Source organism: Pempheris klunzingeri, chromosome 4 (assembly GCF_042242105.1).
Source record: "Pempheris klunzingeri isolate RE-2024b chromosome 4, fPemKlu1.hap1, whole genome shotgun sequence".
Classification (NCBI taxonomy): domain Eukaryota; kingdom Metazoa; phylum Chordata; class Actinopteri; order Acropomatiformes; family Pempheridae; genus Pempheris; species Pempheris klunzingeri.
Window position 1 is genome coordinate 15,296,390 of NC_092015.1, and position 72,089 is coordinate 15,368,478.

The following is a 72,089-nucleotide window of genomic DNA, read 5'->3' on the forward strand; positions in this document are numbered from 1 at the left end:
CTTTACATCCTCATGCTTTTGCACTCTCCCTGACTTCCTCTTAATAAGAGTGAATATAAAGTATAAACCCAACTTATACACTTGCGTAAACATAGTTTACCCACTACTGCAGAGTGGATCCAGTACTAAATGTCCTCAAAGTTTTACTTGAACTGACTGGCACTGACTCCAATGCTGTTAATGAGCAACTGACAGTACATAAATAGTTTCAGCATCAGCTTCACATTCACATTGTATACTAATGATTCAGGGACCATTAGTTCTACTCTAATGTCGCAAAATAGTCTGCATACTGAGTCCCAAGGTTTAATTGTTGTGGAATGATTTAACATGGAAAAAAATGAAAGCCTTCAAACATGGTAGATGGTTAAATCATTTGGATACATCTGGATGTGAAAAGACTGAGTCTCATTCATTTAACCGCTACATTGCACACATCGGATCATGTCAGTGCTTTATCTGTCCAGCAGCAGCAGCTAGTACGGGGTTGATGGTACTTTTCACAGCAAATTTCATTCCGTTTCCTCTGTAGAGGAAGTTTTGATAGCAACGAGTTTCATTTTGTTTCCCCACAGCCACCAGCACATCACCTGTGCCACATGGCTGGCAGCTGTTTGCCATCATCGAGCCAGCAAAAATTCCCTTTTCCCAACATGCCCTTTTACTAACGTGATAAAGAGTAATCTTTTTAATATCTGCAGTATCTCAACATCTCCATTTATTTGACTTACTGCCAGTTATAGGGTATATATTTCAAAAAGTACTCAACCTTATCATTGCTGTATTATTGCAGAATTATCTGATCTGGTCTGGACTTCTTCCCTGCTCAGCAGCCAGATTAATGTTTAGAAATAGTTGCAATATTTTATACAGAAGCATGCATATAACTGCTATTTACTTACACAGCATTCGAAAGCTGAAATCATGCTTCTACCCCTGTTACCCATCCTTCACCCTTACATTGTTTGATTTGTGCTGTGACGAGAAACAAAACACTCTTGGTAAATGGTAGCATTGATAGCATATTTATCCAAAGCGCCTTCCAATTTGCTTCTCATCACATACACACATGAATGCTGCTATCTACCATGCTAGGGTCTGATTAAAGCAAAGGGAACAATTTGTGGATCATTTACTCAACCGAGGACACTTCAACATATCTGTTCTGGCCTCTTTGTCTTGATCTCACATGGCTCACAGGCTCTGGATTTTCCTCCAAACATAGTTTTCCTGTCTTGTGGATTCCCTACAAACTCTCATCTCCCCAATCTGCCACCAATGGCAAATTAATCTATTTTAAGGTGTTCTGGGGGCCTGAGAAGATGCTGATCTTGTCAAAGCAATATTCCAGTTGAGTCCACACCCCCAACTCTCTCCCCTTATTTCCTGTCAAATAATAACAGCAAAGAAAGACTGAGATGTGAGATAACAACAAGATGGTTTTAACTATTTCTTAGAGATGATTGATCATCTTGAACTGCTTGTAGGTCAACTGCATTGTGGGAAAGCTTTGACATAACACGCGGGAATGACAAATCCACAAAAACCCAGTTACTTGAGACTAGATTGAGCTGATATTTTTAAGATATGAGTGTGTGTGTAGCAACGACATGGTTTTGGGGAATTGTAGTAAGGGATGTGGGACAACATTGAAAATAGCAGAGTCAATCACCAGGGGGGCAAGGAGCGAACATGGCATAAGGCATGGTGCTTGTCTGTACTCAGAGATGAAGAGAGGATCTATCAGTGTTAAGCAAGCAATTGCCAAGGATCTTGAAAGAATTCAGCGGTGATTGTACATTGACGTAAAAGACGGGTATAAGCTGGCTGAATGAATTATTTTCATTTCGCTTTAAGTATGGTCTGAAATGCAGGTGTGTTGTGTGGGGCGAAGTGAAGGTTTGAGACGGTGAACTCAGAGCATGTGAGGAAACCAAAAAAAGCAAGCCAAAACGTGGCTTCTAAAGTTAGAGCAACATGTATCCAGAGCGGACGTGTGGATGCAGAGGAGGACAGCAAAAGCTTTGAGCAGATCTTTGCGTAGAAAACTTTTTGAGAGGTAAAGTTAACTGAGGATGGCTGGAGGACAGGACCAGGTTGCTGGCTAGGAGTTTCGAAAAGAAGCTTCTTCCGCTAAAGAAAACTTAGAAAACTTGTGAGTTTTGATAGCCACCACAGAATGGCATAGACAATGAAATGGGTCAAGGTGACAAGATCGAACCACAGGAAGGTTATGTTGTACTGCTTGTGAAAGCAGAGATGACCGGGTGAATCAGCTAGAAATGGTTGCAAACAAGACCTGCATGATCTCGTTCAGTCATAGAAGCCTCCAAAACTGGCAGAAGGAACATGTCATGGCCTGTTTCTGCTGCAGCTGCTGGAAGTGGGTAGCAGTGGGCTCTGGCATCCCTGTGCAAAGGCGATAAGGTGAGTGGATGAGTGATGTTGCTTGTAAAATGAGGAAGTGCCTAACTTTTCTGATGGTGCTTGAAGCGATGTCACATGCTCTCGGTTGTGGCTCAGAAACGAAATGCCGGAAGTGACACAGTTGAGGTGTGGTGGCGTCCCCAAAATTCTGCTGGCATTGGATAACTTCAATTATTTAGACAAACAAGTAATCACTGCCTGCCCCTGAGACTCTCGATAGAGTAACAAAGGCAAACATGAGTGTAGTGAAACTTAGATTATGTTCAAGACTTACAGTTACATCAAAAGCACTGCATGTAACATGTGGATGCTGGATAGATTATTATTTCAGGTCTATGTGTAGTGATTTCAATAGTCATTGGACATCTCTAACCCTAATCATGCTCCAAAGTGTTTTATTATTGTTAAGCAAGACAAAATGCTAATAATGTCGAATACAATATAAACAAATTGATTTCTATGCGGCGCACTGTACTGTGCCTATCAGCTGTACATCCAGTAGTAATCAGGGAAAGGAGAAATTGCAGTTATTGATTGGAGTCATTGATTGGTTGTGTTATTGACTCCACCAAATGTCTAAATCAATTATCTTACAGCTTTGGTGTTTTCTATAATACAGACACACTGTTCTTTGCAGAGATCAATAACACGCACATTTATAAACACATAAAAAGAGCTTGTCTTTGCTGTAAACACCAGCTGTTAGTTGCCAAAAGATATCTCTTTGCATGGCTGGCATAAGGCAGCGGTTTACAGCTGGATTGTAAAGCCACTATAAAGTCTATATGTAAAAACGTACAGGCATTACATACATTCACAAAGTCTCTTGTTTCTATCTCTGTCTCTCTTGCACACACACAAAAACAGAGCTGATGCACCGAATGATGGTGTGGGAACCAGATCCGTATGACACGAGAACGTTCCACAGCCTCATTATGAGCTCGGCTGGCCAGCGCTGCCAGAATACGAGGCCAGCGGCCATGAAGCGACTGTCACTTCTCCTCAACCACAGCCCTGCCTCCTCCACATTCGTGCATGTGTGTTTTTATAGCGTGTGTGTGTGTGTGCCTGTGTGAAGAGGAACTACAGGGGGAAAGAGGGAATGAGTGTGCTTACTGTAAGACAGTGACTCCATATATGTGCTGTATTCATGACAGCAAGCGAAGAGAGCAAGTGAGTTGGTGTGAAGGAGAGAGTGTGACAGACCAAAGTATGTGTGCCTGATGCTTACTTTTAATTAGAACAATATAGTTGACATTTTTACACACTAAATATGTTTGTCGGTTTGTGTTCAATAAACTAGATCTCTGAGAGGTTCTCAGCGGTAAAATGCTTACAAAAAAACAAGAATGGAATTGCCCTGCAGCATGTTATGCATCCACTGCAATAATATCAAGTACATTTCTCACACAAGCACAGGCACTGAGCACATTTTGCCTGACAACAAGTTCACAACAAGTAGAAACCTCCCTTCCTCTCACACAGAGGCAACAATGAGTGTATTAACATAGTAGGGGGCCAATATATCATCTCTGATTCCAGCTTTAGACGAGAGTCAGCCAGAATTCAGAATGGAGTCTTTTCTGTTTTTTGTTGTTGTTGTTGTTGTTGTTGGTTTTTTGGGGTGAAAGTTAATTAAGACTCATTCTTTGTTTTGAGCATTGATTAGTGTAGATAGATTCCATGTTGCAGTAACAAATTAGTGTATATTTGGATGAAACATTATCTGACATTAATACTGAAGACATCCTAAATGCTTAAACATGCCTCGGTGTATGAGGTTGGTTCAGTTTATATTCGGATGCCAGAATGAATGTTAAATGACATGTGATCCACTGGGCACCATATCACATGACCTACATTAAATTGTGTGAATCAGTGGATGTAAGTGGCCATAATGTGACCCATTGGACCTACATATCATGTGGATTCAGATCACATGACCTGCATCAAATAACGGGAACTATCTTAATGCTGCTGAACTCTGAGTCCTTTAATTGACCCATCACCTTTGACCTTGGCCAACCTCCTGAGGGAATATGATGCTCATTGGTGGATATACAGTGTTCATGCATTCACGCATATGAACAGACACTGACCATGACATTATACCAAACGTGGAGAAACGTGCACTTACCACACATTGTACCAGGGGGGCAGCCAAAAACTCCTGTCTTTCTTCTCTTTATCCGAGCATGTTGTCAGTTTTTTCTTCTCCTCCGTCCGGCTGGTTTCTTTCACCTCCCTCTTCTTCTCCTCCTCCTCCTCCTCCCCTTCCCTGTCCCCCCTCTCACCACCGCTGTTCAGGTCCAGCTCTGTCGCTGGTGGGGAGAATCCAGGCGCCACACACACACACAAACACACTCACACACAGCTCCGGGCGATGCTTTCAAAATACACTCAGACACAGCTGGGTTCAAAGCTCAGCGCACACACACACACACACACACACACACACCTCTGCCCCCACACCCACAAAAGCACGCGCACAAACGCAGCCGAGCTCCTCGACAGTCCTCACACCCCCACGCAGCCACACACACACATAAACATGTAGCTGGTCTCTCCACAGCTGAATGGAGACTGTGGCGTTGTGTCTTCCTGCGTTATTGTCGTGATGTTTTGAGGAATCTGTGATTCAGGTCAGACTGAAGGAAGCTTCAAGTTGGAGAATCACTCATTGTGGCTTATTTAGTCATGGAGACAAAAAAATGAAGTAGTGCACATGCTGCTTCCACTCATAAGATCCTTTGTGTTGATGCACATCAAAGCATTTCCACACTTACATTTTGTAATGAGGTCACTTTCAAAGACAGTTGGAACAGTTCCAAGTGGTCCAGGACAAAATAGAAACAGGAAACATTCATGAATGCTTCATCAGTGTCTGGCTTTTTCTCATCTGGCAGTGATGTACCTGTCAAAGCAGGTGCAGCATGTCAATCCAAAGTATAAATCTGTACTCATCAGCCAGTGCTGGTTCTCGTTCTCATAGAAAAGAAGAAGTCCTGATGTGCTCTCAGTGATCTCAAATGTTGATTTCCATCTTCCTTGCAGTTCCCACATAAGACAAAAGGTTGAGTTATTCTCCCTGTTGTTGTTTCTCTTTCCCCAAGAGGTTGCACAGCTGGCCAAATAAAGCTTCAGGAAGCAGAGCTAAGCAGAGCTAATTGGCTAATTTAGATGCCATGTCTTAATAAACAGCAACGTCTGTATTTGACCGCACTCAGCTGTCATCTGACGCACTTAACAGCTTGTCTATTCCTTTGTGAAAATCCCTTAGAATAAAAAATCTGCTGTGTTTCCTCCTTCTGTTTACCCCTCTGTGGTGCATGGAGCGAGCTTTTTCCAGAGTGGCCTGTCAGCATCAATATTTAACAGGAACCTCTTGCTGTGTTGCTGTCACAGTTAAAGTTTCCATGTCCCTGTCGTTGTGCATTGGATGACATGTTCTCTGGTCTGCAGGCTGTTTGTCTTTCTTACTGTCCTTTTTAGCTCTTGTTCTCTGCTTAGATGTTAAAATTTGCTCTAATCTGGCCTGATTTGTTCCTCACGTCTATTTTCTGTTGTTTTTTTTGGACTGTTCTGCTCTTGTTTTAACCCCTCTACTCTCTACCATTCTCTACCAACCTTCTTGAAGCTCTTTTTCCATATGCAAACCTCTGTCATGCTCCCACCCTGCGGCAAGATACAGTCATTCAGGACTTTCTTTCCTCTAGCTGCTCAAGTAGTTTTTCATTAAGCCTGTCCCTCTGTCCTTGACTGTTTTCTGTCCACCCTGCAGCAAACCTTCATTCAACCTTCCCTCATCAGTCAAACCTTCGACTTTCTAAACTCAACCTCTTCTCGCCTTCGTTTCCCTCTGGCAAGCTGATTCACTTGACCTATATCTCACTCACCGCCTGCCAGTGTTGCTTCTTCTGTCCTCATCCTGTCCTTCCTCTGTCTAATGACTGCTCAATTCTGCTCAAGTCCTCTCCCTATATCTCTCTCATTGTTCCTCTATTTCCCTCCACCTCTCGCATACACAGTATTTTAGCTGCTGTGCTCTGAGTCATACTGCTCACTCCTCCCTTTTCCTTCCAGAAGCTTGCAAATGTTCCTCCTTTTTTTTTTTTTTGTCTTCCTTTCCACTCTACCAAAACGTCAGGATCCGTTCAGCATGTCTCTTCTTCCCAGGCACCGAAATGACACCTCCCCATCCTGCTGAGACAGATGGAATGACAGCCTGTGGTTAGACAATCAAGCAGAGAGACAAAAAGAGAGAGAGAGACACTTTCCCCAGCAGAGACAGGGGGGTCTGCCTTCAAATGCTTGTCTGTCTCTTAGCTCGATTACAGGTGGTTTCTTCTCTCTTCTTCTGACAGGAGAAGTGTCGTTTCACTTGCTGTGGTCATTGATGCCAGTTTGCTTTCTCTTTATCCCCTTCTGCTGCATCTTCAAGCACACGTGTGTCTGGAAAAAAGAAGAGAAAAGCTAAAGCAGTGCTAAATGTGTAGCAGAGAGACTCTCTGAGAGGGACAGAGAAGCACTGGAGAAGAAAGATGTGTGGAGATGAATAAAAAGAAAAGAGATGCCCTCAGGATCTGTGGAAGTGACAGCAGAGGAGATATGAAGGGAGAGGGGAGGCTGGGAGGAGGAGGAGGAGGAGGATGAAGAAGGGGGAGGATATGGAGAAAAGCTTGTGTGTGGGTGGAATGAGTAGATGATTGTAAGATGGATATGGAGTGAAGCAATAGGAGGAGCTTTCCAGATAAGGATGAGGATGGATGGAGGCACATGGATGGATGGATGGATGGAGGGTTAGATGGGGGATAGAGGGAGAAAAAGAAGGACATATGCATGATTTTATGGATGGATGAATGAATGGTTTGACAGGTTGACGCTTTGATGCAGCTGTCATGGAAGAAAAGGCCTCTCCCCGTCCCCAATTAATCAAAACTATTAGTATTCAAAATAAATTATATAAATATTTTGAGTTATTTGATATTTTACCTTTATGGAAATCCTGTCGTAGACTGCTCCTCTCCTCTCTCTTAATTTCTACCTCTCTCATCGATTCTCTCCATCCCTCTGTCTGCTCCTGCAGCTTCAGTCTGTGCTATCACTAAAATGCAGCATCCCTCTTCCCTCCTCCCTCCCCCTCCCCCTCCTCCTCCTCCTCGTCTCTCTGTCTCTCCCACAGTGTTTCCCTCATTTTCCTCTCTCCCTCTCCCCCTTGCTCCCGTTCTCTCTATATTTGTCCTTCTCTGCCTCTGCCTCCAACTCTCTCCCTCCATATCTTCCTCTCCTTCTTTTTCCCACCCCCCCCCCACCTCACCCCACCCCACCCTCTGTCTCTGCTTACACCCCATATTCCATCACCATCTCCCTCTCTCTTTCGCTGTCCTTTCGCTCGCTTTTTTCACCCTTCCCTCACTCAGAGAAGCTTCGAGAACAGAGTGGCCAGGCTGTGGGAGAGGAAAGCTCTCAGGACATGTGAATACCATTCATAATCCTGCCACATGAATAATACACTCACAATACATTCATATTTTCTCACATGCATGCACATGTGGAAAACACTCACACATACAAACTCCGCATCTCCCTGTCCCTCAATCTGGCAAACAAAAACACATCCTGCTGTAAAATGAGCATACAGCGTGGTTTTTGTTATGCATGCATACCTGAGCAACATTGCAGCCAAACACACACACACACACACACACACACACACACACTAAAACACAACACACTGAAGGCATCGATAATGAAAGCGTTTTTTTCTGCAGTGTGAAACAACAGCTGCAAATTGATGAAAGATTGAACAGAGAATATATCCAGTGTGTGTTCATGTAATTGCAGCCATGCACAAAGATACACAGACACACACACAGGGCATGCTGGGCAAAGAGGGCTTTCATTTGAAATGGAAATTCTGTTTGACAAACAGCGACCAAGTCATTGAACAAATAAGTGAAACATCAACCCCATTAGGTTTGTGTGACCGGAGAAAGAAAGAGAGAGTGTGTGTCAGTGTGCGTCTTTGTCTGTGTGCATGTATTGTATGTACGGACGTGTCTGTTGCTACATATTAAACATGAACATGTGCATACATGTGTAAACTATGACATGTATGTATCACATTGTCCTTTTTTTGTGTGTGTGTGTGTATGTGTGTGTGTGTGTGTGTGTAGCTGGTTGGAGCTGTCCTTTCGGCCTCTAGCATCACCCAGTGCCACCATCTGTGCTGCCAGCCAGATGGGAAGGGTGTGTGTCTGCATGAACGTGTGTGTGAGAGTGTGTAGGAGGAGACATTTATTTGGGTGAACTAATTAAAGATCATCATCAGTTATGCTTGAAATCGTATTTCCACAATTCTTATATTTGAATGTCTTATAAGCTTCTGACTCAGCCGGGACACGTAAACCTGGATAAACAAGCCGTCTCCAGCCAATTCCTGCTGTCTGACTTGCTGCCTCTGGATACACTGAAACACTGTCAAGTTGGAAAAAAGTCAGTATCTTCATTTTTTAAAAATGTAATTCTAATTCTGAAATTTACAGTACAAGAGTATATCAGAGGCCAAGTACAGCACAGTTTCTCTGCTTTTCTTCTCTTTCTTTTCAGTCTACAACATGGCATCCAAAAAAAAAGCCAGTCCAGGGTGTACCTCGCCTCTCACCCAAAGTCAAATGGGATTGGCTCCAGCCCTCTGGGATTCTTAAGGACAGACGGTATAGACAATAGATGGATGGATGGATATCAATAGACAGCAGTCAGAGACCCAAGGTTTCACATTTTTGTGTCAAAACAGTCCCTCTCATGACATCAGTCCAGATTTAAACCACCATTTTGGCCTGTAAATCCTTTACAGAAATCTGAACACACTTTTTATGAGAACTCCTTGTGGTGAGTTCAGTAAATACAGTATACAGTTGTATAGTCAGGATTCATCCAAATAACTGGCAGTATATGATGACAGAAATATGATTCAGTCTTCAACATATGTAATATGAATCATCGTTTGGATGCCAACGGGATGGTGATAGTCCCCGGCGTTTGTTCATGACATACAAGTGAACTTGGCAGCAAGAGCAGAAAAGCTGGAAGTGCGCCAAGTCCTGCATTGCTTTGCCACAAATGTCTTGCATCTCCTCTACTGCAAACCTGATCTTAGTCTTTACTGCATGTGCAAGAAAGTGTCTCAGGAGTGCCTTTATTTCTACTAAACCAGAGCTTTTCATATTCCACTTTTTAGTCTCAACTAGGTGAGGTTGACTCCAATTAGAAGATACTGGTACAGTTTTGGCTATTGGGTTGACAAGTCCAATGCAAAAACTAAAGAAATGCTGGCTTTTAAACCTCACATACAACATAGGACTAATAATCATGATGCATGACTGATAACCACTGGTTTAAAGACACGGGTGAACATATCATTTTAAAAGCAAAACATTAAGTTTTAATTGAGAATGTGTGCATTATTTATAGTAGTTAACTCGCTCATGAGTCACAGTGTAAAACAGCTGAATAGGCTAATGACTTTCTTATATATCGAGTGAGCACTTTTAACATTTGTACAGTTCTGTCATGGGTTGCTGACAATTTGACTGTGACACATTTGGCAGTGAAGACATAAACAGGAAGTGAGCCCCATCTCAGCATATCTCATTCAGTGTTCAGTGGTTAAACCAATCCAGATTTAGCTTTTACCCCTGGAATTGTTGCATGCAGAATTTATTTTATATACAAAAACACCCAGTGAAAAGTGAAGAGTGAGAGAGGAAGTCACTCTGTGGCAACGATAACACCTTTTGATAGCCCACTGTTGATTCTGCATAACATGTAAGTTGACTGTCAAGAAGATTAGTCTTAACAGATAAATAAACTGTCACAGCAGTGCCCTCTCAATCTCCATCTCACGTCCCTTGGAGTAAAACCTCTGTCTCTCTGGTGTCTGTTGCAACATTCATCTATTTAGGGGCTGGATGCCAAATGCATTCCTGTGCCAAATACATCACATCAAGTCACCATGAATGCTCCTTTCATCTCAAAGATTCTTCCAAATACAACAGAGGAATACATCTTACATTACTGGCAATCTTTTCCTCACTCTCTGACTGGTTGAAATTCTGCTTCACTGCTGATTGCAGATGGTCTTTCAAATACCACCTGGTCATTTTCCAGGACAGGCCTGACTGACTACCTAGATGACTGCATTTGAACTCCTCCTGTCTTATCGTTCCAAGAGTCTTCATTTGTATCCACGATGCGCCTGAATGCATTACAGCGAACATTAATTTAGCCAATCACTGGCAGAAGAGCATCTGAATATCTGGTCAGCACAGTCTGCGGTAACTGGTCTGCAACACTTGAACCTGCAAGAACAGATTTTTTTGGCCATGTACAGCAGAAATAAGTCGTGAACGCAGTATTGCCATATTATGACCTTTAGAGTAGCTCTGGCAAACTTGTTAGCAAATAGTTGTCTATTTACATACAAAGCTGTAACTAATTGATTATCATTAATTTGGAGTCGTGTTTGTGGCCAACTTGCTAATGTAATGTTATGCAATATTTATTCTCTTTTTGCTCTGTTTTTGGTGTCAGCTCCTGCTGGGTAATATCTCTATAGCTGCTAGAGGCTGCATTATGATCAGCAGCTAGTCGCTAACTGTGTCTGCTTGGTGCTGAGCAGATAGTGTGCAGTGGGTTTTTGGAGCTTTTTTTGTTGAAAACAACACTATGAGGGCAGTGAGAGTGAACCACAACAGTAAAGTTGAGGCCCCAACAGCTAAACATTGAGCTGAAAATCACTATAAAAAGGTCCGTAAAGCCGAGGGGCATATTGTTTCCATGTTAGTATAAACAATTATTGATTACTGTGTCAATATACAGCTAATGCCTTCGCATTGCATTTATTACACCTCACAACAGAAAGGGAGCCGAGAGCCCCAGCTTTGGGCATTACTGGGGCTCAAACTGATACCGATAATTGATACAGCTCAGGACCACAGCCCTCCTCCACGCTAATGCTGGCTTCAGGGAAGTCTGGAGGGGGAGAGTCCTCCACAGCAAAAGAGCCCCCAGTGTTATGAGTGACTTTTATTCAGTGTCACCCTCCACTTTTCTCTAGCCAGGGAATCATATGACTGAAGAACTCTGCCCCCTTGTCCCCTCAGCCCCTTGCCCACTAATTAGCATGTGTAAAAATTGTGCATTATGCTCATGCGTTAAGCTCAGTGAAGTTACACTTTAAGTTACTCTGGGTGTTTTAGTTTCCTTTATTTGCCATTTTCTTTTCCACCTATTTTTTTCACTAACATTAACCATACTGCAGTTGCTATATATAGATATTATAGGAAGTGAGAATTTAAAAAATGTTTCCTTTGAACAGCAAAACAATGCTGTTACTGGTCATAATCAGGGGTTTGCAGAAATGTCTACTTCTTTTCTGATGATACACAAAACAGAACTGACTCTGACATCAGATTTAATGCCAAAAAGAGTATGTAACGATGAATAATAGTAACACATATATGTATATAAAATATAATTCAGATCATAATTTCTGAATTTTAGTAGAAATGTTTTGAAGTCACCACTGGGCTTGAATATCAAGAGATGACACGATACATTGATGTTGTGAGGATGGTGTTGTTATTGTGCCCTGATTTTATGATGACAGCCACGTTTATTGGCACAAATGTTCCCGCATGTGAGGCAGTGATAAGAAACGTCCTGCACAAACGTATGCACTGTACATATTGGATGGGGTAGAGAAGAGCGGAATTGGTGCAGCGGTTAATCCTACTAAATACTTTAGAGATGTGGCAACTCTGGTGCAGGAGTCTATTTTGTGTGATGTGAATGTGGAGAGAGAGGCAGAGACAGACTGACGGACAGAATAGACAGAGCAGACAGACAGATAATGAGGAAAATACTGACACATGCATATCTGGCAGGAGAGCAGCAGGAACATACATCTCTTTGCTCATTGCAAAGTTTTTGCTGCATCATTACCCTGATCAGACTGCTCTCTTTGTCTTCATCTGTCTTCCAGATTTTCCTTCTCTCTCTTTTTATCCTCATTTCATAAACCCAAACCTGCTTTGGGAAAAAGTTTCTTCTTTAAACAGCAGAGCTGAGTAACACGAGGGGACGAGAGACGGAGAGAGTGATTAAGACAGAAATAAAGAGAGTGTGAGAGAGGGAGAGCTAAATTAGGAACGAAAGACAAGACACCGGGGGGAAGTGTGTGTGTGTGTGTGTGTGTGTGTGTTCATGCATGCATACCATGTGTGTATGTGTGCATCTTTACAAAACCCTTGTGAAACCGCAGGCTACTTAATTCAGTTTTTCTGGTTCAGTCCTCCCCTCTTGTCTCCCTCTTACTTCCATTCCATTTTGTTTTAGGATCTTTTGGGATGGAAGGAACTCATAGAAATAGTTGAAACATGTATTGTCATGAGAAAAGAAAAACATGGTATTAATGTAAAAAATGTAAAAACCCTTTATCAGGTCATCATCACATATATTAAACAAAGAAGTGCACAAAAAACCAAGAGCAACTTTTTACAGTTTGTGAGGTTTCTGTGGTCATTGTAATTATGATTTGTGTTGCAAATGTGCCAAAATGATCCATCAAATAAAAAGGATAACATAACATTAAATGGAGGAAACTGTTATAATTCCACTTTAGGTTTTAGTTTGTAATTTAAGTGTTCTACTGCAGATCAACAGGACAGGATTATCCATTCCTCTTGACTCCAATCCAGTTCAGGGATATTCATTATCTTAATCAGACACAGATCTATTTGATATAATTAATGTCACAGTTAACACAGTCTGCTGGCAAAGATTATCATCACTCTTGTACTAGCATTTACCGCTCCCACCCTTCCTTTCTCTCACTGCTCTTTTTGTTAATATCAGTGTACGTCTCTTAATTTGTCTTCTTAGAATAGACATATATAGCTATTCAGACAGGAATGCACTAACTTAAGTGAAAGCAGTGATGAGAGGACCTTGTATACACATGCGTACATGCAGACGCTTACAGTATGACGCTAATTCACAGGAGAACTGCATGTATAACAGAGAAAACATGCTGTTGTAAAAATGCATGAGCGTGCATCATTTTTGCATCACTGTTGACGTCTATATACAGATGCATATGTGTTGCTTTTCACCATGAATTTCCATCAACAGTAGACCACTAGACTGTGTAAATATGCAGCTAAAATGCACAGCACAGGGCTATGGCTCTCCCTTGCGTTGATGTTTGGGACTGCAGGATGTCCTGTAATGAAGACGTTAAGTCACAGATGTGCTGTTAGTGTGTGCATGCTGTTTGTAATCAATGTATTTCAGCGAGTTTAAGTACAATCCTATATTTGCTCATTTGTAGTCTTTTACTCACTGAAACAATGGGGAAACCACTGATCTAGGCGTAATCCAAAATATCTTGAATTAAAACTATACCTCATTTATCTGTATATTACTCTTGTTAAATCCCCATTGAAATGAATGGTGCTGGTAATGACTGAAAGTCTGAAGAACCTTTCCACATTTTGAAAGAAAATCAAAATTATATGGGATGTTTTAGAGACACTAATAAGACAATTAAAGAAATTGTCTTGGTCGCTGCATCCCCAGGCTGCCCCTGGGTGGAGGAAACCTTACCTGCTTCCAACAATGTGCCTTTGAGCAAAGCCTGACGCTCTGCTCAAGTGAATCTGCTCAGGTGTGAAGTACATGTGTGGATGATCGAAAAACTCCTTCCCCAGGCTGTAGCTGTTGTTGGATTGTGTTTTCAGTCACCTTGTTTGGCTGAATTATAAAAATCCTGCATCTGAAACAAGGTCTCCCCTGAGGCTTTAGTTAGCACAGTATAGAACATTACGAACAGCTGTGGCCAGCGGGCCTAAAGCACACTTTGATTGTAAGAGTTTGGCTGCTGATATCTGGAGTAACGGACAAAAACAAATGATACAATCAACTCCTGGATGCTGTAGAAATTCTCCAGACAGCTCTCAAGTTCCTATTCAGGTTGGTGTGCTAAATATGATTTATCACATCTGTATTTCACATTCCTGAACTTTAAAATAAGATGCACTTCAGTGCCACTATGTTTTCTCTATAGTGTATAATGTGTAGCTCATTTTCTCTTCATTTAGTTTAACCTTTTGAGTTACCTCTACTACGAAGGGTGTTATGCGCCCTTCTGTTAACATCTTCCACTGGAGATTAAACTTGACACATGACTGCCTCCCTCTGGTCTGCAGACAGAAGCAAAACTGAATTTGTTCAGTGCACTGTTAAAAAAGAAATGAGACAGAGTGTGTTAATAAGGCTAATTTTCATTTTTAATATGAACCTAATTTTAAACACGGGTCTTTGGTATGGCCTAAAACTGTTCTCTCTGAAATAACCATATATTTTGAGATATTTTGAGGGCTAAAGTAGACTGATATCATCTGTCCTTGTTCATTTGCTCCAATGCCTCTTTACCTGCCTGGCAGCCTGGAGGCTTTAAAATTAGACTCATATCTCGTATCATCTTTTTTTCACTCAGTACAGGTCAAATGTGCGGCAAGCTAGAATTCAAAGCAGGACCTTCTGCTGACATGCACTCATACACCATTCATACTCTATATGACAGTATGCATGTATAAAGACTCATAAAAGATACAGGGATAGACACATGCTGCGCTCCAACAGGCACACACGTGATGTTCACAATACTGCGTACACATACAGCATTTCTTCACTCTTTAATTCATGCCAGCCTCTCTGGTTGAGCATTGCATTGCACCCTATTAAGTTTATTGGTGTGTACTAAAATGTAAAGCATTATAATATATGGGACAAAACAGACAGTTTGTCAGACAGTTGGTCTGATACACAAATTTATTACCTAAGTGTTTTTTTTCTTTCTGACTTAAAGTCAGCAACAGTCTGACTGCACAGTTTTTACACAGATTTATTCGTGCATTTGTCCAAGCAGTAGCGATAGAATATCTTCTAGTCTGCCTTCCTTCTGTCTAAACCTTGAAAGCATTGTACATGAGAAGGTGGGACAGCTCGACCTTCTCACCCCTAGACAAAGTCTCTTTCAGGTAGCAAGATGTTGTTGAATATTTTAGATGCTTTTAAATGCCTTGATATCTTCCACAGGCAGAATAGTTACATTGGGGTCTGACCCAAGACAGTCTGAATGTTTCCTTCTTTCCATCTGGTCACATAATGTGTGTGTGTGTGCTGATCAGGAATATTGCAGTAATATTGCACTATATTTTTTCTCTTTGATTGCAGTTACAAGGTGAGAAAAAGTGACATGTTAAAAACTTTACAGTCCCAAAGGGTTTCCTGAGATTTGCTGTAAACACAAACATAGCGGATTATTTAGAACGTTTGTGGGAACCAAGGATACCATCTCACTATTAGAGCCACATAAAAAGGAAGAATCGGGTTTCACAGTGACAGTGTGTGTGTGCTTTCTGCTGAAGAAAATTTTTTAAATATTTATCGTTCAATGAGAGCCATCGTTCTTCAGCACAGTGGAACACACTGGCGGAGATTAACAGAGAATAATGAGTCATTTTGCACTTAAACTTTATTTATATCATGGGCACTCTGCGCCCTCAAGCCTCTTCATATAAAACTGGAAACATTTTATTACATTCATCATACAGAATGTCCAGCATTTCCTTGTTAAAACTTGTTAGATTTTTTTCATCTTAAAACTACATTCAAAAGGGTATCAAAAAGCATATCATAAAAAGCTGCTTTACCAAGTAAACCGGCTGAAATTATACAGTACAAAAATATGAATATCTCCGTAGAACACAGTTGCCTATTTTAAGAGGATATGGTGACTTTTTGCCTCGTGGATGCAATAGATAGTATGTAAACAGAACACACAGTCAGTATGATTAAAGTTTCTCCAATACTCACTCAGTCCATGTTGACCATTATTGAGAAAATACATTCATTTCTTTCATAAAAAAAACATGTTAATGCTCAAACCACTTGGTAGTATTAACAGTCAAACTCATATAATGATCCTTCATCTTTATACTAATGAGACTGAGTGAGTCTCATTAGTCACTGAGCGTCATGCACCATTTGGTAAAAAGTGGTGCACGAAGTTCGGTGACGTAGTGACTATTTGGACGCTTTGTCACTAACCAGACAGTAAGTTGTTGAACATTTTACACTCCAATGCAAATTTGCATGTCAAAGTTCACATCTCTGAGTAGCTTTGATAAGCTTCCACAAGCAATTCCACTGATGGCTGAAACTCCACTGAAGTGACTCTATTCAGTCTTAAATATGACTGTGAAACATGCTGATATGATCTGTTCAATAGACTTCCTCTGCTAGGAATTAACTGAAACTTGGAATAATGGCTGAAGCGTTGATATTCTCTATGACAACTGCTAATATGTTTGATTTTACAAAACAGTGGACTAAAGTGACTTTAGGAGAAACACTCATCCTCTAAGCTCCTCTGGTTTGTGTAGAAAAAAAAATGTTTTTTGCATTTAGCAGAGGAGGGGAAATGAAAAAATAAAACAGTAATATATAATACTGAAAAAAAAAGAGATCATCAACATCAATGTTTAAAAATGTGCAGTCTGTAACAACCGTCTAACAAACTCCACAGTCTCCTCCATTACTTCCTATACGTCTCCTTTACTTTCGCCCCTCTGCGCTAACCGCAGATCACCCCTACATCTTCGCCATGTGAGCAGTTGTGCTTCCCAACCTTGGATCTCTTGCACTCCAGCAGCGAACTCTCCCCGCCCTCACACTCCACGTCATCCAACAGGATCCTGACACTGTCGTCCGCCTCCCCCAGCGCAGCCCTCTTCATCACCGCCAACGCCGTCGTGAAGCCGAGCTGTCGACACACTACAGTGCCTGCTTTGCTGGTGAAAAGGTCATCACACACCGTCCCCCACTCACCGCGGATAAAGATTTCCACTCTACCTCGATCTGATAAACCGTCAGTGCTCACCAGCCGCATAGAGCCGGCCCGCAGCCTTCTTCTTCTCTTGTGACCGTGACCTCTACCTCTTCCCCGAGGCCTCTTGTACACTTGGTTACCCTCCCCAGCGCTTTCCAGCTTCTCCCCAAGCCTCCCAAGCTTCTCCTCCTGTGTTTTAAGCGGCGTTGTGTTGTTTGGTGGTCTCTGGGGCTTGTAGCCAGACACTGTGGGTTTTTGGCTCCAATATGGTGGCCGTAGTGTGGTCAGCGTTCCGGGACGTTTCAGGGATGTTGTGGATGGAGAAGGAGGAGGTTGTAGTGACGTTGGAGGTTTGGTGATGATTGGGGTTTGAGCGATCCTAGTGAAGGCAGGAGTCATGGCGGTTGTACGATAACCTGAGGGAGACACAGAACCACCCTCTTTATTTTAATGTATGTAGTTAAACAGTGTGTTAAAGAATAATAGTTTGACATTTTGGGAAACATGCTTATTTGTTTTCTTTCCAACAGTTAGATGACAAGATTGATACTACTCTCATATTTAAACAGTAAATATGAAGCTACGACTATCAATTGTTCAGCTTATCTTAAGCTTATCATAAAGACTGGAAACGGGGGGAAACAACAGGCTTGGCTCTGTCTACAAGTTTGAAAAAATCCAACAAAATCCTATCCAAAATGTCACTAACACACAATGTATAGCTTGGCTCTAGTTAACAAAATCTGCCCGTCAGTTCTCTACTTAAAATTATTCTGTTCAGTTTTAACGTATCAGAACTTAAGTGTTAAGGTGTCCAGGAAGTCATTGCGTCCAGCCAAGAAATAGTTTGGCATATAACCACTGTGAAACCACAAATATTAGTTTTTATACTATGTTTTTTTGCGCAAAGTGAACAACACTTAAGCAAATAAGCAAGTATTTCCCAAGACATATCTCTAACTAATACACCAACTTGGTAATGAATGAGTTAAACGTGACGTGAAATTCAAATTTTACTAAAGCCATCTAAAGCGATGTTATCCTTGAAGACAAAGGAAAGACATAAACACAGACACACAAAGATGAATGTCCAAACTGAGGCTGATGCAGAACCATTTATTCAAAATAAATAAAGCCAAAGTACCCGATTTAATTTAAATTAGTGCAAATACCCAACACATAAATAAGCACCAGTTTTTTCTACTTTAGACTCTTGTACCAGCCAAAGAACAACCTGCTAGCAGGAATTAAAGTTGGGAATGGATGCCACTAGAGCTAATCCCCCCCGTACCTGAGTATGACACAAGCTTGTGCAAAAGACTTGTCCTCACCCTCTTAATTTGCTTTCAGTCAGTAAGCAGAACATGAGCAGAAGTTGAGACATTGGCACTCTACAGTAATTTATATTAAGCTTCTAACAACTCGCCTGCAATTTGATTAGAATTAATGAGGTGAATTAAATTAATCTGAAGTTCCTCTAAACTGCTTCTTTTTTTTGTTTGTTTGGTTTTTTGATTTTTTTTTTTTTACTTTTTCAGGGCAGAGATGTTGCAAAGTAGAAAATAATTCATGCTGAATTAAGGAGTCTCATAAGTGATAGTAATAGGCTATTTAAATATATTACATGTAAATTCATCATTTTAATAGACAATTTGATTATAATTTAAAACAATAAAAAATGATCATTAGTTCAGTCATTTTAATTGATTGTATTATTGATTGATTTATTAGTCTCATTTCAGTTAAGCCAACTCCCTGTTTCAGTGTAATTTATTTATTTTCTTGCTGCTTAGCATCTGTTTGTTCGTCTGTTTCTATTTTCACCATGTATTACAGACATTTCTAACTATTCCTTTTGCCTGCATGCAGCATAGTACTATTGTGACCTTTCTCTACTATTATGGAGCTTCAAATAAATAATGCTATAACAGCAATAAGTGTGCTATAAAAAAAGTCAATTTATACCCTGCAATATTTCAAAATGATATACAGATCAAAAACTGGTTTAAGTGCCCCAAGCCATATTACAGTAACACAATGTAGACTTAGCTGCCAAACTATTAAAATATTTCATATCTTGCTTGCTTTTATTTCGTTATAATCTTTTAAAATTTAGCATCATTAGCCTGTAGCTGTCACTTATAGCAACTAAAACCCCTACAACAGTTCTGTGCAACTATAATTTATGGTTTAAAAATTCAAAAGTGGTGTGATTTATTCAAAGCGGTAAGCTTAATAATATTGATCATCACAGGAAAGTGCATCGGACGGAATCTTCAATGTGCATGCAGAGTTGGAAAATGTTAATGTAGCTATTAGCGTGTTAAAATGTAAAGCAAAAATAGAGTGCAGAAGAAGAAACCACCCGGTTTGACCATGGTGGCTTCTCCTCGCACCAAGGTGTGCACTGGTCTACTGGTGGGTTTAAAGTTAGTCCTAACAGTTGGCATAGTGGCTGTGTGAATAGGGGACCTAGCAGGTGGGTAATCAGTGGAGCTGGTTTCGGAGATACGTGCACCAGTACGCCTACCGGAGGGTGTGGTTGTGGCGGGGGTTGTTGTCTTGGTCATCTGGACAGTTGTTGGTACGGTTGTTGGTTTTATTGTTGTTGCTGTGGTTATTTTTATTGTTGTTGTTGCTTTAATAGTTGGTGGTGTTTTTCTCGTAGTTGCCTGTAATGTTGTTTTCCTTGTTGCTGCTGTCGTTTGTGGTGGTGGTGATGTTTTTCTTATTGTTTTTCTGGTTGGCATTGGCGGTTTTATTATTATTATGGGCTTTCTTTTTGTCGGTGTTTTTGTTGTAGTTTTTCTCGTGGTTGTTGTGGGTACAGGTGTGGTGGTTGGTTTCTTGTTGATTACAAACTCTGCAAATGAAAAAAGGAAAAATGAATTACTTGTTTTGTGCAGCATTAAAAAAAAAAAAAACCTAGATAAGATAATGTCAATAATAGACATGATTATTGTGCTAGCATTCAACAAAAAAGCTCTGAAGTTTTGAAGAGTTAACAAAAGATAAAGAGGAAAGCATACTGAGAAAACAAAAATGGAACAGACAGTAACTAGCAACTCTTGTAAGAGAAAGAATCATTTTAAAATTAAAATAACCTCACCTTCTTTGGGGTGGAAGTGAATCAGTTTTCCCTTTATTTTAACAGGTGATGGCTTGATGCTGCATTTTCCTGGTGCTGCTCGCCTGTGGTGTCAGGGGAGAAAAAGTTAGCACACACATGCAATCTGTTACATGCTGTTTGACTTTGGTAGCTTTTTAACCTTTTAACATTCCTCCCAACCCTAACCCTTAGCCCTAACCCTTATAACATGCACGTATGAGGCTTAATTTGACCCTTGCCCACCAGCAGACTACTGGGTTTTTAAGAGGTTAAAGTAATTTTAATGTTTTCTGAGATCAGCTTATTGATATAAATAGGTTATTGCTTTGTGTCAATAAGATTAGCACAGAGGTGCCAAATGTATACGTGTGGTAATGTAGAGAGCACTAACAGAAGGGAGCACTGTCAGGGGATTTTTTTTTTTTAAAGTAAATAATCTGCTCAGTACAAATCTGGGTCTCAGTTCTTTGATAACCAAACTTTAGGGAGCCTTATCAGCGACTCTTCTTTATGTCATGTGTTTGTATAAGTGTATTTGTTGCTGACGTTGTAATAGTTAGCTACCTGGAAGGGTCCACTATCTTATAGATGACTCCTGCTCTGGCTGTTGCACTCGGGGCTCCTGTAGCTAAAAAATACAGTTCACCTAGAAAGATGAACAGAGGAAAGGGAGAGAGAGTGAGGCAGACAGAGGTAGGTGAGGAGTAAAAAAACAAAGTAACAAAACCCGTTTGGCAAGGAAGAAGGAGAGAGATGTGAACAGCAGGGAAGAAGGAAGGAGAGGGACGGCTATTTAGAGAGAGAGGGAGAACGAGACCAGAGAAGAGGACACATAGAAGCTACAAAATGTGTGTACAGAAAATGGATTTGGACTTTGCTTGAACTTTTTGGAATAAACCTGCCGTGTAGGATTGTAAGAGATTATTTCAAACCAGCCGCATATGTGCAACACTCTTCCTTGTAAATCAGTAGTCTCTTTAATTCAGAGCAGGTTTAAAGTCAAACGTAACCCATTAATGGGTTCTCTTCACTCTTGGATTCGGAGCAGGAATTTGATATTATCAACAATTTCACATGTAAAAGAATAGCACTTTAAGGAAACAAACCCTTTTACCATCTTACTTTAATTTACTTGATGACTCATTCACATAATAATGCACTGTGTGAATGAAATCTTTGCTTGTAATTATGCAAAATATGTGAAGATTACAATGACTGTATCTGTGCATGCTGTTTAGTTTACCCTATCATAAGAAGTAAACGCACAAACACACACACAAAACTATTACCTGCTTCATCCTCAGCAAAAGAAATTATGTATTTATAATAACTGTTGATGAGTTTGGGGAATCTGCAGGTCTGGTCTCTCCCCATGCAGACCTCATTGTACTGCCATTCACCTGAGGTGGCGTTCTCCTTCAAAGACATCAGACGCCTGAACAGTAACAAACAGCACATAAGCACAAATACATTCAGGGGAGCACAAGTGTCATGGAAATGGGAATAAAGCATTCATGAATAGTACAAGTACAACAAATATAGACATTAGTAAATTTGTTTACAAATTAATTTATTAATCAATGGATAAACAGATTTAATGACGGTATAATTCGTTATTTGATATTTTAAGAGGCAATAAAAAGAGGAATTATAAAATATTTTGTATAAATGACTTTCATACATGCATTTTACTGTGAATATAAACGCCTGTGCAAAACAGCACTATAGAAGTGCACCTTATTGCACTCCTTATTTAAAGTGTTTTTACAGCCACAATCACTGTAATACAATGTGATGTTACTATGGCATCACTAAAATCTGAAGAGGAGGTTTGGCTAAAAATCCACAAAGGACAAAGTAAGCTAAGCTTCACATTGTAATAATTTTGCAGTTACCGCTGCCATTGGTTGGATCCTGGGTCTCTGCAGAGAGAAAAAAAGGAAAGGTTTAATATCTAGCTTTTACAATAAAGCAGAAACACACACCCACTCATGAAATCCCCAAAGATGTAGAGTCCGTTGAGGTTGGGCATCTGACAACCTCTGTAGATGTATCCCCCTGTCACTGATTTGCCCAGCTTGTGGGGGTAGGCAAAGATAGGCAAGATGTCATCTAGATATAGAGAAAGAAGAACACACTTGTAATTAAAACAGGATGACAGTGTGTATATATAACATAATATTCCTAAGAATGAGAAATATGCATCACATTTAAAGCCATATGCAGAGTAACTTCGGCCTAGATACTTATCAGGATATCAAAATTAAAAGTAAGCTCACACAGTCTTTGCATCTTTATATATAGTTTTTATAAACAATTTAATCTTTCTCATCAGTGATCGTATAAAGCATCAAAACAGTGTGTCACAGTGCACATCTGTAACCTATTTTGAGTCCCTCTGCATAGTATAGACCCCAAAGTGAATGAAAGCAACCAAGAAAGTGGCCTCACCTAGCGAGGAGTTGTGACAGAGTTTGCGATCATAGCAGCTGAAGCCTTCTTTCGCCCTCCATCCATAGTTGCCCCCTTTAAACACGTATTGGCAAAGTTAGTGCAACTTCTCAGGGAGAGAGCTATTGTACCATGGACCTGCCTCATAATGCAGTAAAAAGGACCATGAAAAAATGAACTGAACCATTTCTTGGCTAGAAAAAGAAATATGAATTATGCTCCACTAGCTGTAATTTAATGTTTATTTTATGTCCCAACCATTGACCTTTATTGTCTGACTGAGCTTTAACTGTGATTTCTGCCTCAGTGCAACAGAACAGTTTTACTGCATAGAAAATGACAGCCATCATACCTTTAACAATGAGGTCCACCTCTTCATATTTGTTCTGGCCTACGTCCCCACAGAACATCCTGCCTCTGCCCTGGCCGGTAGCAGGGTCACCGCGGTCAATGGAGCAACGCCACATGTTGCGAACTCCATAGGCATAAATCTCTGCAGAGAAAGAAAGAAAGACACTTAGATGTTGACATAAATAGTATACACCCTTTGTGAGACTGTATACAAAAACCAAAGGCATGTATTTCTGTTATCAATTGTGATTTTGTATCCATCATAGCCTAAAGAAATGTTATTTTATTCTATTTGGGAATGGCAGTGTTTAGTAAGACATTCACCTTAATTTTTCATGTTTTTTTCAGTAAGAAGAGACTGTCCCACTGCTGTAACACATTATGTGAGCTCTTTAGAAAAGCGACAATAGACAACTAGTGTAATATAAAATAAACAAAATAATCTAGTTGTCTACAGACAACTAAATTATATTTACAAATGTGCCATTCATCTTAAATGTTTTATTAATCTTTAAATACCAAACAAAATCAAATTAATCCATGCATATGGAATATTTTAAGGGATTTACCAGGTCGTGCTTCTTTTTCCCCCAAGAACGGGTTGTCTGGGGGGATACTGTACGGAGCGCCATCATCATTGTCGTTGACGTCAACACGCAGCGCCTTGCCAAGGAGCGTTGACCTATGCAATGCAGAGTGCAGAGTGGATGAGAGAGTGAGAGAAATTCAGAGAGGCTTCAAGACGATTGACTTTAATGCAGATACAGAAATACCTTGACCTGAATCTTTTGTTTATTTTTCTTTCCAACTTATGGTTCACTGTTCCCCTCACTCTGTCCAATCACCCTGTTTTTCTATCTTTTTTTCTACTGACAAAAAACACATCTGTCTCTTCCTTAAGTCTTTGAACAAATTTCCTGCAAATCATTCTTACTCATACTCATGTCTTCCTCTCTGTTGTTGGTTACTGTCCACTCTACCTTCACCTTTTTCTCTGTCCATCCAACATCCATCTGAGCTCTAAGTTTGTCCTTCTCCTCTTTTTTGCATCTTGTCCATTCCTTTCCTCCCCTTTCATTCACTATGCACCTTTCAACGCGGGTCAATAACCCTTTTAAATCCCTTTTCCACTCTTTCCAATCCCACCTTCCACTTTCTCTCCCTCATTTTCTCTGTATCTCTCTCCCCTCCACATACCAGTGTGTGGTGGCCCGTAATGTGTAGAGTCAATATTAGACTTGGCAGGGTGTACCCTCCCTCATTCCCAGAACGGCTAATACAGCATGTCAACAAAACCCCTCAGCAACAGCTAAAGAGCTAAACTCTAACTGTCTGGAGAAAAAGTGTCAGCATCAGATAGATAAAACCTCGCAAAATGTTTTGTAAACTATGTCATTAACTAGCTGGTGTAGGACTAAAAATGATTGTTTTCATGAGAGGGTTACTCCAACCACAATTCGGCTCTGGTTTTGGACCAACTATACCTTTTTTAATATTCAAGTTTAGCCTTGGCCTCTCTATGAACTTAGAAGATAAGGAGGCTATTTTTGTTTTGACATGGATCTTAATTGTTTCAAATTTATATCGTACTCCCATTTTATTTTTGGACCATAACAAGTGTCCAAGTGTTTGTCAGCTCCACAATTCGTACTGTAACTGTCTCAAAGTATTGTGCAATGAGAAGTAATATCTGCACTTGTTAACTTCGTGTCCTTTGGATGTAATTAACATTTAACATTTACTATGGTTTTATCAAATGAGGATGAAGAATAAAAGTGCTGAAAAAAGGCAAATCTTCATTACAGTGAAAACAAACACACCTATTAGCATCCACATATTTGTGTGCGTCACTCAAACATCATGGTTTCATGTAAACATACAGACACAAACAAACATTGCCTTAAGATACAGCTAGCCTATCTATTGAATGAATCAAATTAATTATAATGTAAAGGTCATGTGGTTTGAGAGGTGAGTAATCTTTACCATCACAGTAAAAGACAAATAACGCCCTGCTGTCCCTTCAATAGAAGCTCCTGTTATAAATAAAGTGTACACTGCTCATGGCATAAACATATCACGGCACCTCGACTTTTAAACGATGTTGCAACATACACATATGAAATAATACTCTACATGAAGTCAGACATTTATCCTTCGCTACCTAGTAAAAGTGTGCAGTCTGTTAAAGGAAGCTTCTGTCTCTCCTAATCCGCGGACACTTCATTAACACGGCTGCTGTAATAATCTGCTTCTATTCAGCCTCTTAATGCAAACACAAAGTACCTTCCAAAAGTGATCGACACTCCTCATTTCGAATTAGGCAAAATGGCATCTTCTCACTGAGCCTTGAGCATGTACGGTGACTAAATTATTGCAATCTTAGTTTTAAAAGTGCTCTACAGGGCCTGACATGTATCAAGGATACATATTTATGACCATTTGTGTAAACAAATTATTAATTTGTACCCTTGAAGTGATAATTTGCATTACACAAGCAGGTTCCCAGCCCAGGAAGATCCTCACTTTATCATCATTTCTAGTTGCCACTGAGCAACTTGAGTGTCTACACAGTGTTGAAGTTTATTTTCCCCATAATTTACTTGGAATTTAATTAACAGGAACTCATTCTTGGCAGAACTAGCTGGTTCTAATTAGACCTTGGTATTTTGTTAATATATGCTTGTGTTGTCAACATTTCAACGACGTCAAGGTGTCTGGTAAAATTTTAAATGATGAGCACCTTCATCGTGAGAAATGTAACATCCTGCGAGAGCAATCAAAAGGATGCATTTATCTCATTTTGGTGTATTATTTAAATTACATACAAGGCTGAAAATTTGCAAGGAGAGTTAATTTTCAAACAATTACGAGTCACAGAAAATGTTCAGACTCGATATAATCAAAATCTTTCTCTCAGGCACAGACTGTAAATCTGTTCACTTATACTTACTTGTTCTGTGAGTTGCCAAACTTTCCGAATGGGTCCCCTGCTCGGCCGCCATCACCAATGAAGATGTACAGATACCCGTCATGGCCAAATAGAAGCTGCCCTCCATTGTGATTGGATGCTGGCTCCACTACCTCAAGGATGGTCCTGAACCAAGACACACAACAGGTGGATGAATACACACATCAGTTAGTTCGTGCAGGTACAGACGGGTGATACAAACACTGAGGGGTAACACATGCAAACCTTCACATATATCCCTCCCAAGTACCACCACAAGACCAACACTATCAACACAAATATTAAAAAAAAATCTCTCTGTTTCCACTTGTGTCTCTCTGACTCTGAACTTTCCTCTTCACCTCTCAGAGGAGTGGTCTAGTTGGTTGTCATCATGGGTTGACAGTGTGAACTCGCTGATTCGTATCCTCTCCTCCTTCTTCACAGACACGGAGTAGTACACGTAGGCTTTTCTGACCGTGGTGAAGCTATGCACAGAAAAGAAGCATAAGTCATTCTTCACTCATAGACACAGCAACCTTTTCCACTGGGAATTATTCAAAACATTACCGATAATGTCTCTACATAACCTTCCCAGATAACTGCTGCTGTTGTTATGACAGTATGAACCTTGGGTGTAGTGCTATGCAGAGGAATCCCCTCTCATCTCCAGCCCACGGCGATGTGAGGACAGCAAGGGTGAGGTTGAGGAAAGGACGGTCGATTCTGGAGCCGTTGGCCAAATATACCCACACGTATCCAAGCTGCTCCGCCACAAAGAATCGATGACTTCCATCATTGGCGTGGATCATGGCCACAGGGTTACGGAGCCCGTTGGCAACCTCCTGCAGACACAACTCCAGACATCCTTTGGGATCCTCACGTACAAAGCCGAGGTTAGCGTTTAGCTCTGGGGACAGAAAAGAAAATACAGGAGATGAGACAGGACACAGGAATAAAAAGATACAAATAAAGGATCCTCATAAGCACACAAAAACAGAGAAATGGTTTGAGGGCCAAGTGTAAGTGTGTCTTGATTAGCACAGCTTCCTTTCTCCAGGCGTCTTAAGGTTAGCATTCAAAATCTATCCTCAGCAAATACACAGTAACAAGAAAATGTTACCACATAATGCCTTTCTGCTCTTGAGAAAAGCTTCAAATTGATGTGAAATCTTTCTGCGAATATGGAGCAGATTTTACTTACATCTTAAAAATCATGCTTTTACCACACAACCAAACTTATGTGCAGACTAGAAATGAGTTGCAATGTCTGCGCATAAATCATAATTAATGCGTAACTTGTTACTGTAAGTTCATGTTCTTGCTGCTGAGCACATTTAGCACCCGCCCCACGTGTAGACACCATACCTGCATTTGTCAGGACATTAGGATAGCAGTACTGTTTGTCCTTCAGCTCCAGAAGGTCACAGAACCTTCTGCGGTCTTCTTCTATTGTTGCAGTCAGGTTGGTAAACTGCTGCAGGTTCCCAAAGTCCTCCAGGATGAGACTGAGCGTGTACCGACACTGCTGCCAGTAGTCGGAGCAGTAATCACCACACAGTCCAGGCAGCACCCGCATAGGTGTGTTAGCATCTTCAGCATCATACAGGTGGGCGGCGTATGGAGAGCACTCCTGCAAGGGGAAAGATGATTTAACAGCAATTAGGACATTACCTAGCCATAAAAGCAGAAATACTTAAATAAACCTGTGTCAGTGTGTGTAAATGGATGTTTCTGGTTCCATCTGACAGCAATAACCTTGAGGGCTCAGGATTTCCACAGTTCAGAGTTCAGCTGTTTATCTCAGAGCTAATGTTAAGAACATGTATGGATCACATGAATATAGGATTTGTGTATTTATGTCACCACAGCTCGTCACCGCCTCACTATGACTGGTCAGGCCTGGGTTATATGCAGCATGTCTGAGTGCAGCCTGGTATAAATGGATCCCAGGAAGGTCCAGTCAGTTATTAACTCACAACCACACTGTCCACACCCAGAATGGTGAGCTGGTGAGGCTCAGGGAGGCACAACACCCAAACCATCATGTGGTCTACTGGTGCTCTTTCACTCAGTGCCAGATCAGCCTAACCAGTCATCGCCAGCAAACAGAAACCAAAACACAAAAAGATCACATTTTTACTCATAAAATGTTTGGAAGTACTCAAATATGAACAACCAACTGGCTAGAAGGTCAAATGTTTAAATGAAAAATATTTCTAAATGAGACTTTAATCTGCAGATTGTGCTGTGACACAGTGAGTTAATATGTTTGGCAAAAAAAAAAGTAAATGGTGAAAAGTTTAAATAATTCAGAACACATTAGTAAAACAAAGCCTGACTTAATAGTCAACATGGCAGCTGCAGGCCTTGAAACCAAATGTGCTGTTTCTACCAAAGATGCACTGTAAAAGTGGTGACTTTAGTGTGAAATACTGTCAACGAATACATGAGACAACACAATATAAATTAATTCATGTCTTAGATTTTGTTTTGTTTTTACCTTTATTTGCATGCTTCTCATTTTATACTCAAGATTCCCATTATTAACGACCCATCACTGCATTTGCTGCGTACAAGATAAATAAAAAACTTCAACTTGAAGAAACTAGAACTTTGTACACCACACAGGAAAACTCCGAGTGTGACACTTCATATGTGCCTGCACCTGCATCTGCTGCTTATAAATAATTTACACATTTATTTCTTTGTGCACATCAAGCTCAAAAATACACATTAACTATGACACACTATTAATTATGAATAAATATACAGAGATAGAAAAGATAGAAAAGTTAGATGTCCCTGAGTCTGAGTGTGTATGTGCATGTAGGTGTTGTTGCAAGTATTTGTGTGCGCAGTGTGTTGGTTTCATTATTAATTTGTTTGTCTATGTGCCTCAAAGTTTGCTATACGTTTGTGTGTTTGCATGTCCTTTTATTTCTCCATAGTTTCGATCAGTACACATCATTCAATTTTTTCAGTAGTCCTATATGACCGTGAACAGACATACAGATTTCCTGACTTGTTATTGCAAATGATCATCAATAATGACCTCATACTGATTATAATAGCATATAAATGATTTCCACATGACAATATACTGTATAACAGATACAGTTCCTCCCGAATCCTTTCCACCTTTGATCCTCCAGTATCATCCCAATGGCACAATGTTGAGAGCGAAGCCTGCAGGATCTTTGATGCCTCAGCTATTTTCTTGGGACTCCGTGAAACTATTACTTTGATATTACTTTTTGATGAGGTGTTCTTTAATCTCACTGGTTAATCACAGGCTGTATGTTTCTGGCCTTGTTTCATTTTGTCCTCATGCAACTTCAGCAGCTGTTCCCTAAAATGAACAAAATCTAAATATAACAAAGAATAAATAAACCACTACTGAAAAAAAAAAAAGAGCGATGTAGAAGCTAACTTTGAAAGAGAATCGTTGTTAAATGACATGAAAGTACATTGTTGGGCAGAGATCAGAGCCTTCCTGGGAAACAGCTTTTAGAGGGTGAAACAAAGCTGTGTTCAGTCTGAGCTGCTGGAGCTGTTGATGGATACAGTTTCTGGGATGTGGAGCAGATGGAAGCCTGATTGAGTGAATTTATAGTGTTTTCAACAGTTGGATTTATCATGATGTCTACAATACAGTAGGACACAGTATTTTTAGCATGAGTCACGCAGACATTTCACATAAAGGTGATAGTGTTTTATTCAGGAAAATGGAAGAAAAAGGTAAAAGGTGCAGTACAGACCACCTACAGTCGTTCGTAGGCGACCCTTGATTGGTCTGCAGTGAAACCAGCGATTGTTTTGAGACAGTCTTATTTTGGCTCCAACTATCACAGGGTAGGATAAATGCATCTAACTACTCACAGCTGTTCCCTGACAATGCAGCCACTTCAAACTACTATAATTTGGTGTTTACCCTGTACAGTTCAGAATAGACTAAAATTAAAACCTATGCAGGAAATAAAAGCCTTTTTTTCAGTCGCCTGTCTTCCTCACTCCCCATACTGTACAGAAAAGTCCACTTGATCGTGTTTTAAGAGAGAGAAGAGTCATGGCAAACAGAGGGCATGTGAATCTGGACCTGATCTCCACCCCCAGCAAGAGAGGGATTAAAAAAGTGAAGTAAAGAGAAAAATGGACAAATAGGTTGCTGCCTCAAGTTTCCTATATAATAGACCTGCTCCTCAGTGAGCGGATGTGGATGCTAAGGCGCAGTAATTGTGAGAAAGAGAGAAGGAAAAGAAGAAATAAACTGCAGATGCTGGTGGCTGTGTGGTTGAGATTTGTCGTGGTATTATGCATCCATGATGCTGTTTGGAAAACGGAACATCTGCAACACTCTGCGACTGTCAGAGCAAGCTACACCTCTTGCAAGCTCTTGAACTCCTCTTGCCTGTCGGCTATGGTTAAGCGGGCAGGTTAAAAGTGCATGGAAATAGTGCGTGAGTGCAAAGCAACAGGCAAAAAAGAATTTCAGGCCTGTATCAAGAAAATCATAGCTATTTAAAGGCTAAAGTGAAAAGATACGTTTTAGTTTAAATATTTAGACAGCTGGCTTCCCTGATAGCAGCTTATTGACAAAAGCTGCATCCTCGATTCTCTTTTGGCGGTTGGTGGAAGCCTCCAATACGCCAGCAGCAAATGATTGCAGTGTTCTTGAAGGCAAATAGTTAGCTTGGCCCTAAACCATTAAGGGCTTTGTATACAAGGAGGAGGATTTTAAAGTCAACTCTAAATGTTACAGGAAGCCAGTGAAGGGCAGCTAAAACTAATGTGTAGTAAAGGCTGAGCAATAACTGCAGTAACACACACACACACATTATTCTAATACAGCTGCACTAAACTCAGGTCAAAGTACCTTAAATCCATCTGTCTGTCTGTGTTCATGGAGTTTATTGATTGTCTCTCTGTTTTACTTCTATGCTTCAATATATTTTGCTTTTCCTTGCTCTCTCTCGCTCTCTGTCCCTTCGCTTGCAGGAACTTGATATATCCTGTACCCCTGGCCAGAGGAGGAAATGGTTGTTTGTTTGGTCAGTTAAGCTGAAGGATGATGACAATCTCCCTTCTGTCTCCCTGACACACACACACACACACACACACACACACACACTCATTTTCCCTTCTATCTCTCTGTCTGTTTCTCCCTCTTCATCTCACTGTCTGCCTCTCTCTTTTCAGTGTGTCATTGATATCAGAGTCAGGAAGCTCCAGCAGTGCAGCTGGAACAGAGGGCCCCAGTGTGAGTGTGGCCGGTTTACCCAGCATAAGTACCCTGGCAGTGGGGTAACTGGATTGCCTCCAGGGCATCTTTTACCTCAAACCACCATCCTGGGAGCTTACAACCACAAAGTAGGTCTTCTTTGATGGCTCCAGAGATCAAAAAAGGAAGTAAAAGAAAGTTCTTGTGAAAAAAAAAAAAGTGTATTCATGACTCAAAGAAAGAAAAGCCACACAGCTCAGTGCTGTAATCCCCCCTATTTGACTAACCCTTTGGTCTGAGACTGAAATCATAAAAACTGGAAAAAGTTTGAAACCAAAATACTTTTGTTTACTTTTAAGATGACGTTTAAGATAATTATGCTCATTTAAGACACTAATAAAATGTATGCCTGCAAAATTCAAAACACTTGGAGCTTGTTAACCAAAATAAGCCTGCATGTAATGTTAAAAAAGAAACTCCTCTCTAACCTTTAAATATTTACATTGTTCTGAACTCTGGCTACTCAAGTTGGACTGACTGTTGTAAGTCGTACGTGCACTGCAAGACTGTCATTACACTCAAGACTCAGCCTGCACTGCTTGGAAAGAACCACAGTGGGCTATAATTACCATAATGTCAGAAACCTATATTTTAGCAGTCAGAGGATTTGTGATTGTCTTAACATAGTGTATGATGTATTAAGCTTCTGGGAAGATTTGTAGTGTGTTTTTTCCCCCCATTGTTTTGGCATTGACATCAAAAATGAAAGTGTTATTCGCGCGACAGGCCACAGCCCGTTTGTTTTGGCTTTTGCATAAAAGAAGATTTTATCTGAAATTCATGGGCCAGGAAAAATTTGCACTGCACCTATCATTCAATTTGCACTGAACGTAGTTAGTGGCTGGGCTGCAAAGTCAGCACCTAATTATGCAATCAGTATGTGGGACTGGCTTCGAAACTCATCGTGCCAGTACCTGCCAGAGGTTTGAGCTCTGTCTAAGATTAGCAAACTCAGACAAGAAACTAAATGTAGTAATACATAAATAGAAATGCTCATTCAGGAAATAACATTCCCAAACATTAACAAAGACCAAAGTCTCACTGTGAGGAAAATGCACTACTTTGGTTGTATTGTAGTTCTATTGCATTGCTGATTAGAATAAATTATCACTGTCACATTTAACTTAGAAAGTTTTGTCAGGCTAATGCACTATGAGTCATTGCTTATTTTAACTAATTTTGTGCAGATTAAATGTGGTCCATCATTGAGATTTTCTATAGAATAGTCAATTTTTTCCATCCACAACTTATTACTACAGAGACTTCAGCTAATGCGCTTGGTGGCTTGATGTCCAACACATTCACCTTCTTCCAAATCTTCTGATGATGCAGTTAAACCTTTAAAGTGTACTTTGTGGGATTGCCAAAAAGGAAAAAGTACCAAAAATGTATTGTAAAATCGTGCTGCAATCTTTTCTCATACATTCATTCTGCTTCAGCTAACTAGTGCCTATGTCAGGGTCTCATTTGAGAGAAGATACTTAACATCTGGGAATCTGGAAGGGATGACGCACGGTTTACTCTTTGTGGAGTACATAGGAAAACGTAAGCCAAGCATTGTTGAAAGCCATTTCAAGTCAATAGTTTGGTGTGCCAAGACATTTAGTCATCACATACAATATGTGTCACCATGTGAAAAAAAAACACTTTCTGTCTTCTGGCTCAAAGGATTTCCTTTGGATTTTGTTGTGATGTTCTGATGAAATGATCAGTTCATATTCTTTATTCCACACCAGAGTTGGACAGTTTCCTTTATTGCACTTGTATTATTTGGCTTGTCTGGTTTCACAGGCCCTATTAGAAGCTAACCCACTAAAAACACAAGAACACTAGTTAAGACTCTCCAAGCATGAGTAAACCCTGTCTAACAGATGGCAACATTTACATGTAGCCAAGTATTGTTGCTTACTGTACTTTGTTGAGATCAGGTTTTTACTGACAAACCACACTACACTTTCCTTTGGGGTGAGACACAAACTTTTTTATGTTTATTTATTTATTTCATTTATTTATTTATTTTCAGACGGGCTTGGTGTAGTTATTTGGTGCCAACTGAGTGGCATTATTATTACCTGACCAAACAAACCAGGGGAATAAATGCTCTTGGATTTAAATAAACTGCTCAAAAGCACACTGTTCTCATCCTAAAGGTATCTTGGTTGAAATATATTGGACAACGAAAGCAGGTTTCCATGTTGGAACTGCAAACATCCACAGTTAGACGAATTTACGCCTTGCATGAGAGACATTTTTAGGTTGACAAACTCTCAGACTCTATGTCTTGCATTTCTTTACTTTAGCAAGTGACAGGTGTACTGCATGTTTCCAGTGCAATGGTATAGTGTCACATAAATAACTGTAATTAGTAACACATATTTAGCATGTGCAAGAGGAGAAGAGCTCGGCCACAGAATCAAACATGATAGTAACGATCAGAATGATCAAATGTTTCTCTTACCTGGCAGAGGATGCTGCGTATGTACTTGCCACAGGTAACATAACCTGAATGGTCAAAGTTCTCCATGATGGTGTAAAACTTGACTGATATCTGCTCATCTTTTTCCAGATCGCAACATCCAAACTTGGAATACTCCTTACAGAAGACCAGTGGTTGCTGGGGCTCAAACGGAGGCTTGTAGTCTAAACACTGGGGGTGACAGCACCCCCACCAGGGCTGGAGGAGCAACAGCACGATGGGGAGAAGGAGGTGAAGGAGGACGGCGTGCTGCAAATGACAGGTCTGTAGGGTCATGGTGTGAAGATGTGTTCAGGATAGTTTGGCTCTTGACTTAATGATGCAGTAACTCAAAGCAGCTTGTATGTGATATTTCAGTATAATGTGTGTAAAGAGAGAAGGCAATGCACATGTTACATCTCCACCTGCATCTGCCAAGCATAGGTGTGTGACTCAAAGTCAGCTTTTCTGAAGAAGTTCATAGTATTGGATGTCCTCATTTGATGTCACAGTCTCTGCAGGCAACCATGTGTGTGTTTGTGTATGTCTGTGGGGGTGTGAATGTGTATATCAAACACAGTGATGCATCACACCTGCCTGCAAGTTGACCACAGACCTACAAAGCACTCAGAATTGCTCTGGTTAATTCATCAACCCACACATTATGCTTATATAGAGAGCTTCCCTCATGATGTGTGTAAAATAAGGTCAAGCTGATCCAGATCCAGTGAATTCTCTTGATGGTGAGGAGACTTGCAGTGCAGTTGTCCAGTTTACGTGTGGAGGTCGGCAAGACCAATGTCCCAAAGTCCTGTTAATGAGAAGAGATTCAGTCTGTCACTCAATTCTATCTGTATCTGCAAAAACACCTGGCGATCACAACACAAATTCTTGAAAAACAGTAAGCTTCTTAGTCTTCCATCGCATGAAAAGTCCTAAAAAAAAACAGGACTTTAGGAGTCACATTTCTGAAAAGTAATCCAGCTTCTTAAAATTAAAAAAACTGTAGAAAATCTCAAGTTGCACCTTTAGCCAACGTTTCTGCAAAATATTTACTTCCAGCTTGAAGTCACGCTGTATTTGCCCTGGACATGTGCTCACTTGCTGCAGCCGACATACATACAGACAGACAGCGGGAGAGAGAGGTTCTTTCATTCAGACACGGAGCCACGCTGCAGCCTTAGCTTAGATCCCTCCCTCCTTATTTCTTACCTCCTCCTCCTCTCTCCACCTCTCCTCTTTTCATTTGCTCTTTCACTCTCCTACAAAGACACATGCATTCCTTCCCATAGCATGTGGTCCATATTGCCCTGAAGTTGCAACTTTCCACCTCTCGTTCCTCCCGCCTCTCCCCCTCTTCAGCATTCCCAGACCTCCTCTGTCTCTACGGTTTCCAGACAGACTCACTCACACTGGTGTGTGTGTGCCTGTTGGTTGGTGTGTGTGTGTGTGTGTGTGTGTGTGGTCAGATGAATCAGGACGTGTGCTGGAAGTAGAGACCAATGGATTCTCCAGGCACAATTCCAAATCCAAAGCTTATGTTAAAGCGCAAACGCAGTCAACATTTGAATCTAATTACATTGCTTCAAGTAGCTTTAGCTGCATCATCTTCCTCTGGGAAGAAGCCGGTAACAAATGACTTCAAATATTGTAAACATTGTTGTGCTAATTACATTATTATGCTGAAATTATCAAAGGATCTATAATTATTATTTTTACATTAACACTGTATCACTACTTATAACGGGGTTGCTCATAGTGAGTGATAAATCACCTGACCTGAGATTTATCACCTGACTCTGCAGTTCCCCTCAAAATCAGTTAGTTGGTTTAAATATTCAAATAGTAACAGAAAGAATTACAACATAGGCGATCAAATGGCCTCCAGTTTGTATGATGTTAATGTTGATTTAATTTGTATTTCATGACTTTTTGGAAATTCCACAGTATAAGAATGCAAATCATATCTTTATTTCTACTCAGATTGTATTCATAACCTCTTAAAAGCAGATATTCAACTAAACATTAATCTTTTGTGTTTGAGTGTTTATGAAATATCACAGTCTGTTGAGCGTAATGCAGTCTAAAGGACAGTGTGTGTATGCGCATGTGGTTTGAGTGTGTGTGTGTGTGTGTGTATAGACATACCACTACCATCTGTGTCTCATTATTGCCCATCCACCTTCTAGATCAGAGAGTGACTCCCATCTGGCTGGCTGTCAGACACTTTATCACTCTGCACTCACAGATAGAAACATGATCTAAAGCCAGACGTTCCAGATTAAATAGAGCAGTGGGGACTTCATCACGTTATGCAACTTCATGACTTGTTACTTATTCAACAGAATAGCAAAGTGTGACAAAGTGTAAATTGATACGTTTTAATATAAAATAAAAAGGTAACCGTCTAATGCAACTCTTGTGTACTACTCTTTTTAAAGGCAGGATATGCAACTTATTTTAGAAATCTATTGTCATTGTTTGTCTTATTTGCAATCGCTAAATCAAATAGTCAAACAAAAAAAGAAAGAAATTTGGTGTGTCTGGTTATAGGTCTATAATTTGATAATTTCATTTGGCTCGAATGAAATAATTGGCTGGCCGACCTGTCGCACTCTCCTCTTCCAGGACTGTTCCACAAGGCAGAAAGATTGTTAAAGCTAGCGAGCTGGTCGCACAAGAATGACAGAGAAACTGCAACCGATACTCGAGCCGCAGTTACGCAGCACGAAGCTCACACCCACTGAGCTGAAGAACGAGAGAGGGCTGCGACTCCCAAATTTTTGTACCGCAGCAGACTCTCATTTAGTGAGCTAACAGCACAAAGCACAGCCTCTGAGCCGAGTGAGCAGTTTCTATGAGCTAAAGGCAGCATTACGAGGCATTTATTTGTTGAATCTTGAAAAGCTGAGAGAAGCTGTCAGTCGGTGCTTGTGTACAGAACAAATAAGAGACATGGCTGCCGAGCCGTGGAGGCTGCAGGAGACTTCTCATTACTTCCATGGGCTCGTCCTCCAGCAGTTGTCATGTTCATGCAGTTCATGTGTTTTTGTGGGGGACTGGCTTTAGAGGGAGGCCTCAAGGGGAGGGGTAGAATTTTTTAAGGTTGGATTCTTTCAAAATCTAGCTAAACTTTCTGGTTTCTCCAGTGTTACAGACCCTGCCTTTAAACTTATTACGTCACCGCACTGGAGATTTTTTATATTGCTGAATTACCTTGAGGTAGTTGCAGCATCTGATTAAGACAAAGAACATCAGAACATCAGCTTAGCTATCTAGTTTAGTCTTTATAACGGATTCTCCATGAGTAATTAGCAATTTTTATACTAAAGATGTTTTGATACCAAATACACCACAGTAACACACAGGTATGTAACAATCTCAGAGCATTTTCCTCCATCACAGTATATTGATACAGAACCACAAACTTTGATAGATAGATTTTTTTTTCATCTTCCAAAATCCATAATCTCTCCACAGCTTAATATGGCTGCTTAGTCCAGGAAAGCAAAGTCATCAAAGGTATAAAACCACGAGAAGATTAGATCTGCTAAGACATGATCAGACCTGTGCAACATAACAGCTCAAAAACATTTTCTGCAGGCGATGTGTACATGTCCTCAGCTCGTAAAATGTGCTAATCTGTAGAATGATTGAGTCAGTGAGTCATTCTTTACTGGAAGAGACACACACACACACACACACATTCACACACTCAAACACAACTGTGCTATCTAGCCAACCAAACACACTGACTCTCAGACTGTGTGTCTCCATCTTTGTTTTATTCTCTTGAAAGTGAACAGTTGTTGCTGTAAATCTTGTGTTCATTCTCTGGCAATGAGTTCAGCCCAAGAACAATTGGTTACAATTCAATTCACTTTAATTTCAGGTATAGGCGTCATGTTTGATATGTTAGTTTCTGAGACCTCCACATCATCAAAAAGATCACTAATTACCTGCCAAATCTATTTTACTGTATATGATCTGGAACATGTTGGCTGCCCTCCACTGGATTATCCATGAAATGCAGGAAGTACAGGGCACTCATCTAGTATGCAAGATGGCTGCCAGTTCCACTGAGACACAAATGACTTACCAAGCTACACATTTTGCTAATATTAAGAGAGTTTTGTTAAGGGTTGTATTTTTTTCATATTGTAAGATAAAAATTTGCTTGATTAAATCAACAACTGTGTACTTTATTTTGTAGAAATGTGTATATCAAATATGACACAGCTAGGTTTTTTTTTAGTTATTTTTTGAAAATCCCCAAATTGTTTGTATTATATGATATTTCTTTATGGTTGTAAATGTTATTCACTGTTTTAATCATTTAATTAAACCAATTAAAGATAAAAGTGTATCTTTATCTAAAAATTTAGGGTGTAAATTGGGGTATTTTATATATAGTTTTATAAATAATGTGATAATTATGGAAACACCAGATTCTCTCCAGAAGTCAGCAAGTGGAAAAGATGGAGAGGAGTGGAAACTGACACTTTCGTATAATAGAGTGCAGAAACAAAAAAACAGGAACAATAAATCACATTAAAAAAGTTATATGCAGATACAATAAGTAGATTTGAATATGAATGTGCAGAAAAACTACACAATAAATTTAAATTAAGTGCAATACCATAAGTGTATGACTGCTAGGTTTGACTGTTAATTATAGGACACTCATTGAAATACTTAGAAATTCAAAATTTCAACCCTAGACCATTACTGGTGGTCATTACAAGACTTTTTTACTTTTGTGAGTTTTTCAAAAAAATTTCAATGTTATGGTGAAAATCAAGGTCAGTGAAGTTACCATATATGGTTTCTTGCCGGTCTGTCATGTAGCCTGATTGTCGCTGATTGGCTTGGAGAAATCTCGTAGTTCTACTGCCTCATGGTGAGCCAAGGGGCGGCATTTTGAACTCCCACCTAAGTTACCAAATATGGTCCCTTGCCCGATAAAGGGTTAAGGTGACAATGACCTGCTAAGGTAAAACTAAAGGGCAAGTTTTCTGAGAAAAACTGAGACTCATCGAGCCAAGTTTACATCATTATTTTCCTCTGGCCTTCTCACACCATATATAGACATCTTTGTGCCTGACTGGTACAGATATTCAATAAAAACAGTGTGCTGTGTGTGTTAGAGACCAACAGAAAGAAAGACAAAGACGCACAGATTTCTTGGAACAAACCTTTCGACCTCTAAAAATACTCAAACTTCTATTTATTGTACAATTTAAAAAAGAAGTTAGAGGAGAAAAGAGAAGAGAAAAGTCAACCAACACGTTTGCACACATCGCTGGATTTATTTAACATGAAGTCTATGATGAAATCTTTCATCATTATAGAATTTATTTCTTGAATTGCTTATCTTTTGGCTTCAAAGTATACAAAAGCATTTCAGAGCTGTAAATTCTAATCTCTATCTCAGTACCATCATGTTTATCTTGCAGATTAGTCTGTTAGGTCAGGCAACCCTGCTCTCAGGACTAATGACTTATAAATGTCAAACCATTTTACCACTAAAGTGCTTGAAACTGTTGCTTCATCCTCCATTGTCTGTATTTATCATTCATTGATCACTGTCTTCATTCCTTTCCTGACCTGTGTGCTGGATTAAATGTACTGCCAAAGTGGAAAGTTTTTTTTATGTCACTACGTAGCCACTATAAGAAATGTTTTTAAACATTGCTTCCAGCAGATGAAGTGCTTTGGCCTTTCTTCAAGTTCTGTGCTTTTACAGCCTTGAATGAAGGCCAGCACATTGCTTTACTTTGTTGGCAAATGAGTGAATCCAGTGATGACTTGCTATATTTGGTCGCTGTGAAGTTCAGATTGTGTATGATGTGTTATCCTCTACTCAAGGCGACAGAACATCTATTGTTTGTGAAAACATGTCTTGTTTTTCTCGTTCCCTCACTGAGGTTGGTCACGGTAACCGCTCAACTACCCTCCTGCCATATCTCATAGTTACACTGCTGATTAGATGAAATGATTAGAAATGTTATAAAATAGAAATGTTTCATAATGAGGGAGAATCCTGAGTGTGTGTGTGTGTGTGTGTGTGTGTGTGTGTCTGTAGGACAGTTGTCAATGTGTGTGTGTATAATATTCATTTATCTGTGTGTGTCTGAGGATCTCTGATCTCCCCAAAGGCAGCCATGCCTGGCGGACCTACAGATGGAGTGTCTGTGACAGCCCGAGGTGTTAACATCCAAAACACACAAATGTGTACAGACACACACACACACACACACACACACACACACACACACACACCATGTGTCACTATCTTTGTGGGGACTTCCCATAGACACAGTGTGTACTGTAAAAACATTAGCCTATCCCTGACCCTGACCCTGACCCTGACCGTAACCATCACCAAACAACTATTTTGACACTTTCAGTTTTATCAATAACAAGAACATAGTTTAGAAAAATGCTGGCGAGGTAGAGTGTGACAAAGGAGAAAGAAAGAAAGGGCTTCAGTCTACCACAGCTTCTGTCTCTGAGTTCCTCTGTGTCGTGATTCAGTCTATCACTGATAATTAATTCCATTAGTCCATCTCCCAAAGGTTTTTCAACAGGAGAGACATGTGACAGCGCCACTAAACTAAAGTGGACTAAAAAGTTTAGTCACTCCAACTGCAAGAATCCTATTGTCACTGTCAGTTAGTTTGAACATTGCTTGCATGAATCACTTGTTTGATTTTGTTACACGTCAGCATGAAGTAAAAGGCAAACACTGTGCCTGTAGTCTCAATTTGGAGTAATATTAAAAACACATGCAGACAGTATAGAATATGAACATCACTGACAAGCAGCATCTAGACACAAAAACATCTGTATTTTTGCACATGTTGCTTAGGAATACATGAGCACTATTACAAAATCCTCAAGAGTTTTGAGGTGTAAATGTATTTTTATGTCAGATTAATGTCATACTATTGTAGAAGAGTGATGCCATTGTTTTCGTTCTTCTAACGTCCGTACGACGAAGCCGCAGGCACGAAACAGGAACGCCTGTGACCATTACTATGTCAGAAGAAGATGAATCAAGATGAAGCCGCGTTTCCATTAACTAACATTTAGTCAGTGTCGGGATGAAGTCCTGTCATCTCACATTCATGGGTAGATATCAAGACGCACTCCTTTAATTCATCATTTCATTCACGCAAAGTAAAAGACCAATTATATGAATATATCCTTAATAATGTGACGATCATTAACACTAATTGTTTCCCATTCTGTCCTCTACAATTGTCCTTGTTCTTCTTCATTCCTTTGCATGCAACAGCAAAGGGAACATTTAGACATATTTACTTGAAATTAACTTTAATCTATTGCATATAATTAGGAAAGCTGATAATTTGCAGTGGCTGCAGTACATGTCTGACGCATTGTCCACATGTAAATGATAGAAAAATAACTTCTTGTGTTTGTGGGAGAGTTGTTTTGATATTGATTTTTAGTTTTCAGCAAAAATAGCAGTACAAGTAGAAATACCCTCCTGACTGTTGTAGCAAAGATTTAAGAACTTATATTGATTTTTTGATTATATTGAAGTAGAGAGTGACAAGCTTTCATAAACAACGCCGATGGGACAAACATCTCACATTCTTATTTCTATATCTTAATTTAATTAAGTTATATTACAGAAGACTCATTGTCATACAGTAGAAAGGTCCACCTTTCCAAAACCTCCCTTGAAGATGAGAAAATAATATTTCATGGCATGACTGAAAGACAGGGATTCCTCAAATAAAACTTGAAATCTAAAGCCAAACCAGTACACATAATCATATGTTAACTAATAAATCTAAGAATGTAATTAGTTTAAGTGTGAATGACTGACAGGTATATGTGAAGAGGCAAACATGTTACTTCATCCAGAACAGTTAAGCTAAAGAGAGAAGTCTGCGAGTGGCCATGCATGTCAAGCGAGATACACACAATGCTGTAATGCTGAGAAGCTATATTTCTACAATGGTCGCATTTTTACATTTGACATTGAGCTGTATCCCCGCTCTTCTCTTTGAGCGAACCATACAGTGCTGCAGATGTTTACAGTCATACTGTGTCAGTGTCATATTTGCATGGCGATCCACTTAAACAGTTTGTGAGATATAACACAAACAGAATTTGCGCTCTTTTCCTCTTTGAATATTGGCTTTAGCCCCACATCGTCCAGTCTTCGGCAAATCATCACATTTGGAATAAACGGGCAATAGTTAATGTTTTGTTCTCTCAGAAATATGGGACAACCTTTGCATTAAAGGTTGCTTCACACTTTGAAAGGCCTCCTGGTCCCAGTGTTATCTGGCTACTGAATAAGCGTAATCATGATACATCTGTCCCAAATGTATGAGCTAGTAAGGATCCACTAACCTACCCGTAGGTTCAGATGGTTGTCATCAATTATTAATTTCAGTGAGCCAATGTTGATGTAGCCCAGGGCTCTACTGTCACATGACTATGGAAAAGAAAATGCAGTATTTTAAGATCATTTTGGCATTCTTTTAGCAAAAACAATGGAAAACCCCATGTGTCCACGTGTCCATGTTTTATGTGCACACTCAACGCGACATTCAAACAAATGTGTTCCAACTGGAATATCTTTTGTGCCTGCATGACATTTTTGTGTTTGTGTTGTGGGAGGCGTTTGACAGGGACACACACCATTGGAGTGCTTTATTGTTTTAAGAAAGATGATTTCATTTTCAATATCCTCAGCCATATATTCTTGGAAATATTTATTTAAGATTACGAATGATTATATTGAATGGCACAACTACATATTTTAAAATCTAATGCCTTTTCTTAAAGAAGATAGTGGTGTTTGGATTTAGGCCTTTAGTGGGCCTTATACCATTTCAAAATTTTAATTGGCATGGGACCAACTACTGTAGAGATTCATTGACCTCAGTTATCATGTGAGTATTGTGAACAGCTGGAAGCACTGTCAAATACCAGTGAATATAGTTAAAACTAATCTAACCCATTTAACAATTGCATATTTAAAATTTGATGACACAAATGTGTTTACCATTCCCTTAAAGTCCTTATTGTATGATCAGCTGAGTATTTACTTTGAGGTCGAACACAAAAAACTTTCTTAAACTACAATTCCCTAGAGCTGCACCATGCAGCTTGATATAACTCAGCACCATATTTGTAGTTCTTCCGGATTAGGGTTGTGAATAGGGTCGGAAAAAAGATATATGTAGTGCATATGTCAAATATATATTACAGCCACAACACATCTCAGTGCCTAAACTATCTGAAAACATTGCATTTTTCTTTGAGAATAGTTTTTGCAACAGGAAACAACAGTCACATGATAGCACATGCCTGATAAAAGGCCGCCTGTGTGATGAATGATTGATAATCACCTCCTGAACCTATTACTGGACCAGTGGGCCCCCATTTTCCAATATATGTGGGACAGATGTGTGATGATTATGCTTATTCAATAGCCTGATGAACACAGGGGGGAGGTGGAGTGTTTTGTCTGTACAACATTGTCTTGTCACAGTCCCATATTGTCCTCACAAAAAAAGTCTTCAGTTAAAGCCACTCAGTCCAACTTCTTTTTTGACTCCTGCAGACAGCAACATGTTGTGGATTTGTGTCACTTGAATGGTGAAATATCTTCGACTCTTCACCTACATTCCCCTAATATCTGATATCAGATCATTTCAGTAACTCCACCATGGGATTGAATATTTGGGGAGGGAAGGCATCTTTTAACTGTTCCTTATCATCAGGGTTGTTGGATGAGAGTGTGGTGTGAGACAGTTGCAATGATAAGCTGTTGTTACTTTTCCTTATTTATCTGTCCTCATGTCACCAAGCTGCAGTGTTTTCACGTTCTCCACAGGTTAGTTCAGATCACTCCTCATGCAAATCCCTTCTGCATGATGACCTAGAATGTGGTCATCCTGACACACCTGTGTCTCCATGTGCACTATTTTATTATAATCCAGGAAAGTCGATCAGAAGAAAGTCAGTGCCACAACATAGTTCGCTTTGTGGAAGAGAAACCTCTCTGGTTGCCACCTCTCCAAAACTGTTGTTTGCAGGCCTTATTTGATGAGGATCGATGATCTATGGAGGCAGAAAACACACAGGAAAAAAAAAACATTGAACACATTTCCTGAACAGCAAATGTATAAAACTTAAAACCCTAAGGGACATTTGTCATCACCATTTTAAGATCAAGCTTGTCTAGCTTTTACTTGTCTTGTGGAGATTGTATTTTTGTATTCTCTCTGTTTTCTATTGCACAGGCAACTTTAAACCATTTTTATTAACCTTTATCACCTTCAACCATGTCTGTCTCAAACTAGTAAAACCCAAACAGAGCCAATCGTAAGACCACACTTTTACAGTATCAGTAAATGTTGAGAGACAAATGTCCAACAAGGGAAGTAGAATAGAGAGGGGACAAAAAGACAATGATAGATGGAGGAAGACAATGGATGATGAAAGATTGGACGAGTCAGAGGTCTGGTGAGGACAGTGTGAGTGTGTGTGTGTTCAGAGGAGGGATTTTGCAATGTGGACTTCATGGTCTGGTGCCTCACATGCATGAAAGGAGGGATGTGTGAGATGACAGAGGAAGAGATGGAAGGAAGCGCACATAGGATATAACATGACACCAAAGAGGAAAAGACTTTAATGAATTATGTTCAGTGCAAATGAAGTGTTTTAAGTAATAATAATCAGATATGCTTTACTCTAGCCCTGACAAGGAGGCTTACAGTAGACAAAACTTGACAGCTATTAACCCATTAAAAACTGATCCAGGGTTACGCTATCATTAAACTCAGATGCTTTGATATATTCAGGATTCAGATCCTCTGCCAGATCAGTTTGCTGTATCGTACAGTTTGTTACGCTGTCATCTTGGGTTCATATCCTGTGCAGAGGATTTCTTTTTGAATTACACCACGTTAAAGTATCGCATGGGACCCTATTAATGTAATCTCTTTGTTAAGCAAGACACCAAAGCAAAAAATCCCGTCTAGAGTTATTGTTGTGTACTTTAAAGACCTTTTACCTGTTTAAAAGATTCACTATGCAGTACCTTCATTCATACCACCCACATTACACAGTTACTGTTAATTTATTTATTTACCGTTGCTTTAACTAATCTCAGATTCATGCAAAAAAGAAAAAGCAGGATAAAAATCTTCCCCAGGGGGCAACTCTGATTTTAAGCAGAAAGGCCCTCAGTGACTAATGTTTGCTGCAGACTGGCTCATCATTTCCACTGAGTGATGTTACACAAATGCTGCTAACAAGCTCTTTTCATAAGAGAAAGAAAAGCAAAAAACGGAATGTAAACATGAAGAATATACAGTAGATGTTCCTCCGTAAGGTATATTATACCTAAAGTAAAAGATGGAGTATCAATTTCATCATCTCTCAATCTCATAACTTGGGAAGAGAAATGTCAATGGCTAACTGCATTGAAAAATGTAATAATCGAAAATTGAAATGATTCTTGGCAAAGACTCATCACAAAAAAAATATGGCTTGCATGACTCAACACAATATTATCATAATTTCAACATGTATCTTGCACACCATGCAGCGTTTGGTGTGTAAAATACATATGTGGTTGAGTTTCATAATTAGCATGCAAGTTAAATAATGGTTTAATTTCACAACAGTGACAAAACAATGGCGAGGCTTAGGGCAAACAGTATTTTTACCTTGCTGGCTGTCACCAATGAAAGCCGGTGGGAGATGTGGATGCTGCTCTGCCAGGCGCTTGATTTGTGCTGTTGTGGCTGTGACAATGGAAGTCAAAGAGGGGGCTCAAGTGGTCTCACAGAGTTAGAGTGCAGATGCAGTTGTCGGACACTTAAACAGGCTTTTGACTGAGAATTGATGCCATGGTCCAAATTTAAAGTTAAAATATAAAATTGAAAGAAGGAAATAGAAAAAAAAAAATCATATTGCAAAAACAGCACTTATCTAGTCAGAGGCTAAAAGGGCAGGTGCTTGAGCACCACATGGGATCTGTGCACGTGCCTGCTGTGCTGTGTTGGTAACAGGCATGTGGAGTTGGGAAACAGGAGATAGGAGATGCTACAAACACTGATGGTATCTAATTGGTTGATACTGTCGGTCCATGGTTCCACAGAAACTGACTGCTGACTGATTGTGGGGGGTCTGGATGAGGTAAACTGTAGCTGAAGCTGGTAGCTGGTGGTAGACAGTGAACAACTGGACCTCCACTGACCAAACAAAGACCAAAAACACTCTTGTAATTATTGTGATTATGTACTGTGTGGTTGCTGGTAGTGGTGAGGACTGATAATAAATAAAGTAATAAAAATAATAAATTCTGTCCATTCAGTAGGGATTCTGTTGCTCATCTAACAAGTTTGTTTTCAAGGTAATTTCTTCTTATTTGTATTTGTTTGTTACAGTTTAATACAGCTCCATAAAATGTTTAAATTTCTAGTTTAAACTTGTTTTTCAGGTGTTTCCTGTGAGCTCAAAGGCCTTTTTATCATTACAATGGGCAGAAAGGGGGGAAGACATGATGTCTCCTTTAATCTCTGACGTAAAAATCTGACATGTAAAGCTACTAACATGAAATTGTCTGCATTAATTATGCTCAGACTCTGTCTTTCCTTTCTTTTACACCTATTCCCTTCACTTGTCTCATTGATATCTCTCATCACAATCTCATGGTTTCTTTCTTCCCGTCTCCTCTCTTTGAAGTTCCTCTTCACAAGCCTAGTTTACTAATTCATTCTCATTCATAATAACTCATTCTATTAATGATCTTCTTTCTGTCAGACATCATCCTCCTTAAACCGCTTCTTTCCTCTCCATTCATCCTTTGTCCTCTCTCATCCATCCTTCCGTTCCTCACTCCCTGTCTTATACAGTGTCTCCTTCCCTGTCAGCTTGCTTAAGTAAATGCACTAATGGCAGAAATGAAAAATGAGCATTTCCTGCTTCATTATCCTTCCTCTCTCTTCCACATCTTCCTTTCTCCCTTTGCGTGTCACTCACCGCCACTCTTTTTCTGAGATGACTAATGTTACAAATTTGCTCCTCATATCCGTTCCTTTAGACTCTATCTTTGTCTCTGACGGCTGAAGCTAGCTCTATTCTGTCTGTAAAATCATCTTCTAATAAAGTCAGCCACAGAGATAAGATCCGCTGTGACCGCTCTAATAGCCTCCGGGGGCATACTTCCCTCTGGGATTACGAGCAAGGGAGGAAAAAAAAGTAGGAGGGGAGGATGAACAGAAAGCTCAAGAGGCGCAATACAGCTCATTACTCTGCCGAGGACTGACAGGACGATGCGGCAGTTCACACAGGCCGGATCTCGACCGAGGGACAGTGACATGTATGAATAAACACATACTGTACACATGCAGCGGAAGACACCAGATTCTGACTGGACTGGGTTAAAACGACTTGATGCAGGAAAGTATGCTGATAACTGAGACAACAGAGTGGGAAGAAGAGTGGTGTTATTACACATCAAACTACCACTGCTGTCTGTTTTGGTTATGATACATTGTACTAGATGGCCTGATGATGCCCCATACATAGAATGAAATGATTTGCCAGTGCCTCTACATCAGTCACACATCAGATCATTCTGTATTCAATCTGATCTCATATCGCAATGGTTAATGTTTGGCTCAGATTTGGGACAAATATGCCATGGTTAGAGGTTGCGGAAACATCATGGTTGGAGTTAAAACTATTCTCATCTCAACTCTCATCTGCGTCTTTCCAAAACTACAGACGGACAAAGTTCACAATGAGGTGACGAACAAGGGTATGATTGTAACACTTCTGCTACATTCCAGTTTTATGAAGTTTCTTCCCACCACTTTTTGACTTCCTCTGACCGCCACCCCTCATCTCTCTCTTTCTGTATCTCAATGTCCATTCTGCCTTTTCTTCTCCCAGCCTTGCTTCATCTCAGAGTGATTTGAAGGGAGCTGAAAGCAAATGGCACAACCCTTTTTAATGATGTATTTATCCTGATAATGGGGGGAAGCAACCCTGACAGAAAGAGAGGCTCCTCCGCGACCTCCCTTGCTTGTTAAATTTCAACAAATCGCTGCTCAATCACAGCTGAGCCCTGCTCCTTTCTAAATAGAGTGTCTTTCCTCTGGGTTTTTTAAGGGAGCATTTGACGATAGTTTCTTCAAATGTGAGACATTTGCATCAGATGAACTGATGAACTTTTTGCGGATGCCAGGAAGAAGGATCAACTAATGGAAATAAAACAAAAACGATGCTTTAGTCACAGCATGAGATTGTCGAAATTTACTGTTCACTAAACCCCTCCCCTGCTCCATTATTGTCCAATCAGAGCTTAGCGACCATAACATGGCATAGCAGGCCTGTCAAGCTTTGGATTTCTCCACATGGTGAAGCAGCGTACATAAGCCTGTAGAACGGAACAAATTAAAGTGTGTTTGTGTGCTAGTCATCAAGTGCATATTTAAGACCCTTTACAAGGTTTTATTCTTGAAACAAGTCAGCTTAAAACTGTTAAAATGTCAGCCAGAGAGGCAGAAACGGCCTTTTCAACCAACTCATGGAGCCAACGCTTAATTAGCTCACTAAAAACAGGTGATAAAATATGCGCTTGTTTCTTGTCAGCCACCACCTAAAAATGAGACAAAAAAGTATTTTGAGTGGTCAATGTGCAACCAGTATTGTTGTAAAACTGTAAACTGGAAGCTTGACAGGCATAGCAACAGTAATTATGGGGGAGGAGCTCAGTGAGGGTGATTCCTCTTATTGGCCAGAGGATTCAGAATTAGTCAAGTAAATATAGTGGGTGCTGAAAATGTATGAATAGAAACAGCAGAACAGAAAATATGAGTATAGATATTACAGGCTGGAGATCAGTGCTTAGATCGAGCATCATCAGGATGTCAAAGGGCTCAGATCTCTAACTACCAAATAACACCATCACACACAGTCATGTGCAGCTTCTACAGTGGATTTCTTTCTGGCCTCTGATCCCACCAAGAGATCAAGCTATGATCTTGTCTAATCCTTGTAGTTCTGAGGCTGACCTCTGCTGAACCTGTGCTGTAACCACGACTGAATGGGCTTATATAACACCAGCTTGACTTGCGTAACCAGCTGACCATTGGCAAGCAAAGTACTATTATGTTAAGGCTACAGCTTTTTTCTGCCTGGAATCCAAAATGAATAAATTTGGTGTTTTGCCCTGGGACCTATGCTCATTAAAAAATGTTAATATGTGTTCACATGGAGGCTAAAATAAACATCCCTGTGACCCCTATAGAAGGGCAAACCTGAGGACAAGTTTATCTGAATGCAGTTTGTTGCCCTAAACTGATGACGAAAGCTTCCTTTGAAAGGACATAAAATACAGTAATAGAAAAATGGCTAAATTAGGAAATGTTTCAGTGTAATTTTTTATTAAAGTTAATAGTAAGCCATGATGGCTGTTGTGTTTGTGTAAGGCTTGTGACTGAAAGGTTGCTGGTTGCAGACTAGCAGAGAAAATCTGAGTGGGACAAATGAATGAGGGAAGCTCTCTTTAAGCAAGGCATCTGCTGTAACTCAAAATGATATGGAAAGTCACATGGCTTGTCTTGATCTGAGTGTGAGTGTGAGTGTGAGTGTGTGTGTGTGTGTGTGTGTGTGTGTGTGTGTGTGTGTGTGTGTGTGGTCTTGTTTGGTCAGAATGAGGGTTTTTGAGTATTTAGTTGAAATGTGCTTCAGTTACCATTTTGAAACTCCTTATTGTGACTCCATGTTATACCGAACCTTAATTTTGTAGGTCTTTTTACATTACACCGTAGAACTGAACAGAAAAAGTTTGACATATTTGCGTTAATTAGTTTGATCAGACGGCAGCTAAAATAAATAAATAAATAAATGAATGAATAGTATCATGTTCACTAGTTTCACTTTTTTTTCAAATTCGTACACTATCCTAAAAATCATGCAAACTCCCTTTCAAAACTCAAACCAAAGTTTACACTTCAAAAATCCATGGTCATCAATCTAAAAAGCTATTTAACATCATTCTGAAGAAAAATATATTCTCATGATAGACAAGGTTTCCCATTATCCGACAGCCTCAGTGTTGTTGCTTCCATCTTGTCAGAAGGCACAGGCACAAACCACAGCCACCACCACTATGTTGCCAATGGTTGCCAGCACAGCGATCCACAGCCAGATGGTGTCACTGGACACTTTCCCATCATCCTCTGATTCTGAGGGTCGAGAGTAGCCGGCGTTGAGGTTGGAGGTCGACGTCTGCAGGGACGTGTTGCCATTGTATGGGGAATCCATGAAGGCCCCGCTCACAGCCGGGAAATGCTGTCAGGAGAGAGGGAGAGGGAATGGTAAATGGACTGTAGCAGCTTTCTACTCTTTTTGACCACTCAAAGCACTTTAACAGTACATTGACATTCACCCATTGATACACTGATGACAGGTTGAAAACCTTGCCATAAGGAGGGAACTAAGCACACTAAGATGCGCTTCAGGAGCTATTTAGTGTTCAGTGTGTTGCTCAAGGACACTTTGACATGCAGACTGGAGGAGCTGGGGATCATTACCCAGTGATGGAGCAAAGAAAGAGGGAAGAGTTCCCATTGAAGTCATTTTTGTTGTACAAGGTCTGACGAAAATTCAAAGCCATTCACTCAGTCGAACCCAAAACTCTTGTCCAGCGATTTGGATTCAACTTTCTCCAGATTTCAGCAATAAAGAGACAGAGACAAAGAATAATAATCAGCCAGGTCTAACACAGCACATCACAGTACAGACTAGCAATTGTGTTAATAGTTGTTGAAATGAATTGTGCTTGTGTTTTTTTTGATAAGGATAAAAGAACCATTAGAGTATAGGTCTGCTATGAACAGACAGACATTAACTAACCATGAATGGCACATGACAATGGTCGGAATCTTCTTTAACAAAATAGATTAAGAAAATCTTTTTTATCAGGTTTAACTATACTGATGTAATACAGTTAATAGTTAATTAGTTAATCTGGATTGTGTGTCTAGATTTCCAGTAATCCACAACACAAGTGATTTATAAAGAGTAGAAAATAATTATCCTAAACTAGCTTTAAAAACCAATAAACTGATATTTCAAACTAACTTTAACAACTGTCTCAGTGGGGACTGGAGCAAATTTGTTTCATATAGAGAATTGATCAGATTGGATCATCAGTTCTGATTAAGATCTGATTTCCTCTGTTTTACTGAATGCAATAACATTTTAACTTGCAAAATATTCTTTGTCTGAAAAGGCTGAAATCTGATGCATTCAGCCCTGCACGAATCTTACAATGATCAGGATGGCATGGCTGAACAATAACATGTTCTGTTTAAGAGTTTAACCCCACAGCTGTGCCTGGTCTCAGGACAGCTGTACTGTACAGTGACAAGGAATCGGCCTCTCAGAGGGATTAATTCTCAGACGGATTAACAAAGTCTGACACTTGCATCACATATACTAAAAAACACGCACAGAGGTGGAGGAGGTTGGAGGAGAAAAGCAGCACAACAAACGAGGCGGCTAATGTATCTAAATCAGCTTGCTCTCCAAATTTTTGTCACAGCTGGATAAATTTGACCCTGGGGATCTTCCATAGCACCCAGTGACACATACAGTAGAGACTAGACTATCAACTATCAATAGATATGAAGCTATTAATAACCTAACATGTCCATGAAGAAACAAGCACACACACACACACACACGTTCCGTTTCCTGTTTTAAATAGTTTCTCTCTCAAACACGCACATTCATACACACATATAATACAAACTATCTCTAATTTTAGTTGCTTGTGTTGCTGCCAGCTCTTCATTCTGGAGGTGTGACACCTGTGTTACAGTCACACAGATGTGCACTGGGTAAACTCAGGTGTGGGAATGTAATCTACTGTAACTTTTCACACAAGCTCACGACACAGTGCAGAAAAGACGGTAACACAAACACAGCCTCTCGTACTCATACTCGTACATACAAACCATAGACGGTGCAGACTGTGATACAAACAGGCAGCTCAGTGGCCATTAATAATTCTGGCTTTCAGTCTGACAGCTGAAAGGTTCAAGTGAGTTTGACCCTTTAACTTGCAGGTGTTTTAGCATGTAAAAGCAGTGTTGTGGAACAGCTTAGCAGCATCACTACTCTGACTACTGAGAAACAGAAGTCAAGTCTGACATTGCTCGGAGGCATCCTCTTATAACCTGATGTGAAGAAAGCTTTTATTTGATAATTAAGATGTTTGATACTGGAAAATAGGATGCAAAAGCAAATTGTACAGAGTTTTATAAGTGTCGGCTTCTTTAAAAATTTTAAAAATTCTTTAAAGGCTCAAATCTAAAAAAAACTCAAACATATCTTTTCACTTTGTTCTGGTAGTGTCATGCAGTAGTTTTGATTTTACCTCATAACTCGGTAAAATTATGATCCACATACCTCAATGTGAACAGTGTTTATATTCCATTCATCCCCATGTATTAGGGGCAAATGTTAAATGTGGATATTTCAAATCTCAGCAGCTTTAACAAAATTGAGCATACCAATGTTTAATTATATAGATGTATAATAAAGAATGAGTTCTAAAGAAAGAAATGTATGAAAGAATTTTAATTTTCACTAAGCAAATTGATAAATGTACTCCTTCTCTGTGATTGTAAATAGTTTTTTCTTCCAGTGTAACTTTATGGTCCTTCATGCGTGAGGTTCAGTTTGACCCCGAGTGTTTCTCCTGTGTCCTCATCTACCCTATCTCTACTCCCAAACCGCTGCAGATGTGACTTCAGGGCAAACTGTCACTGTGGAAAGCCTTCATACTGAGGGAAGTACAAGGAAAACTGTTTGCTATCACTGAATATTACAGGGGAAGCTCGTTATAATACATGTACTGCTAAAGCTCAATTAGCTTTGTTAGGCGTTAGTCACCCATTTTGAATGAGGGAATCAATGGGGGCATGAAATGAGGTTATCTGACACCACCTGTATGAGTGGAGGTGTAGGCCATTAATACATTGCTCAAATATCTGCTGGTTTTGGACGAATCAGCTCCATCAGAAGCTGAGGTGCATTTATTCAATGTAGATTTATTGTAGAATTTGTGGACAAGTGGACGTAAAGACGCTCCGCAAACACGCCCATAAAGGACAAAGTCAGGAACAACAATGTCACCATGGCAACTTGGAGATACAATACTACCTAATCCGGATCTAAAAGGACGGATGAGATCAAAACTCCATGTAATATTGATACAAGCGGTTAACTTTTCAGCGATACAGATATAAATGCACTCATTACACATGCCTCAGCCAATAGGTATGGTTTCCAGACCTTGCATGGTATACATTAAATCCCCCTAATGTACAGGATGATGATTTTCCTTTATGCATCATTATTTATGCACAACTGTCTCATCACATCCCATAACAGATAACCATTGTTTGTGTGTGGGGGTGTGCGTCCGTGCGTTCATTCCTTCTCAGAAGTGAAAAAAAGAGTCTAAAATGTTGCAACCGTTAATATATAGCAGCATAATTTATGAGAAAACTTTAAGAGCTCTCACATCAGCCACTTAATATGTATATTTAATTAAATCTGCCTCCCAGGGTTTTTCATGAGCGGAGGAAATGGACAGGAGTAGATTTCACGGTTTTTGTGCCAGTTTGTAAGAATACAATTTAAAGCATCCAGACATGCACCTGACTTTAAAATTACATCTCCCAACCTGGAGACAAAATATTTTCTAGAAAAGGGATCACTGAACAAACTCCTCCCCAGCACCCCGCCTTAATTAAAAACATCTCTGCCTAGCAGCTGTGTCTCATTCTTCAAGTAAAACAGCACAGAAAGGTCATTAACAAAAACAGAAGTGAGCATGAGCCTGCGCTCATGTGTGATTACACCGCATGCCTGGAAGACAAACTACCCAAAGAAATAATGAGTTTGTTTTTAGAAACACACAGTCTAAAGTCAAAAAGCTAAATACCTACAGTAAGCTGCACCTCTGCATGCTCAACTGAAAGTGGCAATTTTAGTATTAATTTTAGTCAAGAACATGTCGTCATCTCACACATCCTTTTTCTTTTGTGTGAATTGGGCACATACTTTATTATATTATCTAAAAGTTGAAGCGTAAAGTGGACTTCTGAATGTGTGTTTTGACAGGACTGGGGAAACTGGTGATCTGTTAAACAATGGAGCCAATAGTTTGGTTCTGTACAAGAAACTGTGAGATGTTTTTACCCATCAGCTGCTGGAGGTGGATGGAGCAGAGACAGAGATAAAAAGAACACCTCTTATTGTTTTGAGCATTTAAGTTGCACACCTGAATTTAGAATGACTCTGAAAGAGAAAAGAGGTCAGAAAATTGTAGCTTTGTGACCAAATCACTGCTGAAATTAATGCTAGTGTGTTTGGTAATGCTTATCAAAAGGTAACCTCATCCTTAAATAAATCTTCTGATGATTATGTCCACAACTGTATCCGCTTTGTTATTGACCTAAATCGTAAATTATGTTTCAAACACATTTCAGATGTCTGTGTAAAATGCTGCCAGTTTATAGGCTTTTAGCATAGTTTTCTCACACCAAACAGTCCCATGTGGTATTAATGGTGTAAGAAGGACTCAGCTAGACTCATAAGCAGCTGCAGGAAATTAATTAGATGCTGCAGTTAGAGGTTACATACATAATATTATGTTTCCTTAGTAAATTTTATATACAGTCATAGTTACTATAGAATATCTAATGAGTGCTGGGAACAGGATTGCTCCCAGACATACACTACACACACACACACACACACACACACAAACATATATGCTTACAGTCACTGCACAAGTACCAAGCTGGGAAAGCGGCAATCTGTTCATTCAAACTTAAGTTACAGTTATATAAACTGAACTCTCCATGACTGCTTCTCAGTTTCATTTCATCTACTTAGTTTTTTCTGTTTCTTTGTACTTTATTGAAAGGGCTCAATGTCATCCTTTTAGAGATTTAAATGTTTTTGCAGTCTTACAAAAGTGTAACATACACTTATAAAGACTTTTTTTGGTTCAGAAACATTCAAAAAAAGAAAAAAATCACACACAAAAAAAAAAAAATCCAGTAAAGTGTGTGTATCAGAAAATAATAAAGGTATTTAAACCTTACATATACAAATAGACATCCAAGACAAAAAAGAAAAATCAAGACACATTTCATAAAATCAGAGAATGAAGTAAGGTGACTCCTCACATAAAGGATGGGTGCTTTTTCCACAACAGGCAGAGTTTGATAAAAGAGTCGCCCACACACAGCCAGCCAGTTTAAGACCCCCAAAATGGACAGTAATTTTATAAAGTTCAAACAGTCAACATAAAAAGAGTACGCCAAGGAGCAGCATAAAGAAATAGTCCATATAATTACAAAAGAAAAACACTAACTGCACCTCATGTACATCCTAACCTTAAATTCTCTGTAGGTGGACAGACAGTTCATCCTCTGCAGGTAGTTTTGACGTGTGAACAGTAGCTGAAATGTTTGATATGCTCCATCATTGCATTTGAAGCAGTAGGTTATCATGTCCTATTCACAGCAGTTATTCAGGTAATTAAATCTTGACAAATGAAGTCATTCCATTAGTTCCGAGTTAGTTGTTTCTAAAAACATGCCAAATAAAGGCTGACAAACAGAAATGAGAGATGCTTTCGTAGTTTGTGTTGGGGTAGAGAAGATGGGAGAGAGCATGGTAAAAACATATATACAAATGTAGAGAGGAACATGGAGCAAGAAAAGAAAAACAGAACAAGAAAGAGAGCTGTACCTACTGCCGGCTGTATGTGAAGAAAGAGATCAGTTGTGGCGTTCCTGTCTGTCCTGTCCTACACTCTGACTTGGACTGAGTGCATCCAAAAGGGAGAGAGGTGCAGCGCTTCACGAGAGTGAGAGACCGAACTCCATGTGGGAGTGACAGAGAGATAGTGGGAGTGTTCACGGAGAGAGAGAGAGAGAGAGAGTAGAGCACACACTGTGAGAGCATGTTTGTGAGGCAGATTTAGACATCCTGCTGTTTGTTTGTAAGAAGTGTGTGATACAGACAGAGAGAGACACAATGGACACATGTAGGTGTATAAAAAGATGTAGTGTGTGTGGATGTTTGTGGCCTCACACAGCCAGGCTAAATCACACTAGCTGAGGTTGTGCTGAGGTACTAATAAGCAAATATTCAGATGATGATTTGAACACACCTTTGTTAAAAAACTATCAAAAGTAGGCGTTGCTGTAGGTATAAATTGAAGCATTAAAATTGCTACAAATATAGACCATATGAGCAAAGCGAAAATTAAAAGAGAGTGTTTTCAGGCTTCTTCTTTGTCAGAAACAGTGCGTTGGCAGACAGTTGGAACAACGAGGTGACCGAAATCAGATTTGAACCAACAGCATTGTTAGGACACGCCAGTCGCCTGAGTTGTCAGAATGATCAGCTTTTCTGCGTCTACATCTGGGACTGTGTGGGCACGCAGGTAACAGCAAGTAACTCGGTCAAAGATGAGGCTTCCTGTATGTATTTGTGTATTTCACACGCAATCATACATGTACATATGGCATGCACCTGCGTATCAGCGTATGCGTTGGGACTGTATGTGTGCATATTGGTGTGTGTGTGTGTGTGCTTCTACACATATTAATAGATTGCATCTGTATGCATGGGTGACTTCATATGCACAGGTTAGAGAACATGTGTCTCTATGCTTATGTGCTTCATTTCCTGTGTGTGAAACAACGCAGAAAACATCTTGACATATATATTAGGACAGATGTTTTGACCACAGTATACTGCATAATTGCCTCATAGTCGAAATGAAGAGTCAAATCAGTCTCACTCATACACAATGTATTTTGAAAAGAGACAGAATAGGAAAATTTAATTGTAGGACTGAATACTTGACTGGTTAAGAGTGAAGAACTATATTACCTGCCAATATATATAAATATATATATATATATACATATTACCTAAAAATAAAAAATATATGGTAAGAATAAAGAGGGGAAGAGAGTAAACAGAGAAAGAGAAAGATGGCATTATCAGAGGATAAACATGAATATAGAGCAATCATGTCTTTCCTCATCTTCCTCAGCCATTCTTCCTTTCCCATCATCCTCTTTCATTCTTTATTTCACCTCCTCTACAGCCTTCTCTTCTGTCTCTCACCTCTCGATTTGCCACGCTGTCACACCGTTTTAAATCAAACAGTGACTCTGCCACCTGCTTGTCCTATCTCATGACATAATATCCAAACTTTTACCCAGTCACTACCCACTTCTGTTCAACACTGCTCCCCCGTTCCCTCTTTCTGTCTGCTTCTCTCTACAAACTTGCTTGTCCTCGTTGTAACCTCTCCCATGTCCTCTTTCTCTCTGATCACATTAATTCTCTGTCATCACCTGTAAAATCATTGTATCACTCTTGCACTTTTTCCTCACCCCTGCTAACCTTCATCGTCGTTTTTATTTCTCCTCTCTCTCTCTGTACATAGAATGTCCTAGATTGTTTCCCTATGCATCCCACCATCCCTCCATCCCTGGTAACGAATCAGTACAGTGACTGGCTGGACACAGACAGGACATCCTGGTATGGCGTGCGGTGCTGCAGGGATCGTGGGGATTAGAGACAAACATATACAGCTTCAATCCTCCAAATCTCTGAAAATGAAAATCTTTGCTGCATGACGTATCAAGAGCAGAGCATAACTTTTGTGTATACTAAGTGGACATATGAGTCTGCTTCCTGTGCCCATCTGTGAGTGTGTGTCCTGTGGGGACACAGGGGGAGGAAGCGCATGAATGTGTGTGTGTGTGTTTTATTTATTCATGTTTCTGTTTTATATGCACAGGTGCATGCATTGTCTAATGTATATAAACATTTATTCAGTGTCATTGTGTGTGTGTGTGCGCACGTGCATGTGCGTGTGTGTGTGTGTGTGAGTCCAGGAAAGCGATGGTTTATAAAGTTATGTAATGTTCTTCTATGTTGAGAGGAGATGCAGAAACTGCCTCTGGTAATCACACACACACACGTGCACACACAAGGAGCGAATGAACGCTCACACATAATGCAGCAAGACACACATTCATCAATCACTGGAAGTGCAACCACACACACTCAGCGACGGACATACTGGAGGGGTTATTTCAAATGAGGAGAATTTGAGCGGAATAAGGGGATTTTGGGTGGAAAAAAATAACTCTCCCATAATTAACTGAGGATGGAGGAGAGAGCAAAAGGGCCCAGAACTCACTCATCATTTATGAGGCATTTGTCTCACAAGCTATTAGTGTAGCCCATCACGTGAAGTTTGCTCCCGGGCGAGGGGAGTATTCCTGTGCCTTCTGCACACTGTCGCAAATATGCAACTTTACCCAGAGGAGGAGGATTATATTTGTATTTGATATTGGAAATTCCGCAAATATATATTTCGAGGGCTGGAAATTTGGGTCTCCATCTGTGTCCGATTTAACAGAAAAACAAGGATGAAAGAAAAGAGGGGGAGGATAGAAGAGGGTGAATAAACAGCCCCATAGCGGCCAGATGTTCCTCCTCTTTCTGAAACATCTGTCATAGAAGGAGAAACAGAGAGAACGTGAAAAAGGGAAGGATAAGGAGATGAACAAAAACTGAGAGGGCAAGAAGGAATGAAGATGGAGCGATAGAACAAAGAATACCATACAAATCATGTACGTGCATGTGTGTACCGTGTTTGTCTGGTCTGATGTGTTCCTCATCCTGTCATGTAATAAACATCAGATTTATCAATTGTTCCCTGGATGTTACATGTTGCTAAGCTAACGGTGTCTGTGAGGCTGGACTTGGGCACAGCAGTGCTTAAACTAAAAGCTAAAATCAGAATGTTAAAATGCTCACAATGACGACAGTGGCATGCTGATGTTTTGCAGGTTTACCGTAGTTACCATCTTGTTTGTATGCTAAACAGCTGTTTGCAGATATTTTGACATAAACCAAAATATAAAGTATTGGACAATTTATATTGGCATTTATACATTTAAAATGAGCTATTTTCTCTGAATTAACATTAGTTTATGCAGGGAAAAAAGGGTAAAGGGTGAAGGGAAAGGGAAGCAGTGAGGAGATGGGTGTTAAGTTATGTACAGATGGCACTGCCTTTATTCTATTTGTGTCACATAAAATCTTTAATTTTAATCAATGAATTCAAATTGTCAGTTCATCAAAATGAAACTTAATTCAAAAAGAACCTGACACTACATTGAAAAGAACTCCAAAAAAGAAACATAAAATATAATTATAAAGCAATACATTTAAATAATTTTGTTGTATTAAGACTTTTGAAAGACCTGCACATACTGTTTCCTGCTGGCAGTGGGTTTTGATTCGAATAAAGGCTAATTTGATTAATTTAATTTCAAATGGCTCTTATAAGATGACTGTGAGACTGTGTCCTGAAATAATGGACACAAAGCAAACTGAATAAAAAAATAGAGGCTGCTGAAAATAATTTCCATCATTTCCAAGTTATTGAGGCATGTGATGAAAAGAAAATACGGCTGCTAGAATAAGTCCAGAAGGCACTGAGCTGATTGAATTCATGACAAGAACGGAGGGAGCAAGAAAATTGAGAGAAAGGAAGAAAGATAGAGGGGAGACAGGCGAGAAGCAGCAGAAGTGAGTGAGAATAAGTGAGAAGTGAGTGACAGAAGGCAGAGGTGTTCGGTCTGTAGGTTATGGTGAGCGAGGAAAAGAGAGAGAGAGGGAGAGAGAGAGGGAGAGAGAGAGAGAGAGAGAGGCTTGTTCTCATGGCTGGTTGAACTTTTGCTGGAGGCTTCAGAGTCTGACAGACGAGCAAAGAACAGCCTTCACTGACCTCAAGCAGCTTTCACAAGACCCCTCGCACACACAGACGTGTGTGTACATATTGAAAGTTGTAAATGTAAGTACACAGATACTTGTTAGCATTCACTTGCAGATGCCCGGATGATTGTGTGGGGAATTCTAACTTTGCGGTTCTCCCAAGAGGAACGACAGTCAGTTGCCCAAACCAACATCTGTTTATGTTCGTGACCTCTAGTGGCCGCAGGAATTATGACGGGAGCAAAGGAGGGAGTAAGGTGATGTAATTATAGAGCAATAAAGTCCAATAGGAAAGAGATCAGGGTGGATGGATGTCTCAAAAAAAACATTGGACCGTAACACAGTAAACAGCTCTTTCCCATCTCCAAGCCAAAATTATTATTGTGGTCATGTTTAAAAAAAACATGGCCACAATACTAATTATAACCTTAATCAAGTGGTTGTCATTGTAATCACGACAACAAAGGCCTCCTCATCTCAACAAGACATATAAACCCAAACCACAATGTTTTTCTTTCTTAAGGCACTCTTTTTTTGAGTTTTTGACCGCTGGAGCAAAGTTTACATGTGTTTTGTTTACTCCCGTCCACACGACGTACCAAATCTATTTGGTTGTTAAATTTGGAGGACTTTGTTGCATCGTTCCCTTTGTTCTCCCTCCATGCTTCCTCTCTGTCTCCAATCTTAACTATTAAAAATACCTAAAAACTAATCATAAAAAAACACTAACTGTGCACAACAATACATACAATTATCAAGCATAAAAAATCAATAAAGCCCATTTCCAAAAACACAACATACAAATACATGAAAAACTCCAGTCGTGTGTTTGACTGGAGTTTTTCATGTATTTGTATGTTGTGTTTTTTTATTTTATTAAAATAAAAAATACCATTATAATACAAACTAAATAGAGACTTTACCAGTTTGTAGTTGTGCTTTCTGTGTGATCAGCTTTTGATCTGAGGGAAGATTATTCCATTGTACTGCAGAATATTACAGACCTTGAGACCTGTGTGTTTCATGTCATGTCAGTTTTTCATCCTATGTTTCCTGTGTGTCTCTACATTCTGAACGTAAAACGTTTCTACCAAGAAAGGTCTCAGAATACAGCAATATAAAATGTGTTGTAGGACTTCCAATGAGTCCATTGTTTTTTCTCACTGGAGAAGTTGTTCCATTAATATCTTTTTTCAACAATTTTGTGTGAGGTAACATATTGATATATTGTGAAAATCAAAGGTCAGTGAATAAGTTAACCGGCAAGCATTTCAGTGTGCAAACACTCCAAAAGGTGTGCGTGCACAGACTGCACACAGACACAATGTGTCCCACACACTGATCTTCCCGTCATTCTCACCATGCAGCATGTTTTATGTTCACGCTTTGTTAAACTCCATTTCATTAACTCCTTCTCCGTCCTCTTGTTACCACCTAAGGAAGAAGGTCACACCAATTCCTCCTTTATACATCAGATAATACAATATAGATAAGAGTAATGTCAGTTGTATATGCATATTAATATTCAGGGATATCCCATTAATTAATGTGTAACCCAGACCATGGCAAGGTTTCTGTATGGTAAATGTCTGCCTCAAACTGTGAGCCCTTTTGATTTGCTGCGACAAGAATTTATTTGTTATTTGTTACTTTTAAGAAAGTGAAATCCTTCACACTTAAAGTTATATGAAATTTATGAGATCATAACTTTAGGATTATACTCTGTGGAATATACAGTATATGCACTCTACCGTCTAAGCATATATTTTTTGATACTATTCAAAATTAGTGACATTCTGTACTTCTCTGTACAGTAACTTCCAGTTTCAGTGGCAGAGTCCGCCATTTCTGCGCTGGGATCGAATTGTCTACCTCCGCATGAGGGATTCACGGGAATAATGCAGCATGTGACTCTCATCCTTACTGTTTACCGTTCACTCGCTGGTGAAACACGATGTGGCTTTTATTGCGAAGCAGTCACACAAAACACGAACTGGACTGGAAAGGGTTTATCTGCTGCGACCGTGCTTCTGTTCATTTCTGCTGTTTCTTGTGTTTTCCCTTTCCCTTGTAGCTCCTATTTGCTCCTTGTCTGTTCTCAGTGGTTGTGTGTGTGTGTGTGTGTGTGTGTCTGTTGAGGGTGTGGCGCTCCATCCACTCTCCCGGCTGCCAGTTTCTTGTTCCGCCTATTCACCTGCTACAAGCCACACACCTACAATCAATCATCTCTTCAGCCGTGCAGTTTATCTACCGGTGACTCATTGCCAGATTGTTGTTTCAACCTCAGTGGCAGTGTTCGCTCTAGGCCACTCCATTATTGTGCATTTCAAAGTTACTCGTCTGCTTGTCACTATGTTGTTAGGATCATTCTCCCCAGTTCTGCCCGTCTGCCTCACCAGTCCTCACACCAGCCCTCTTCCCCCTGCTCCAGCTCAAACCTCTCATCATTCCCCATCTTTTCCTCCTGTGATAAACCTTTTGATCTCAATTCAAACCTCCTGGTCTGTGTCTGAATTAGGGTCCTCTTCCTTGTAGTGATTGTATTATTCTCTGTAACATTAACTAACTAAACAGCAATCAAAGGTAAAGTCAGAAATAAAAATCCATGGTTATGAAATTTATTCATTTCAGCTATTAAAACATTTCCTGATTAGCTGCTCCTTTGTCATCTATGGGTGTACCTTCATCCATCACAACCCCAACAGTTTCAAGAGATGAGCACAGACGAAGCACAGACACTATCTGAACTATCTCTCATGTGTATTAACCACTGTTGTTATAACTTTGACAGAACAATGTGTTCATGAAGAAGCTCATCACTTGAAAGAAGCTGAAAAATAGCGTGCTGTGTACACATGAGTGCTTGGCTGCAGCAGATTTCAAATCCAGATTTCAAAACACACACCTTTTCATACATCGGTCACATGGGCACGGGATAAGATAAGTGAGGGATAATGTACAGCGAGGCAGTCAATATTGCAAGATGACCCCTGACAGCGTGATGCAGGACTTGGACAGCTCACGTCTTGAATCATCCTGAACGTGCTCGCCGCTCGTTGTACATTAGCCCGCTTATTACAAGGATTTGTACTAAAGAAATCAACAATTTGGCACAAAATACTGATTTAAAAGTAGTTTCATTGCTTCCACCATCACAACTGCATCCATTGCAACGGATGGCAATGGTGTGTTATAGTGTGTTATATAAGTAGAACGCTGTAACTGACCAATCAGAACTGAGTATTCAACAAAGTAGTGAAATGAATTACACAAACATACACTCAGTTTTATGTTGTATATGTGAATAATTACAGGTTTACTGTTTGTTGTTCTCACGTGGTGTATTATGTAACATTTTAGGGATATAAACTGGTTTAGCAGTGATGTTTCTGGGATTTGTGTAAAGCCACATTATGATACAATGCAGTATAAGTGATACTGTATATGCTGTGTGTGAGAGAGATTATCCTGATCCTCTAATATAAAACAACAACCGAAATAATACTATACTACTAAGGTATCCCAAAAAATAGATGAACTCTTTGCTTCAGTTCAAATTTAAAGCTTAAGCAATGCGATTAAATGCACCATAGAAATAAGCTTTTACTCACACGATACACTATTACGTAATTATGTTACAGATTGCACGACAAATATATACCAGCAACGACATTTCACCACAAAGGAAAATCTCATTTCTAACTTTTTCATCTCAGATCTGAATTATTGATGCTGAACAAGAAAAAAAAGGCAGATTTTATGTTTCTCTCTGAACAAACTTGTTTACGAAAATCAAACCTGAAACTGTATTTTAAAACAAGTATGCACAATCATTAATGAAATTATCCAAATATTATTTATTATGTATTCAACTGACATAAAACATTTTTCTAAACAATCTCATCATAAAGGAACTGACTAATCCTTAAGAAGAAATGTTAGTTGACAATCGATTACGTCACAAAATTGCAGTTGTGTCCATCCACATACATTTCTGACGTGTATACGTGTCTAATCTGTCATGTCATCCATCATGAATAAATAAAGCATTGCAGGGCTTATACTATGCGTGCCATGAGTGACTCATCTGCTTAATGTGTTCAACAGAGTCAAAACCTCCTCTCATCACAAGAGGTTATCTCAGCTCTCTGTGCTGAAATAATAAAAAGACAGAAAAGTAAAGATGCCTTGATATTTTCCACATAAAGGCACTTTATAGACATTCCTCCACCTTTGGTGGCTCCTGTATTTGTACAGTCTTTAAGGTGGACCAGGCGTTTTCTTTTTTTCTTTACTTTTTGTAGCTGGCTGGCCAGATGAATATTGATTTAAAGTACTGTGTGGGCATAATCAATATAAAAACTACTTAGCACCCCTTCAATAGAAGGAAATTAGTTGTAGAGCAAAATAGTGTGCTACTTCATCACAGAAGAAACAACATTTTCAGTAATTTCATAAAAGAGGCAATGTTGAAACCTCTGAAAGGACATGCCAGTTTTCTATACAATGGGAATAAACGTGTAGATGCACACATAAGAATAAAATAAGAAAAAAAGATACATTTGTTTATGAAATTGAAAAAAAGAATGTGTTTCACATTAGGTGCACGGTTTTGCCCTATTGTCTTACAGTACTGTAACTTTAATGTACTAAAGTGCATCTGCAACACACTGACAGGAAAGCTAAAAGTCTGAGGCATACCTGATGATGAAAGAAGTTCCCCCATAACTTTCTCACACTAACAAACTCTTGGGATTAACTGAAAGCAAAAAGTATTCATGGATCAGATCTGCTGTCCGTGTCAAAGAGAAGCTCCCCTGAAGTACCTGATAAACTCTTTAGCAGGTGGTGATCTGACCTAACTCTCCATCACACACACTTTGACAGACGTGACTTAATTAAAACCAATCTAACATTCACTCCCAGAAAAAAAGGAGCCATGGAATAAAGAGAAGGAACCTAGTCTTTAACACAAGGTCAGCTGCTGGTCCCTGTTCAAGCTCAGTGCATTGCTCAAGGACACTACATCAATGAGTGGAACATCACAGCTAAAGTCAGCATCAGCTGAACCAGGAATACCATCTGTATGAATACTGACATACAAAAAATATAATTTTTTTTCATTTAATATTTTTAAGCACTCTGAGATATTTTGATATTTCTTTTCAGGTCTTTGAAAGAAGCTTTTAAATTTAGTGGCTTTAATATGTAGTTTATCACAAATATTCTGACTTTATACTGCCGCTGAATGGACACCTAGCTCAGTACAGCATAGCTTTCAGCTGCAAAATAACATCATCCTTTTCCCGTTTCTGGGAAACAAAGTTTTGGAGGTGCATGGTTTCCTTCAGTAAGAACGTTGAGGCTGCAGAGTGTTCGGAGACAGTTAGCGTGAGGTGATTAAGGACCACACATTGAGCACACCTGATTAACTATCTGAGAACAGATGGCTATCAGATGAGGCTTTCCATCAAGCTCCTTCAGCTGGACAGGGTTCACGTCTGGAGCAGGCCCAGTGACAACACTCAGAGAGTTAAAAGGGAATGCCGCTCAATCCAGAAACCAGAAAATGGGACCCTGACTCTGCTTTCTGTGCCGAACAATTCAGACAGAGTCACAATTTTACCCTGCAATTCAGAAGTTTAAACTCTAACTGGTTGTGTGGAAAAGACTGCAGCATCTTTGCCATTACTTTAATGTGTCTTTGCACAGAGAGTTAGTTGATTTAGTATCTTTCAGCAGATGGTTATCATAGGAGATTTTTCAATCAAAAAGCACAGCTGGACAAGGTACACTGGACAAGGAAATTGGAACCTAATCTACACAATAGGACTGCTGCATGCGTCATGCTGTAGGACGAATTCTAAGATCATATTTTATATTCAGCATCACTCCTGATGTACCTTCTTGCATCAGCTATCACATATAATGTGCGTATGTGTGTAATATGTGGAAGCCCAAGTGCTTAGAGGCAAGTTTGCAAAAATGGAATGGGAAAACATATTTATTTCCTCTAACGCAACCAGCAGATGGCATAATTTCACACTCAACCAGGCAGCTCATTGGCTAGCTGAGTGACAGCAGGGTGTCAGATGTGATAAATCTGAATTATTGTGGCTGATGTCATCAGTTTTTAAAGAGTGGTGGCTCAGTCGAAGCTCACTTGTAGTAGTACCATCTAGTGTTCTGCTCCAACATGAATCACTTCTCCAACCTACGCAATCAACAAAAATACAAACACACTCAGTATTGATATAGTATTTTTTCATTTAGGTGTTATGGTAGTTATTTGTTGGGTTCCTCTCAATGACAGTTCTCAAGGTAATAATGGCATTAAAATAAATTGATACTAGAATAGACACGGGCTTGAGAATGATCAACAAAGTTTGCTAGTCTGTTGACATTCTTTGGCTGTAATAACCCATTTTCCTCACCAGACGATAACCCATATTTTTTATTACAAATTCAGCAATGAAGAAGCGCTTAAAGTACTTGCACTGAAAAGCTACAATACAGTATAGTTCAAAACATATCCATAGGCTGCATTAACTCACAAAGGGACCTCGAATGTAACATAAAGCTCTGCCCTCAGGCTAGTTCAAGCTCCACATCATAGGTCAGAGGAGACAGAGAGGAAAGAAGAAGCAGAAAATGGGACAAGAATGTTTTATCATGATGCAGAGCAAGCGAAGGGACCAGACAGCTGCAGTGACTGTGATAGGAAGAAACAAAGTAGAACAATACATACCAGAAGAAAAACAGAATAGAGCCTACTATGAGCCTACCTTACTGTTGTTTTACTTCTTTAATTTGAAATTATTTTGACATTGCCAGACAAGTTATTCAGATTTTCCCAAATACATATACTGTATTTTCATATTATAAAGGGTTGGAAGCAGAATTCAGTTTAAGTCAGACAAAAATTTGCATATATCGATATCTTGACACTTTTAAATGTAGAACAGCAAAAGAAAACTGTAACTTTTGCTCTAATTGCTCTTAGCCACAAAGCAGCACACGTTCATGGCTCATGTATGCTTCACTCTACTCAGTTAAAAAGTTGTTAAAATGACAGTGAGACTGCACAACAGTGGCATCGCAGTGACTCAGTTGTTTGAATAAAGCGTGAGCCCTTGCTTGCGTTTCTCGTTTTGGAGAAGCTACTTTACAGTCTGCCTCTGAATCATCATTGTATGTGTGCAAAACTGTATATCTTTGTAATTTGTGCTTTACAGATGTACAAAAACTTTCCTGACGCTCCAGGGACTCAGAGCATGCAACTACACTTCATCCTAAAGTAATTTTCTTTGCATTAGAAACTGTTTTTAAAAATTCAAAGCAGAAAACTTACAATAAAATCAAAGCACACAAATAACATTACAGGACTCAGCAACATATTAGCTCTACTTTCCTTTTCTGAGTGTGTTCAGAGGGTTTACTGACAGTAAAAAAAATAATGTGACATTAACTGCCTTTCAAATACTGTAAATAACAGTGTAATCCAGTACATTACTCCTTCTGTCAAATAATGTAATTGCATAAAAGTCTTACAAGTAAGAACTTAAATGGACACATTTATTTCTGCTTCCTTACCTGTGCTGCCATCAGTGATAACTCCATTACTCCTGGATCAATGGTTGTGGGGTGAGAACGCTGATGGCGAAGAAATACAAAGAAGAAGAAAAGAAGGTCTGTAAAACTGCAGCGCTGTGCTTCGCTGGATGAGTGCAGTTGTGGATGTGCTACATAATGACTCAATGAACGCTCTTCATGCTTCATGGAATAGTTTATTCACTCAGCACATCTCTCTCTCTCTCTGTATGTATGTGCATGTTGGGGGGCAGGGGTAAACTTGCACTTGAAGCATGCCAGGCAGACCTTGCAGAATTATTGATGCTGGTTTGGCTTTTGCATGTAAGCTGTTTTGACATTGCTACCCGTATGTCTTCCCGCTACTGCTTTCTTCTAGATCAACTTTATAATCCCAAAGATGCATTCTTAAATTATTCATTTCCATTTGAAAATTTGCATTAAAATGATCTTTGTGTATGATAATCAACCTTGTCTCTCTTGCATCCAACCCAGGTTTATAATGTGTTATAGTAATAGTAAAGAGTTATAAGTAATGGCTTTATTGTGATATATAATCAGTAAGTTTTGGGTTGCCAGGTCTTGAAAAGCTTCATTTGCTGGTGTTTATTCTCTCCATTGGACAGTTACCTTCTTATGCTCTGAAAAAGGGATGCAGGACATCTGGGCCAAAATCTATTTATGAACAATATATTAACATTTTCATCTGCAGACTTGATGGATTATTGATGACTTATTTATATTCATCTATATCTATATCTATATCTATAGATATAGATATATATACTTATCTATATAATTGCAAATGACTTACAGATTGCAGTGTGGTGGTCAGAAAGTAAACAGTATTTGAACTTCTCTCTCAAGCTCTACTTTTTCATTTGCTACAAAACTATTTCCATCACTTTTCATGTTAACAACTTCCAAGGGAGAGTGATAAATAAATATGCACCGTCATCCCCATGTTTAAATGATAATCACGTCTTGCCTCTCTGTGACACCAGGCTTCTCAAGATGTTTTTTCACCCTCGAATGTGTGCATGTGGCAATGGAAGGCTATGACAGCATACATTTCATTTTATTGGCTTTTGAATCACAATCTGTTTTCAAAGCCTAACATAGCAAATATCAGCAAATGTATCTTGTCAGTGAACTACTTAACCTGCATTAACCATCTGGCTGTTTGTATGGATTAGTATCCGGTGGGTGAGGGGCACCTTGTGATATATGTGTAAACCACACTTTAGCCTGAGTATAGTAGCTTAGTAAGTATAAGTATAAGTATAATGCTTAGTAGCCTAGGCATTTTGACTGCATATTTTAAAAATCCATCCATCTATTAAAGCAGTGCTCATCTAGTAAAGGACGATCATTGCATTCACATATGTGTTTTGCTGTTGTTTGGCAATTTCTTAAACACAAGCTTAGCAATTTGATTTGATGATCTGCATTACTTTTTTCAGTGAAGGGCAGTGAAGCAAAACAAAAAACATGCACATAGTCTTCTAAATCTTAAGATATTTAGAGTTTAGAAACTGCTTCTGTGGCTTTTGCATGGATATGGTTTTTGTTATGTTATCTTACCGATCGTAAGTCATTCATATGGAAGCAAGGGCTAAGAGGAGAGGATTGATCTTTAGTGAGTTTTCTGGCTGGATGAAGGATGAAGATGTAATCAGACGGACCAGTAACCATGTTGAGAGATGTAGTAACTCTCCAGTTTTTTGCTGAAGATCAATTCAGGTTTTCGATGAGGAAGTTATCCTTTTGAAATCGCTTTACTGGCTGCGTGAGCTCACATTTACTTGTGATTTTTTTCAGTGCCTATTACCTCACTGTACCTCTCTTCCTTCCCTGTACTGCATTCTCTATGCACTGTTATATAATATCTGTGGTCTGTACACTACGATGAGAAAAACAATCAGAAAGACATTTGTGACGACATGGGGACAGTGCTCCATCTTTCAGCGCCAGCTTCACAAATGCTACCATTAAACATTAACTGATTAGGTACTTTTCTTCAAAGGCATGGCTAATCAGACAGCTTTATAGGACCAGGACAGCACTTAACACTAATACAAAATGAAAATTAGCAGGCAAAGCAGATAGAACCATTAGGGTCACATAACAGGAGGGGGTTATTATTATAGAAAGCTCAGGTTCTCAGTCTGTTTATTCAATCATTAATATTTATCGAAGACCTATTTGATTTGTTGTGATAAAGATTGTAAAATTATGATTACAAGAAATTTTCCATGGTACCTCTGCACCTTTGGACCCTGTACATTGGTACCCTTTGTCTGCCCTGTCCCTCACCCCTGTATGTAAGGCAGAAGATTGGGAGTTTTCATGAAGCCATGTTCTTGACAAACAGAAAATTTAGGTTTGCTAGAGGTGTTTATTTCAATTCCAATCATTTAGCACAAGAATCCCATTTTACTATTTTCTTAGCAAATTAGGTTGTTCCGTGCTACTGTCATCAGGGACACTGGTTTGAGTTGCATTAGCCAGTTAGCCAATTGAAAGTCCAGGAATGTCGTTAGGTGGCTAACACTTATCTGTTGTCTGGGTAACAGCAGCTCAAGTTCAGGTTTATGTCACATGCTTCATGTCATGCTTTATTCACTAACTCTGTTTCCACTGTCACATTTTCTGTTATCGATGAATCAACTTCTCCATCCCATCCAAACATAAAAACTTTTCTGAGATGTTATGACTTTTTTGTGAATTTGTGGCATTACATGAAGGTTTTTATGTGAAAATTAAAAATGTGCATAAAAACAGGTTGATGGAAAGGCACTTTCAGGCTCAAAATGTACAAAACCAAATTGTAACTATATCATGTCACTGTCTTGGATCCTGTGCGGCATATAAAGTGCATTTTCCTGTTGGTACAAATGGCCTCAGAAGATTTGAAAAAAAACATCTTTCAGAAATATACCACATTAAGACACAAAATGCAGTGTTGCTCACATACAGCCAGGCACACACGCACATGCCATTTTTCCTTGTCTGTGCTGGAAATGAGTATGTCTGAGTTGTTGACTTTAATTTCCAAAGACAGATTCACCCCAAGCGACTTTGTGTCTCCAATGTCACAGCACACCAAGCTGTTAACTGTAGACCTCTATTGTACTATGTGGCCTTTGGAGCAATTACTTCCACATGAGAAAACCCCTTAAAATAGTCCCTGTTGTGGCCTTTGTGTGTTTGCTACAAGTAAGAGCGAGAAAATGACTGTACACTTATGTGCCCTGCATGTACATGTGCGTTTGTAAGCATGTGCATGTGAGACAGGGCCGCTTTAGAGCAATATGTGACTCTTTTATGCACAATATAGACCATTTGAGGAGAGATGGTCATTTTCCCTGAGGGACAGTGAGTCCAGCTGTCAGCAGGAAGTCATTTTAAACCAAAGGAGAATAACGTCGACTGATGGAGAGACAAGTGATTGACAGTGTTGGAGTTTTATTCATTTATTTTTTTCTCATGTATTTATTTAACCGTTATCTCATTCGATCCCATTATTCAACCGTTATCCCGTCGTTTGTAAGTTAGTGTGTTTCATGTGTGCCTTGTCTTATGCAGGACCACTTTCTGCCCAAGATGAATTGGACTAGAGTTTTCATGTGTTTATTATTACAATTCTTCACACATCCATTTGCCATCTGCCTTAAACAGATCTTTAGCATGGATGACGTCATCATAGCTACATAGACACTTTCAAAAAATTAAAATGTTACTTAGCCCACAACCGAAACACACACACACACACACACAATTAGACACAATGTATACTGTAACTAATCAACGCTGACCCTAACCTTAACCATTACCAAACAAATATTTTGACACTTCTATTTTTGTCAATAACATAGTTTAAACATAGTTTTAGTAAAAATGATCAAACAATCTTCATAAAACTTCATAAATCTTCATAAAATGACAAAATACCGGGGGAATTATCCAGCTACTGTAGTATATTGCTGAAAGAAATATTCTTTAAAGATGAGTTAAACATGCATTAACTAATGGCTATATCCAGTCAACATGGAGAGGCCTTGGCATTCATTCTGAGTCATGTTTCTGTCCATCTGATAAATGCAGGTCCAATATTCACTCTGCTTTCAGCGCTGGTTTGGCCTTTACCAGCTCCTGAGGCAAAAAAAATGTAAGTCATTCAGGTATCAAATCATAACCCAGTTCACTGTATACAATGCATCCCGATTATAAAAATCAAGTGACTATATAGCATTCTCATAAATACAAAAAGAAAAAGTATTGTTGCTCCTGAGGGAAATACAGTATCTTCGGCAGCCAAAATCTCATTTTGTGCAGGGCAGGTGGCAGCATTTATCAGACAGTATTCAGTATTCAGTATTACTGCCTACAAAAACATTGCAACTTCTGTCATAGTTTGGGAAAAAGTATTGGGACACTGATAGGACGGTGTGTGATAGAAACATTGATACAAATACATTACAAATAGACAAGTACTTTGGTATTCGTAAGCACTCTGACCAGGTAAATGCTGTTGTTATATGTTTCATTGTACAGTGCATTTCTTTTTCAGAGCTTTTGCTACTGGTGGTGCCAACATTCCCA

General features: G+C 39.5%; 2 protein-coding genes across 2 annotated transcripts in view; both read right to left on the bottom strand.

Annotated features, from left to right (window-relative positions):
• Positions 1-17,128: 17,128 nt before the first annotated feature.
• LOC139200162 (HHIP-like protein 1) lies at positions 17,129-34,277 on the bottom strand. The gene is made up of 14 exons (XM_070829398.1): positions 33,984-34,277; positions 27,613-27,877; positions 26,875-27,154; positions 26,607-26,732; positions 26,248-26,391; positions 23,864-23,976; positions 23,296-23,436; positions 22,944-23,018; positions 22,478-22,604; positions 21,782-21,927; positions 21,057-21,138; positions 20,493-20,575; positions 19,914-20,246; positions 17,129-17,799 (listed from the first exon to the last, which is right to left on the bottom strand). The coding sequence occupies exons 1-14, from the start codon at positions 34,275-34,277 to the stop codon at positions 17,129-17,131; spliced, it is 2,880 nt and encodes a 959-aa protein (XP_070685499.1).
• A 37,753-nt stretch (positions 34,278-72,030) lies between these two features.
• Positions 72,031-72,089, bottom strand: part of LOC139200163 (GTPase IMAP family member 4-like) — a 2,451-nt gene continuing 2,392 nt past the window's right edge. Inside the window, exon 2 of the mRNA XM_070829399.1 lies at positions 72,031-72,089. This exon is cut by the window's right edge and continues 915 nt beyond it. Within this exon, the coding sequence (XP_070685500.1) occupies positions 72,031-72,089 (59 nt within the window).

What these genes read in the sequence shown, in the direction of transcription:
- LOC139200162 (XM_070829398.1), bottom strand. Translation starts at nt 34,277, where the DNA reads ATGACCCTACAGACCTGTCATTTGCAGCACGCCGTCCTCCTTCACCTC. An exon ending in TTTGGGGATTTCATGAGTGG is followed by an intron (nt 21,928 to 22,477) that starts GTGTGTGTTTCT and finishes GTTACTGTTCAG; the next exon opens with GCGTCTGATGTCTTTGAAGG. An exon ending in AAGATAGTGGACCCTTCCAG is followed by an intron (nt 20,576 to 21,056) that starts GTAGCTAACTAT and finishes CTGACACCACAG; the next exon opens with GCGAGCAGCACCAGGAAAAT.